Source organism: Sturnus vulgaris, chromosome 2, assembly GCF_052056855.1.
Source record: "Sturnus vulgaris isolate bStuVul1 chromosome 2, bStuVul1.hap1, whole genome shotgun sequence".
Taxonomy (NCBI): Eukaryota; Metazoa; Chordata; class Aves; order Passeriformes; family Sturnidae; genus Sturnus; species Sturnus vulgaris.
This window is the reverse complement of record NC_142244.1, coordinates 102,330,554-102,391,585: the sequence shown is the minus strand read 5'-3', so window position 1 is coordinate 102,391,585 and position 61,032 is coordinate 102,330,554. Positions and strand designations below refer to the sequence as shown.

The following is a 61,032-nucleotide window of genomic DNA, read 5'->3' as shown; positions in this document are numbered from 1 at the left end:
TTCAATTAAATGAAGCAATACACCCAGAGAAGTTCTGTTTGAAGAAAATCTGCAACGTTTATCACTAGCTCCACATCCCCAGCAAGTCGACATTTCAGGAAGGACATTTACAGTTCTGTTCAGCTTACTTGAGAGAGAGCATTGATATCTACACTAGAATGAGCACAAATCATGCACAAGTAAGTTGTTTACACTGGCAGTCATTAGCTACACATTTGGAGTGCTGAAGAACATTGGTATAGAGTCTGTCTGTGGTGGTCAGCCCTAAACATCTCTATCAGCTCACCTTGCAGCCTGGTACTCACAACTGGACCTGGAATTCCCCATGGGCTCTGCTAGTGCTGAAGAGCCTGCAGGGATGAGCTCACGGCCCTCATGCACGTTATAGGCTCCTGTTTGTCTGTCCAGGTGCAACATTTGCTTCTGTCATACTGATCTTCATGGAGAACTCTTTCCTGGCTGAGCCTTAATAAAGTAACACATTTATTCTACATTTTGAGGGAAGTCAGTCCATTGTTTCTGCTGTTTTTCACAAAAGAGATGGGTGCAGTGGGCTCAAGAAGTCTCAGGGCAGGATTCAAGTCCTGTTCCTTCATCACTGTAAGTAAGAAATAACTCCCAAATTAATACAAATCCCAGTATTAGCACAAGAGCTTTTGGTCTGATAATTTCTTTCAAGAACTGTGTGCCAGTTTTGACCGAGTAAGGAGAGTTATCACATCTTGACAGAAAGAGTTTTTCATGTGTAAGTTCCCACATTTGGGAAAACAAAAGAAATTACTTTCAAGCTCAGGGAAGAAGTGCAACAAAGATGTGAAACAACTCAGTGAAAAGTGGGAGTCTGTGATTCTAGATACTATTAAAACACGCCTCAGATGCCCTCAGAAATTTGGTCAGTTCTTAAGTGCAGTAATATGTGACCCAATGAAATGAGATGCTTTAAATATGCCAGGTTTTTATAGAAGATGCATTGACCAGCTGTCCACAATGCATTAACGATGAGAAACCTGTGCTTGGCTTTCTATGAGCAGCTCCTTTTGGCCTCTCATGGTTTTTGTTTCCTTTTAATGTGGCGTGCAGGAAGGGATGTGTGCAATGGAGTGACACCACAGCTTCCTACACAAACAGACAATTGCTAATGAAAAATTTGCACAGTTAGATATGCCTAATTTGACGGACTGAACTTGCTATTTTTCAAACCACATAAAGCTAAAGTACATTGACAGTGATGAGTGGTTCACTTTTGCCAGCACAAATGTGTCAGTATGTTCAGTTTTATGAATACATTAAGCACTGTGGATGTACTTTGAATAAAAGACTTGCGTTTTAACTGGATATTTTGCATCTGCATTGATGTTTGCATCAGTCCAGAGTAATTTTGCCCTTATACATAGTCCAGATCCAGCTTTGTTCTGAGTAAAGTAAGCAGGTTCAGTAGCAACTGAATTTGACCTAAGCTCAAAAAGCAACGTTTGATTTTGTTAGTCTGTCCTCTTCCTTCCTATCATGTTTCCCTTTCCCTTAGAGGTGGAAATTTGATGCATTGACAAAGCATCTTGCTAGCTACAGCAATGGCTAAATTGAAGAAACTGCAAGAGTGTTGCATTATTTCTCTATCACCTTTGCTTTTCTCCTATAATTTGAATTATAATTACTACGAATTACAGTATGTAGCTTTTATCAGTTGTGGACCAGCAGGGATTTTAGACTTTGGACTAACATTCTTGATGACATAGTATCTAAACAACTTTGCATGTGCAGATGTGTGAGCATGTGGTCACTGTAAAATGAGCTGGGACCACTCACTTAGTAAAACTGAAGTGAGAAACACATGTTGCCTGGATGCAAAGCCATGTTTCAGAGGATAAGCACCTTTCCCTTCATAATTCGGGCAAGGTGTTTTTTTGTAAAGGGTAAGGTGTAAGGGACTCAGAATATTGTGCACCTGAGTGGTTCCCTCTCCTCTGCCTTTATACAGTATGATTTTGATTTTTTGTAGCCTTCAAAGTAACACCTTATGATACTCTAATTAAACCTGTGGGTTTAATTCATCTTCCTAAAAATCATTCACCTTCTAAGCTTTCTCCTAAACTTTGCAGGAACATTTTAGTTTCCTGATGCTTCAGGAAACTGACAGCATCTTTACAGAGCTCCTGATCTGAGGTTGGCCCTGTGCACAGGCACTGTCCCCTTGGCAATGCTGAGCACTTGGGAAACAGCCATCAGCCTGTGGCAACTTCAGAGTGCAATGGAGCTCTGTGAAGGTGACAGCTTTGTTTAGGTCTGAAAAAGAAAAACAGGGAGTGAATCAGCCTGTCCTGGGGCAGGAGGTTATGGACAGGTAAGGATTAGTTGTCCAAGGCATGGGTGCCAGGCTCGGAGCAGTGGGGTACAGCCCCCCCGTGCTCCAGGAGGTCACTGGGCGGTGGCTGGGCAGTCGGACCAGCTGCAGGAGGTGGGTGCTGTCGTGGCAGCATCTCCCCTTGGGCTCTTCTCTCACAGACAGGTTCTGAGTGTGGCACAGCAGGTGGGGAGTCTGTGCTCTGCACTTGTTGCCTTTACCTCCATTCCTGCTGGGCAGCTGGGAATTAATCTGGCCAGACACTCATCTGCCCTTTCTCGTTCCTGCAGAGGAAGAGCCCAAACTAAGCTAAGCCCAAGCTGCTGATGCTGAGCTGAGACTTTGTGCAGGTCCGTGCCTGCGGTCACTCAGATGTCGGGATGGACAGGCATGAGGAGGAGGGATGCCCACCCTCCTCGCTGTCACCCTGCTCCGGTCCCCCGGAGAAACAGGACACGAGGATCTCATGAAAGCCTCCTCTTGTCACAGGGATGTGTCCCAGCCCTGCTGCACCGGCTGACGCTCGCAGCTGGAGAGCCGGGGAGCCGGGGAGCCAGGGAGCTGGGGAGGCAGGGAGCTGGGGAGGCAGGGAGGCAGGGAGCCAAGGAGCCGAGGTGCCAGAGAGCCAGGGATCCAGGGAGCCAGGGAGGCAGGGAGCCGGGGAGCAGGGGAGCCAGCTTCCCAGTGCCAGCCCTGGCGGGAGCGCTTTCATCTGAGAAAAGGCGGATGTCACGCATGCAGAAGAGTTATCCATGTGGGAAAAAGGCTGCTCAGGGGATTACAAGGACTATTTGCCCAGCCCCCAGTTCGAAGCACGAGGAAGAGGAGAGGACGGGGGATTGCCCCCCAGCGATGCCCAGGTGCAGCACGGCCCCTCTCCAGGCACCACTGCAGGGAGATGTGCGGAGGGGCTGAAGCCACCCCTGGGCTGTTCACTGCCTCCACAGAGCCGCTTTACGGGAGTCCTCAGAGCAAGGATTTGCCAGGTATTTAACTGAAGCCAGCTGCTCTTTGGCAATGGCAGAGCAGTGGCAGAGCGGGGCGGCCCCTCCTTGTGCAGGTGAGGTGGCTCTGCCACGGCAGCTCCTTCTCCCTGGGGATGCTCCAGGACAGGCATCCGTGCAGCCACAGCCTTCCAGAGCCCTTCTTCACAAAGTGGCCACTGAGCAATGCTTCTGTCTGGCCTTCATGCACTAGGCAGAATGACAAAGTGTAACAGAGAGCTTAAACAGCACTCCTGTGTGGAAAAATTGTCCTGATAATGGTATTTTAAGCCATTTTAAGAGTGTGTGGTGTCCAATACACAACACAGAGGGTTTTTATTGAGGCATGTCCTAACTGCAATTCTCTGTTATTGCAGTCCTAGTTTCATAGCTCAGCTCGGCCAACAACACGAGTGGTGAGGCAGAAAACTGCTCTAAGAGAGCCAGAGTACAGATGAACTTCGGTGGGCAGCTCTTTCAGCAGATGTCAGACAGCTCCTACCCTGGGGACAGGACTGGGACTATCAGGTAGGAGCTGGGAGCCTCAGCTCCCACTGCAGCTGGGAGGGCAGAGGGGAGAGCTGGCACTCGGGAGGAGAAGGAGCCTGTGTCAGCATGTCAGGTTACAGGCAGCCTTTGTGCTGTGGCAGTGGCAAACTGACACAGCCCTTTGCTCCTGCCAAGCAGCCTGGCAGCCATCACACACAACAGTGGATTTCACTGAGACACGATTTAAACCCCCAGCTGCTCTTCTAGCACCCAAACCCATGGCTGCTACCCTGCTGCCCTTGGAGGTCTGAATTTCCTGAAAAGTCTCGAGGTGCTTCCCTTTCTCAGATGTTTACTATTTCCTTTTTGCTGTGGTCCAGCTGTTTTCATGGCCTCATCAGCTCTCCAGACCAGCATGAAGGTCCACCACAAGAAATGCTCCTCACCCAAGCATGGATGGCCATCACCATCTCTGGCTATACAAATCACTCCCAGCTAAAAGCCTGGCCAATCTGCAGAAAGCCTGCTGTGCTAGTAAGGCTGACAATCAAATCTCTATCACCCCAGAGGGTGGTTGGGCACTGGAACAGGCTCTCCAGGGAAGTGATCACAGTAACAACCCTTCAGAGTTCAAAACTTGGATAATACTCTCAGGCACATGATGTGAGCCTTGGAGCTGTTCTGTGCAAGGCCAGGAGTTGGACTTTGATGATCCTTGTGAATCCCTTCCAACTCAGGATATTCTAGGATTCTATGATGCTACAAATCCAGTGTCTCCCATATGTCTTCTCAATGGGAGCAAATCCATCCATGAAGGTTTGATGTGCTTGAGGCTCAGTGACTCCTCACCGTTCCAACACAGTTTTTGAAAGCATAGTTTTGTGCTAATTCATCTCACAGCTTGTTTTTTCTCTTGTGTAAAGGCAATGGCAAGAAAGGTGGAGTGTAATTATTGTATTATTCCTCAGATATGATATCAAGGTTTGCATTTAGGTATGCAGTAGAAAAGAACTTAGAAATAGGGCTGAGAATTTGCAGCATAATTCAGTGTGACTCTACCTGCTCCATTTCCAGCTCACTACAGTGCTTGTACACACATTTAAATGCAGGTGCAGAGGCAAGTATATATGAAATGAGGTGACACTCTTCTCTGCCCTACTTCTAGGGTATCCCCTAGAAGTATCCTGCTCTCTGGGGGCTCCTGGGTCGTGCATGTAGTCCTTGGAGTTTCAGGCTGTGCATGTGGTGGCAGCAGGTGGGAGTGAGGAGAAGAGGTGACTCCTGCACCATAGGAGGAAGGTGACAGCAACCAGGACTGCCTCTGGACAAGCAGAGCACTGTAAAGGGAGAAAAATAACACCTGCATATAAAAAACGGAGTTTTGAATCAGCCAGCCCTGTTTCAGTACCCTAAAAAGTACCCAGTTCAGTGATTGTGCAATTAACTTGCCAGCATTGAAGAGAAAATAGGAGAGTTGAAATGAAGGGTCAACATAGTCCCAGTTCTCTAGTGAAGAAGAAGAAATCAAGGTAATAATAGGCATAATTCTCTGCTCTGACAGACAACAGCTGAAACAATTGCACAAAAACCTTTCATCATTTCACCATGTGACAACCTCACTGGCAAATTGAGAAGTGATGAGCAAGATAAGAATCACAAAAGGCACATAATTACTTAACAAACAGGCTTTGTGGTTCTCAGTCAAGAAGAGGGGTCATTTTAATACATCTCCTGGGCTTTACTGTATCCTATATCATCTGGATGTGGGAAGAGAGTATCTATCTATTAACAGGGTTTTGGGCATTGCCAAGCACTGCCAAAGGAGTCCTTTAAAGGATTACAATTCCAAATGATCATAATATTTTGGAAAATGGACTGAAATCAGTGTGATGCGCTTCAGCGCAGACAAATTTACAATGCAGTAATTGGTGCCACCCTAGAACAAGATGTACAGAGACAGAAAAGGGAATGGCTGAGCAAGTAGCACTACCAGAAAGGTCTCAGTGAAATATGAGTTGATGTTGGCTGATGCTGCCAGAAAGAAGGTGTGTATCAGTGAGGCACCGCATATAAAATATTCCAGTGATTGGATCCCAGGCCATTGGTACAGCTTCAGTTGTTTGTAGATCACTAAGGAAGCACAAACCGTGACAAGTCTGGATGGCACCAAGAAGAGCAACAAGAAATTTAGAGAACATGACCTCTGGGAAGGGGTTGAGTGAATGCTGTTAGCTTTCACTCGAAAGAAATGATTGTTAAGAGGATTACACGTGGGTGAGGGAGATCAGTCACCCCTGATACTGAAGCCAGGTGTTTCCTCGAGGTCCCTGGTTTCTGGCTGGGCTTGCCAGATGCTTGTTGCTGGTGGCCCTGCTGTGCTGGGTTCCCGAGGGCTCCTGAGGGCTGGACCTCCTCTCCAGGGTTTGGCAGTGAAGGGGCTGATTCCTGCTTCTCCCATGGGGGCAGACTCATGGTGGTTTCAGAGAAATTGTGCTGGGAACGGGAAACCAACCCTGTGGATGTGGCTTCAGAGTTGCATCTCAAAACAAACCCCCACAAGACACAAAACAAAACCAACCAAGTGATTCTGAGCAAAAAGAGGCTAATTAAAAAAAATACTAAGGCATTGTCTGATCTATAACACTCAACCCAAGCTTCATTTCCAGAGCTAATTCATGCATTGATTTTCCCATTGATTTGCAGTAACTGCTGGGTTCCTAGCTAGATTAGCAAAGGTATTTAAATATTAAGATGGAGTCATTCTAGTAGCCTTAGTCACCTTAGTACTTAAATCCAGTTGATTTATAATTCACATTAGGTCTCTACACAAGATGCTGTGATCCTCCAAAGTCTCTTGCTACTTTTTGATGGCTCAGTGAACACATTTAAAGTTCAGGTTTTATATGCCCTGATTGCTTTGAAAATGAGGTCTGTTCCCCAAATCACCTGGGCTTTGCAAAGCCTTTAAAGACATGGCTCTAAGCACCCAGCCAGGTACCCTATCTCAGACTAACTGGGGTTTCTTCTTGCCTGAGAGTTAAGGTTCTTGGCTTGGTGTTCCAGTGAAGTTTCTAAATATTTTTACAGCTTATCACCAACCTGTTAAAGGATTGACAGATTCTGAGCTACCAGAGACACGGGTAGGCTATAGATAAAGTGACCAGCTGTATCATTGACAGCACATTTGGGAAACATTAACCAAAAGTAAAAGCCTTTTATAAGAAGGCCATAAAATGGCAGGAGTAATTATGTTTTTCCAAAGTTAATAATTGACTTTTGTTTATTTGGCTTTTTATAAAAAACTTTTTCCTTTCTCTCCTATAATGAATAAAGCCTATAAAAGGTCCAACAAATTGGGTTCAGCCTTTCTTCTTCACAGTGGCCATGCTTGAAGGCTGATGAGGCAGAGGCCAACAGAGAAGCTTACCTACAGAGGAAACCTACTTCGTTGAGAGGTTTTCATCCTGAACATGAATATGTTGGTCCACTTCTGGCTTCTCTGCCACCTGACTGCTGTTGTGACCTCTCAGGATGTCACACGAGAAGCCCAAATTTTTTTAGAAGAGTTTAACAGGAGGGCAGAAGATATCAGCTATGAGAACTCCATTGCCTCATGGAACTACAACACCAACATCACTGAGGAGAATGCCAATAAAATGGTAAGTGCTCCATCCTGTGGGTTTTACTGTTGTCTTAGGAATCTGACACTTTCTGGTTTGTTTTGATTCCACCAAGCTTTGCTGAAATTGGAGTGTTACTTCTCTGGTAGCTCTGCTTCGTTCTGGGGAGGATAGAGAAGCTTGCTTTAATGTAGCAATGCTCATTGGATGTGCCTGGGCCACTGCCAGCCTCTACAGCCTTGGGTTCGTGCCTGGACTACCTGCACTGCACAGGGCTGTCCAGAAGCTAGACTGTTCCTAGCCATCACTTCAGGTCACTCCAGTGAGTGGGGGGAAAAGGCAAGGGAGCCTTGTTCATCCTCAAAATCTGTGTTGGATGGAGAGAGATGCTTTCTTCTGCTGGGTCCAACACCACCAGTGCCTCCTGGTGTAGTGCTTCTCTGTGGGGTTTCCCTTTCCAAGAGAAAAGCATTTCCCTTTCCTCTTGGAGAGGGCATATCCTGAGGGTGAAGATCCTCTCCAAGGGCCTGGGGTAGGTGCTGTCTGTGGTGCAAGGAAAAGAGGATTTGAATCTTGTACCCACATGAGTTCAGGTCTCCCACTTTCCCTAAGACCAGACAAACACTGGGCTTTACAAGGCAGTTGTTTTACTTCTCGGTGAATATGCAAATATTTTCTGGATGCAGGCATTCTGTTAAATGTTTGCTGATGGATTTATATAGTGGCCCACACCAGTTACCCAGTGGTGGAACTTTCCCCGTCCCCATCACTCTTCTCATAGTCAGGGCTGTTGGTAGACTGCCTGGAGGTGTTAGACCAGGAAAAATTAAGTGAGATCACAGACTAGCAAATGCCAGCAGTGGAGTTTCTATTACACTGGTCTTGTTTGTTGGTTTGAAAGTCCATTTCTATCTGAAGGAGGAATCAAAACATTTTTACTTATGCTGTCTTCCAGCACAGTTCTTGCTTCTCAACACCAGCCTCTGTCTGCCCCAGCCCTGGAGGTCTCTAGGCAAGAACTTGTCAAGAGCAGGCAGCTATAGTCTGGCTGGTTACTGATATTGCCATGCCTCAGATCAGTATCTTGTAAGCTCAAAGCCTTTCAAAATGAGCAAAACCCCCTTGAATTTTACTTTGTTTTGAAGCGGCATCTTTTTTAAAGTTAACTCTAGCCTTAGAGAAAACAATTCAGAGCATAAAAATGAAGCTGAATATCCTACATCTAATTTTGCCTAATGGCTGGTCTTTCACTTTGTGGACATATAACTTAATTAAAACATGTTTTAATTATCATATTTCTTAATTAAAGCAAGGAAACTGGTTGCTGGAAGAAATCCTAGTGACTAATCATTGTCAATCTGGAATTTTTTCCGAGGCACCAGATACTTAAACTGTAATGTTTCCAAACACATAAAATGAAAGCCCTATATAGTATTTTCAGCATTAATGAGATGATAATAAAATACGTGAGGAGATACCAGCAATAAAAACCAATTAGTGTAGTGTTCAGAGGGAACTTTTTCTCTCTCTTGATCTCTTCAGCAGTGCTGGTAATAAACCCACTGATTCCCCTCCTCCTGTTCTGCTGGAGGATAGTTAATGAATGCTATCCCTTCGGGCTCCTTCACATCCATTTTTCTTGTAAATTGTGTCACAAACCCTATGACTATTTCTCTGACTTGTCAAGCAATTCCTCTAATTCTGGAAATATCAGACAGCAAGATAACTGCTTTCCCCTGGCTTTTGTAGCCAACGAGCCCCCTCTTCTGCCCTGCCACTCCTGAGGCACCTCTGTGTTCTGCTCAGGACAAGGAGCTCAGGAACACATTGGCACAGTGATGCTCTTCCTCTGGGTGCTTATCAAGCTCCTGCCCACTGAGCTCTGCCAGCTGCTGAGGAGTGTCAGGACTATTTGCTCCCATGAAGGGGAGAGTTTGGGAAGCCTCCCAGTGATGGCTGCCCTCCTGCAGCTAGGATGGAGGAGATGTGGGGATGGGATTACTACAGGTTTACATCTGCCACCACCCCTCTCTGCTGCAGCCTGGAGCACTGGGAGCTGTACCCCTGTCACATGTGGGGCTGAACAGCCCTGCAGAAAGTGTTGGTCTTACTGGTGTGTCTGCACACGGCTGAAAGGTGCCTGGAAGAGCTCCTCAGGCACAATATGACACCTCAGCAGGGAGAGATGCCTGTTACAGCTGCCCTATCCACAAGCCAGGAAGCTCTGGCATAAGTACAATTTAATAAACTCTCCCAAAGACCCAGGCTAATTAGTACTGTTCTTGTTGCCATTTGGAATTGGTGCTGATCTGTTAAACTGTGTAAAAACACATTAGAAAAAGGTGAATAAGACAGTCTCAACTCCAAATTGTGTTCTAATGCACACAACTTTGTGCACTGAAATTTGGGATTTTATTTCACATATTGTGGTCTGTAGTTGCAGAAGTGTGAAAAGCAATCTCATGCAAAATGGTGAGATTTTGCACACCAAATTTGGGCACCTGTTTAGAGCCTCCTTTGTATAATCTTTTTAAAAGTATAATCTTTTATTTGTCAGCATTTCAGAAGAAAGTGATATTTGCCTTTAAAACAGATTCACTATCACTATCTTGCCTGGTGAGTGTTCCTGTTACTGCAGCAGAAATGGGGATTGACATCTGGGTCACAGATCTCTTTGTGCCCTGGCTTATTTCTTCACAGGTGGATGAAGAAAAGCACTAAGGGAAGAAAACATGATTTAGAGTAGCAGAAGACATAGCAAAGTGATGCTGGATCAATTATAACAAGCAGGACAGTCATGCTTTTTCTATTCCCAAAGAAAGATGGATATCTAGATGTGTGAATAAAACAAAGCTAAAAAGCTCTCTAGCCATTTCACCGTGCAGTGCAAGTGCTCAGCCTGCAATCCATGGGTGCTCTTCACAAATGAGTTTCTTCCTAGGAGTGTATTTTTGTCCACTGGGTGCATCAGGCCACTCCAGTCCTTTGGAGGGATTAATTCAGGGCTGTGTGAACCCCTTGCAGAGCGAGGCTGGCGCCAGGTGGTCGGCGTTTTACGAGGAGGCCTCCAGGAATGCCAGCAGCTTCCCAGCAGACAGCATCACAGATGACCTCATCAAGCTCCAGATCCAGACTCTCCAGGAAAGAGGATCATCTGTGCTGTCACCAGAAAAATATAACAGAGTAAGTTGTTGAATGTAGTTCATCATTTTTGGTGGGTGAGTTCAGCTGCCTCCCACAACACCCTCAAGGCAGGGCATGGTGCTGTCACCACCCTGCTTGTTTTGGGATGATGCAGCGTATGGTAGAGAAGTGTACCTGTTCTAGGTGTTCACAGAAATACAGGACTGTGGGGTAGTCTGGCCTAGGAAGCTGGTTGCTATTTCTGTCAGCAGTTTTGCCATGGAATAAATTTCAAACACGCCTCAGAACCGTCCTTGCACTTATAGCTGGATTAGCCATAAAACCGAGAAAAGACATAAGTGACATAAAAAGACATAAGATAAGTGCTTGGTGAAGTCCAGATGTAGGGCAATGAGCAGAAAGAGATGGGTAAAAGGCCATTCAATGAGTCAAAAAGGTGGAGATGGAGGAAGTCTTTCTTCCTCTGAACATGGTACATAACCACACTGTGAAAAAGAAAGAAGATTTCATTGCATTGGGCACTCTGGGATGCCTGAAAATGGGGAAGGTTCCACAGAAAGCTGCTGAAGGCCAGCAAGATTTATCAGGAATCATAATGAGATTTGACATTTGCACTGAGAAGTTCACCTAAGAGACAGGTATATGGATAATGACTATAAGTGGAATTGGAGTGAGCAGCTATCCAGACTCAAAAGGGATTCATAGCTAAACACTTGAGAATTAAATTACTTTCCCTTTGCTGAAGATCAAATTGAAACATAACATTGAGTCATGGGAACCTGCAGTCCAGGATCCTACAGTCCTAATTACAGAACAATCCTGAGATTTTTCTGCTAATAGCAGTGCTAATAACCATGCAAGGGAAGCAGCAGATTGGCTGGATCTCTTGTTTGATCCAAATAAGATACATTTCTGAACAACAGATTGTGTTGGTGGGAATGCTGGCAGTTCATACAAGCGTATTCATTTTGGATCACAACAGCGCACCAATGGTAATGTTTCCCTGTTGAGGAGGAATGTTCTTCAGTACCCTCCCTGTTTAGACACTTAGAATTTCCTAGATAATGGCCTTTGGGGCTGAAGTTGTTGATTCATGTTTGAAAAGTGACTTTTTTATGCAGTTCCATAAGAATATCTAAGTATTCGTCACTAACGCAAAAATTTGCCCAGGCACTGATTTATTTTAATGCTGACAGAGGTAGAGGTACTCATTAACTACCCCTCCCACTGACAGCTCGTCAGAGTTCTGATTTAAAGCTCTAAGTGAGAAATTGCATAGTGCTAAAGAGAAAGCTAAAAGTGGTACATGTTTTCCTTGAGGCATGAAGATGTGAAAACATTAAAAAATATTTAGAACAAAGCTATGTAGCATAGGTTCTGAGATAGATCAGAATGATTTCTGGTGCATTTTGGCCTTCAGCTGGCCCAAGACATGAGCCACAGCTTCTCTGTGAGGAGTCCAAGCAGATCCATGCAATCAGTGTGATGTGAACATCCACAGGCAGCAGTCAGGCTGGCAGCACCTGCCAAAGGGGCCCTTTTTGCTGTCACTCAAAGCCACAACCTCCCTGCAAAGTTTATGTGAGTTCATGCTTATGGAAGCACATTGATAAACTTTATTTTTTTATTGCTGCTGTGTATTGACAGCTCTCTCGTGATAGTCAGTTCTCATTGAATCCAGAGCTCTGTATGACTGGGTATTAAGAACCTCTAGGTTATGTCATATATTTGGGAGATTATCTGTCTTTTCCAGCTAGGTCTAGTTCAGTAATGAATTTAGGCAAATTCTTTCATTAATCTCTCCTGAGCTCAAACATATGCTTAAATATTAAGCTGGTGGGTGAAGTGTTGATTCTAGCTCTTAAGGAATTATTATATTTGGCTGTTATTTTGCACAGAGTGGATTTCTAACAGGCTATCTTGCATCTAACTTGCAGCTGGGCACTGTGCTAAATACAATGAGTACCATCTACAGCACTGGGACCGTCTGTAAAATCAACAATCCATCTGAGTGTTTGGTGCTGGAGCCAGGTATGACACCAGCCACTGCCCCTTCTGTGTTCTTCACCCTGAGGGTGCAAACAGAGAAAGCCAAAGGGTGGCTCCTGACTGCAAAAGAACAGGCTGTAATTTCAACAGATATTTCCTGCTATCTAAAGCTTAGTCATAATTTAATTGCATCTTGCAGTTCAGGGATCTCCATTAGACCTTCTGCCCACGAGACATACTGTCTCCTCTTTGTAGCAAAAAAAAAATTGGGGAGGGCTGCTCAGCTTCTGTGGCAGCCTGCCTGTCACCTGGGGTTTGCCTGTCTCTCAGAAAATCTATTTTTTATTCCCTGCCATCAGTTGTGATGGACTCAATGTTGTGTTGAGTCCTGAGAATTCTACCAACTTAAGGGAAGTTAATGTGGAGAGAGCATTTAAGAGACTCATGATGTGCTCCATGCTTCTTAAAGACAAGGGGAAAACCTTAAATTAGGAAAGGATGCAATGAAATAATGAGATATTTCAGTATATCAAATACAAAGTGTTTTTTTCTCTGTTCATGAATTTCTTTCACTTTGGTTTGTTTGCCTGCTGTGAAAGAAAAATTCAACTTTTTCAAAGCCTACTACCTACTTTTTTGTTCTGACAGGTCTGGATGCTATTATGGCTGACAGCACTGATTATTATGAGAGACTGTGGGCCTGGGAAGGCTGGAGAGCTGATGTTGGCAGGATGATGAGACCATTATATGAAGAGTATGTTGAACTTGAAAATGAGGTTGCAAGGCTTAATGGTAAGTCACTTTTTGTTTTATTTTTCTTTCTTTCTTTTTTTTTTCCCCCTTCTGGCTTCCAGAAACTATAAACATACTGCAGCCTTACACAATTTTCCCAGGAATTCAAAACACGTGCATAATTTGCACATAATTTACTCTTGGTGCGCATGTCTCAAGGTAAGAGGCAATGCAGACAACTGCCATTGACCACTTCAGAGGTTTCTTCCCAGACTGGAACAAGAGGCACCTTATTGTTGGCACTTTTCCCAAAGGCATCAGTGCCCCTCATTACATACCACCCAGAACTGCACCATTTGTGATTTATGGCCAAGCACACTCCATTTAAACAGCTTCTGAGTGTTGCTGAGTTTTGGTGACATCTCTTTCCTATGGGCCTCGACCTTCTTGCAGCAGCCACAATCACTGGCACATTTGTAAGCATTTTTCCCTACTGGAATGATCAGATTTGGTAGGCCTGGGACAGCAGGTGCAGCTGGGTGTTCAGAAAGGATTTTGTACTAAGAGAAGTGTGCTTCCAGTCTGAGATCTCAACACAAGTCTTATGGAACTGTCTTTTCAAGGCAGTGTAGCAGCTGCCTTCTAATTTTCTTTTGGGGTCTTCTAAGTTAGCTTCTGAAGCTGCTACATCATCTATCTCTTGGCCAGAGTGCAGCTGCATCACCTGCCTTCCCATCCTCCTTGTTTTGCAAAAACTATCAAGCTGGAGCTGGACAAGAAAATACGGCCCAAATAGTAAGACAGGGAAAAAAGCCAAACATTAAGAAATGGTCATTACAGCCTTCCTCTGTACCACTAAGGAAGAGACTTGAGCTGGGAGCTATTTTTACTCCAGGCTTGATGGAGCTCAGTGGACTGGAAGACTTAGTGGAACTGGGAGCTGAATTTCACTTCTGGTGTCTGCAGGTGTCCTGGTGGTTTAGTTTCTGGAAGAGGGGGCATATATTCAATGTTCATCAGTTTATGCCTTCTGTGAGAACCCCTCAGGATCCACCCTGAGCAGAGGCTGCTGTCCCTCATAGCCACAGGAGCTCCAGTCAGGATTCCTGATTTCCTTTGACCTCTGCCTCCAGAGAGAATGGCCCTAATTAATAGATAACCATGATATCAATTTCTGAATTTCTTGGAAATCTCCCATACCTTCATGTTCATGAGACAGACCCTCAGGGAGGCTTTTTCCTCTCTGCTAAACCCAAACTATCCTGCATTTTGCTGCTTTGCTTTGGGGGAAGGCTGCAGGTCTGCATGGGTGCTTTGCTTTGGGGGAAGGCTGCAGGTCTGCATGGGAGCTGCATGTCTCCTGCAGACCTAAGCAGTGCCATAGGTGGTGTCCTCACGTGATGCATCCATGCTTTACAGGTTATTCTGACTATGGAGACTACTGGAGAGCAAATTATGAAGCAGAGTCTCCAGAGGAGTACAAGTACAGCCGTGACCAGTTGATTGAAGATGTGGAGAAGACATTTGAGCAGGTAGAGACAGGAAAAGGTTTCACCTGGGTTGCAGGGTTGTGTTTGGAAATGGTGGGCTCATGTGCTGATGCTATGAATGCAGATGAAACCTACTTTAAACTGGCTGATCTTAATCTGTGTGGGTTTAACAGAAACAGATGTGAGGAGACACACATGACATTTCTACCTCTGTAGCCATTCAAGGACCAGCTTGGTCCCCAATGCTGGGAAAAGAGGGAGCTCTGCAGGTCCATGTCTCTCCTCCAGACAGGGTCCGTGGGGTAGATGGCATCCTTGTTACTCCACCTCTAAATTTAGCAATGCTCCCTCCCTCATACCTGAGCAGGACTTCTGTGGCTGGAATCTGGACTCAGTGCCTGAGCCCTGAACAGGGGGCAAAGCTCAGCTGCAGGTCTGGGGTGCACTTACCTGCCAGGAGGTTTTTGTCAGAGAGAGCTCCGAGGCTCTCTGTTTAGGAGTAATGGGCAGAATAGAGCAAAGTGAAAAAAAAAATAATAAAAAAATTGTTTCCTTCTCGTCCTCTGCCTCCAGATAAAGCCTCTGTACGAGCAGCTGCATGCCTACGTGAGATACAGGCTGGGGCAGCACTACGGCCCCGAGCTGATCAGCTCCACAGGAGGGCTCCCTGCTCACCTCCTGGGTATGTCAACATCCATGTCCTGCAAGACTTTATACACAGGACAGTCACCTTCAAGGCACATGGGTGCAGAGTAATCTGACTGTTCAATCAGGATATTAACAAAAAGGTTACAGATAAGAGAAGGGTAGAGGTGAAATGGATAAACTCCTAGCAGAGATGACACAAGTGCTTAGCAGCAGTGGCAGAAGGGAAGGCAGGTGTTCTCATCCTTGCCAAACCTCACATAGCACAAAGCTCTAGCACTTGGCTAGGACATTTCCCTCCCCTCTGCAGCACTTGTCTTCCTTAGAAATGAGAATTTCAGAGAGATTTGTTTTTCCTTTCAAATTTTATTCTAAGATCCCACATTTCATGACTTGGCTTTCAAATCATACAGCATTAAGCTGCCATAACTGTTGACTACCTGAACATGGCACAATAATCATGTGGACTAACAAAAAGGATGTTCAGTTTTCATACACCTTTTGTGATCAGTCTTGAAACTATATTATCCAAGAATTGCTGATATTGGGTAATAAAAGGATCCTTGACCTGAATTTGACCTATGCATGATTTTCCAGAACTGTTCCCCTCCACATCTGGATCAGGCCTGGTTAGATGAATAGGAGTCCCTATTTTTGACACTGCACAGTTTATAGGCCTGTCTGGCACCTTTGAACAATACATAATAAATAATTTAAAGTATTTGTTTGTATCTCTTTTTTTATGAAGGTGATATGTGGGGTAGATTCTGGACAAATCTGTATGCTTTGACTGTTCCCTATCCAGACAAACCAAACATTGATGTAACTTCTGCAATGATTGAAAAGGTAAGACATGCCTTTATGCAATATGCATTATGTAACAAATCTAGAAGGTATAAAAATCGTGCACCACATATCAGCTGGTCTCTAGAAATCCATGGCTGCCCTCAGGCAGACAAACTGCCAACAAAGTGTTGCTTTTTGCATCCTTTTTTTGCTTTTCACCTTTAAGTGCTTATGCATTTTTCACTGTACCTATGCCCTTCGTTGTTCTCTGTTTTCCTCCACCCTCTTTGACCCCCTTAATCTTGTCTCAAAGTCTATTTTCCTCAGAGACACTTATCCATTAAGAGATATATTTTGTACTTATAAATATTTCAGGACTCCTGGAGTGGGCTGGTATCAAATATGACCTTTGCCAGCCATTACCATAATCAAATAGTTTGTATATCGCAGTTTGTTTTATTTTTGTCAGTCTTGTTTATTTGGATGCAGCTAGGAAAACTGCAATGCTGCCTGTTATCTTTTGATAACTGCATAGCACCCTAAGGTCTGTGTTTGAGATCTGTGGAGCTAACAGCTGTGATAGCACCTTTACCAGACCAAGAACATGGGTGAAGATAATTCCCTGTAGTCTTGCCAAAGCCTTACTCTTTTTTTAAACTGAAGGGTTATAGATGGAATTTGATTTCTGAAATGCAATTATTCACCTGAAAACTCTCCTCTCGTAGGCAGAACTCCATGAAAATGTAATGCTGGTAAGGGAAGGAATAGTTGAATTTGATTCATTAGCAGTTTGCACAAGTCTGAATTAATCTCACCTCTGTTTTACACTTCTGACCCCCTTGTAGTCATAAATTTGTGTCTATTGAAGTACCACTGCAGGAAGGGAAGCATTATTTACAGAGCCTTTGAGCAATGGATGGGCTCATCCTTGTTGGTGGGTGTGCTCCATTTGGGATTTTTATCCACATGAGCTGTTTGCCACCCAGATCTCTGTGAGAGCTCAGTCCAGTAAATGCAGAGCTCCTGATGGGTAGAATAATAAAACTGCTGAATGGCAAAATTATCCTGAACATAACCATGCAATTTTAATCTGATAAGCAACTCCCATAGATACATTTGCCAGGTTTTATGGTTATGGCTGAAATCTCTCATGCTCATCTGCTGGGAATGTAGCTCCACTTCCTCAAATGTGCTGTCTCCAGGTTGACTGAAGTGACTGAAGGGTCAGATCACAGATCTGACATACTGCTGTCAGGAATGCACATTTTATCTTACCTTATCTTTTACTGAGAGCTCCTCTGGTCTGGGTCAGGTGCTATCTGCTGAAACTCTGAGTGGAGAAACCTATTTTGTTTGCAGGGAGAACACTTAATTCTAGTTCCCATCAGAATTCACAGAAGTGCCAAAGGCAGGCACTACTGACTTGCTCTCAATAGGCCAGGTGCAGGTGTGAAGCTCCTGGGGAAGAAACACAAAGTCGGGTGCCCTGCATTAAGGAGGGCATTGGGAACAGGCTGCATGCAGAAGCAGAGGTTAATGGTGGCATTGTCTCTTTCAGCAATGGGATGCAATTAAAATATTCCGATCTGCTGAGGCCTTCTTTATTTCCATTGGCCTTTTTAACATGACTGACGGCTTCTGGAAAAACTCCATGCTCGTAGAGCCGACTGACAACAGGAAGGTTGTCTGCCATCCTACAGCATGGGACCTGGGCAAAAACGATTACAGGTACTGAAATTGCTATGACCCCTTTTTGTGCCACCTCCTAGAACAATTGTATTTTCACTAAAGGTGCACCACGCTGTCTTAAGATTTATTCAAATTTACTGGTAGATCTACTCTCAAATTTTAGCTGAGAATTGACTAATATTTTTCTGAATTAGAGAAATAATGACTATGTTCTAGGGCTTAAGGATCAAGCAGAAAAGCAAGTGAGCTTTGTGGACAACTGCACATTTTGCAACAATGGCAGTGGGCCCCTGGGTAGCAAGGGAAAATCTCCTGAGAATCCACTGTCTATCTTTAGCAGAGTTATCCAGTTTCATGAAAATCCATCAGTCTCTTCCATATTTGGGAAAGGAGTGGGACAGCAAGTTCCCACACCATGAATACTTCTTGCAGAAATTCTGACCCCTCTTGCAGTCCCCATAGTTGCCCAGGGAAAGAAGCTGATGCACAGCAGAGCCTTAGTGAAAACACATCAATGTCCCACCTCAGCAATCTGGGGAAGGGGAAAAGAAACCCTATTTGGGAGACATTCCTTTAGTAAATGGTACCTACACGAGGATGAAGTAGCAGGATTCACCAGCACACAGGGTTTTATACATCACAGTCTTACTAGGATTGGTGGTGGTTACTCACTCCCACACATACAGTGAGTTTATTGCCAGGTTTTAGGGAACAGCTGTTCTCACAAAACAGCAGTTTTCTCTTACTCCTTGGACAATTTCAAGGTGGCTGAAGGTGTTTTGCTGAGTTCCCCATGAAGTCTTGCTGTAGCAGGAGGATCTGCACTGCATACCAGGATGGGTTCTGCAAGGGGCAAGAGGCATTTGGAAGCTCTGGAGAGGCTTTGCCCCACGGCTGTGGCAAACAGGGCCCAGCCTTTCTCTGGGCCACTCTCTCTCTAAGCACAGACCCTTTATTCTGGTGTGTAGGATCAAGATGTGCACCAAGGTGACCATGGATGACTTCCTGACTGCCCACCACGAGATGGGCCACATCGAGTACGACATGGCGTACGCGGAGCAGCCCTACCTGCTGAGGAGCGGCGCCAACGAGGGCTTCCACGAAGCTGTGGGTGAAATTATGTCCCTTTCTGCAGCCACTCCTCAGCACCTGAAATCTCTGGATCTCCTAGAGCCAACCTTCCAAGATGATGAAGGTACATAAATGCGTAAATGTTATGTATTTATGTGAAAGCACTTGCTGGCCTTGTTTTGTAGCAGAAGATTGTGCCTGCAAACTCAGCAATCAACTGACAGGCTTGTGATAGTCTTACTCCTCTAATTTACCAGAAACACTGTTTTTTCCCCAAATCACATTGTGAAGCAAGGATCACTGCTTTACAATGCTGTTACATAATTTAAAAAGAAATAGCTAGCTTTTCACTACTTTCAGTACTGAACAGCTCATCCTTAATTCTTCATAGTTCATCTAGATGAGTCTCCAAAACTCTTTTCAATCTCTGTTGCGTGAATCCATACGTATCTCTATCAAGATATGTATTTATTAGTTCAAATGAAACTGAAACCTTGAGATTTACATCTCCCACTGAAATGAATATTGGGTGACAACATAGATAGGCCCTCATTATAATACAGTTCATCTGGCTTCTGAGTACTGCCTTAGATGGATGAAGATGCACATTTTATACATTTTGAGATGTCTTCAGCTCAAAATTCCTTGGAGACTGGAAAGGTTATCAGTGATGGGTAACTAAATGTAAATGTCAAAGGACTAGGTTATTTAAGAGTTTGAGGGAAGGAAAGAGACTGTATAATTCCTAAATGATCTCATCTAATGTTTTTTTCAGTAATATTCTTCCTTCCTCTTTTTCTTTAGTAAAAATCTGTAATTCAAACAAGATGTAAGCATTAGCTGTAAAGGGAAACAACTTTAGCCATCTGATCAGATACTCATTGCTACCATAACCATTACCTTAACTGCTTCTCTCTTCAGAAACTGAAATCAACTTTCTGCTCAAACAAGCACTAACGATTGTTGGAACAATGCCTTTTACTTACATGCTGGAGAAGTGGAGGTGGATGGTGTTTAGGGGTGAGATTACAAAGCAGGAATGGACCAAACGGTGGTGGGAGATGAAGTAAGTTTGAGAAACAAAGGGGGATCTTTTTCATATGAACCTGCAAACTCAACCCTAGTTACTCAACATATTGAGGTGTTTGTGCCCCCATGGGGCAGAATCTGTGTCTCTGGGTGTTTGTGTGAATTCCAGTAGAGTGCCAGATAGAAATACCCAACTGTGGTGCAGACAATATCTAATAACCATGTGTCCCCATTAACTTTGTACAGCTCCTAGCAGTTTACCCACCCTCTCAAAATACTTTATCCCTGTTTCTAATGTCAGCTTCCTGAAAAACACAGCCCATGGCCTTTGCATGGCCTGTAACAGATCAACACTGCTGTCCCCTGACTCATTCCTCAAGACATCTTCCCAGCTAAAGTACAGTCCTTCTCTAATTCTCATTTGTCATGTGCTCTGGTTTCCTCCCCACATCCTTAAGGACAAGTGGAAAGTGAAGTTCATTGTACTTGCCAGCCAGAGAAGCATGCAGATCTCAATCCACTCAAATATCTGAGCACATTTCTCTGCTTTGTGCTTCCTCTCCACCATATAGTGCTTTTGGAGGCAAATTGTCTGAAAGATTTTAGACTGAATCTTTCCTTTCTTGTACTGAGATACCTTTCTTGGTAAAGAAAATACAGTTCCCTTGGAAGTAACAGCCAGAGGTGCCTTTTCAGATCATGCCCATCAATCAATCTATTTTGAGCACAAGATTAAAAATAAGTATGATTCAGACTGGAGTTTGTAATTTCCCAGGTTGGTTTTAATATGAGGGCAGAAAAATGCAAAGAAACCAAACAAGCCCCACACTAAAAATGGAGCCTGAACTCTAACATGAACATGAACAGTAAGCCTCCATCAGCAAACAGAATCTATAATAAAACTTGATATATGCAAGCCTCCTGACCCACTGTAAAAATCAATCAGCTTCAATGTGTTCAAAAGTAGCAGAGATGTCAGAGAAATAGAAAATGACAAATTGTTCAGGGAAGCTTATCACATCTGTTGCAGTGGCACTGCCCAGCTTTCTGCTTGAAATACACGTTTATGAAAAATATTTCTGTGGAACCTTATTACCATTTTCAGAACTCAAGGCATGGGTTTATTTCTATAGTACTTTTCAGGAAACAGAGTCTCAGGAGAGGAAAATAAAGAGAAAGCTCATCTCCAGCCTAGTGGCACAGGAGGCAATCAACCTTTTGGGTTGCCCAGTCTCTGCATACCCTTGCCTGGGACAAAATGCAGGTCTCTAAAATTGGGATGGCCCAGGGCATGAGGTGGTTGTGTGAAGCTCATGTCTTCAGATTATTTCATACCACTAATCAATCCCAAGCCTGCTATCATACAAGTCCCTTCCTTGCACTGTGAGTTTCCAAACAGCTTCCTCTCTGTGGTCTCCAGCTGGAGCAGAACTCACTTGGGGTTACTGGGAGCTGTATGGAATTATTCTCTTTGCAAGTGAGAGGTGTTCATATGTATCAGACAAAAGAGAAGAAGAGCTGAGTCAGATTACCTTTGTTTATTGTCTATAGACAGAAACCCTGTGTTTTTCCTTCATCTCCAGGAGAGCCATAGTTGGTGTTGTGGAACCAGTCCCTCATGATGAAACCTACTGCGACCCTGCCTCACTGTTTCATGTGGCCAATGATTACTCCTTCATAAGGTAGTGCAGTGTTTAATTCATTACTTAGGCTTTGTCTACTGAACAAGCCCCAGCTACCTAAAATATCTGCTGGAGATTCTCAGGACCCAATGTTACTTTGTTTAAAGCCGAGACTGAAGGTTGCTGATTTCAATGGGAATGTTTCTCTGCACATCAGGGGTTGTTCCATAATAATCTCTGAGCACTGAGGAGGCTGCTGACCTTCTTGCTGAACAGAGGAGTTTCCTGCTGCCATCAAACCAGCAGGAGCACTTCTTTATGAGGTGTTTGCCTCCTGGGGAATCACTGTGCCCCCTGTCACTTGGGCCATGAACATGTTGCCCTGGATGTCTGCTGTGTCCTGGCCACCTCGTTTTAGAGGGCTTAGAGCAGAGAGCTGGACCTTAAAAACTTCACTCTCCTGATTTATGTGGCAACAAACAGATTTGGGGCTCTTCTAGGCCATTTGATCTTGGCATTTTGCTAAATTTGAGTTAGCTTAGCCTATAAATATCAGCTGGCCTCTCTCCCTGCAGTGCAGTCTCCCAAGCAAGAGTGACAGCTGATGTAGCAGAGCTTTCCAAAGGCTTGCAGGTTTCCTTGACAGACAACTAATAAAACCTGTGCCTCTCTTTTCCTTGCCCTTCCTTTAGGTATTACACCCGCACCATCTATCAGTTCCAGTTTCAGGAGGCACTGTGCAAGGAAGCTAAGCACACTGGCCCTCTTCACAAATGTGACATTACCAACTCCACTGCAGCTGGGGAGAAACTCAGGTAATGAAGAAAATTTCTCACATATAATAAATCAGAGTATAACAAAGTTTTTGGAGTAAATGAGGTTGCATCAAGAATAAACCTAGCTTGGAAATATAGCCTATACCTGATCAATTCATTTTGACAAGTTGACTGAATTTATGTACACTTAAGTTGTAAGCATCAAAGATTTAATTACTTGTTTGTGGGAATAAAATATTTTTATTAATAGGAATAATGGGAGAAAGGAGTGAATTCAGAAGCAAAGAAGAACACTTTTATATTGATCACAGGGTGTTTTTCTTGTCTAGATGGAACATGCAATAACATATTACTTCTTGCTTCACATATATAGTAATTTGCTGGCATTAGGGAGATCCAAGCCCTGGACTCAAGCATTGGAAAATGTAACAGGAGAAAAATACATGAATGCAGCTCCCTTGCTCCACTACTTTGAACCTTTATATGAGTGGCTGAAGAAAAACAATTCTGGCAGATTCATTGGCTGGAGAACAGACTGGTCTCCATGTACGTATGACTTGTGGGTGGTTTAAGGACACTGGTTATTCTTCACAGCCCTTGGTTAGCAAAGTCCCTCTCTGTTGTAACTGTTGGAGGCTATTTGCCCTAGAGGAGCAGGGTTGTGGGAAATAAACACTGAGCTGTAAATTTTATTCACAGGAAAACAGAGTGGTTTCCTCATGGCTAGAGTTGGAGAAGTCAGCAGGGTATTTGTGAGAGCCCTACCTGGTTCTCAGAGAGGGAGATGTCTTTTTTTTCATAATGGCATCACTCAAGAGTATGGGATGGCTCAACAGAAGGAAAAAGCATTCAGAAGCTTGATCTTGTGTGGCTCTTTCCTGAGAGCAGTGTGCCTGTATTGCAGAGCTGGGAGCCAGGTGTAGGGGAAAACTAGTGCAAAAAATTACTGCTATGGTTTTTGCTGACATGTGTTAGTCAAAGAGCTCAGGGGAAGGAAAAGGAGGACACTGTGGGGAAAATGCATTTTTCAGCTTATTGTGACACTGAGTGATGAACCAGCCAGGTTATATTTGGGTAATCATTGCTGGTACTGGAGAGCACTTAAACTCTTACAGTCCTGTGCCAGTCTCTGATAGTGGGATTCACATAACCAGGCACCAGGATCTGCATCTAAGCTGCTCATTCCCAGTGGTGAGAGAGTGGAATTTTCCTTCTCCCTGCAACAAAACCAGACTTGGGAACTGACAGCTCAGATGAGTGTGTTTGCAGTAGAGGTGATTGAAGGGAAACAGAATCAGTCCCACCAAGGTCTCCAAGGGGAGCAAGGGAACCTGTAAGGAAACTTTAGCCACCTCAGCATTTCCCAGGAGTAGACTTTTTGTTGCTGCAGCTCTAACATGGCCCTTTTTTCTTTTAAAACCAGATTATAGCGATGCCATCAAAGTGCGTATCAGCCTGAAGACAGCTCTGGGGGAACAGGCGGTGAGTGTGTTTGTCCTGGGGCACCCTTCTTATTGCTTGGGCAGCAGAGGTGTTGTGATAATGGCTCAAAAAATGAGTCAGGGTATGGCTGATCTTTGTGTCTGAAGGGTGGCATCAGCTCAGGTGAAGGGTTATCACATATAAGATATGTTGCCTGAGTTTGTGGTTAAGGCTCCTTCTAGAATGAGTGGAGGAACTTCTCCAGTGATTCCCCCCCATTTTAGAAAAGGCATCTCAGCTAGATGAGTTATTCTGTAGAGATACCAATCATGATTTTTCCCCTTCTCCAGAACAGGCCTGGAGGACTAACACAGAGGAACCTGTGTACATGAAAATGGCTTTATTTTCCCCAGATTTGCAGAAGTGTCCATTTAAAACTTCTTCTTAATTTCTTCTAATTGCCATTGTCATGGCTATGGTGGCTGCCTTCAGAAGTTATTAGAGCAGCTAACTTCACATTTAAAAGCAGGCTGGTGGGTCCCACTCTCTGTCCTTAAATGCTCTTGATTTCAATCTGAAACACATCTGTTAGCATTTCTCTGTAGATTTTTGTTTGGCTGTTTACAGTAGTATTTCTAGGCCCTGATATATTCAGCTGCCTCCCTGCCCTCCACCCCTGATGCAGAGACAGCTTTGTTATTGAGATTGCGGGGGACAGAGCAGTGCAGCTGCTTCTGTTTCAGATGAGGAGAAGGGCTTTCATTCCCAAGAGCTTGTCTGCTTTCCCCAATTATACCAGCTGGTCCAATAAAATGTATTACAGCAATGAAAAAAATCTCATCAAAGCTGAAGATGGCTTTTACGATTTTAAACAGAGCATTGGCTTAGCCCATCTGCTTAACCCAGGCTGAAAATTCACTCCTTATTCTAACTCTTCCTCTTTATGCGAATCTCATGGAGGCAGTGTAGAAGGTTTAAGTGCAGACACTTCATTTCTGTTAATAGCCATTTTCACCTTGCAGGACATTAGTAATTTTCCAAGTATGTCATCAGGCAGGTCATTTAGACTTGCATGTTAGAGCCTATAGCACTAGCAAGGACACAAACCACAGGCTCATTTTTCATATGAATTGATGCTCTTGCTTCTATCACTCTCTCACATGCAAGCCCCACTGAATTTTATTGCTTCCTAGACTGCCTAGTCGAGTTAGATACAATTCAAGACTGATATCAACAGCATAAAAAGGTTCCATATTACAAGACGTTTATTAGTCATTATGGTTAATGTTTAGCTTAATATCATTTTTATGCTTGCCTTTAGCCATCATTGTCTTTTGTTGTGCAATTGAGCAGCTGTAAAACAATCTCATATGGATTACTTAATTTGAATTATTGTATGGACAGTAGGTTCCTAAGCTCTGAAGAGCAAGCCCTACATTTCCCTCTCAAAACCAGTTCACATCACCACCTTGCAAGAAACCTTTTCTATTTGGTTGCTTTCTGCCTCCCCACAAATTTCCCTTTTGCTGAGCCGTCAGGGACATGGCTGAATGCTGGTATGGCAGCAGCAGGTGATGGTACATGCATGAACTGGAATAGAGAAAAGGCAGGGGGAATCTCATCCCAGCTACACAGAGCAATGTGTTTTGGGTGCTTTGCAAGACTCAGTGCACAGAAGCTGTGGGCCCCGTGGTGTTGTTTGTTTAAGGTGTATTTTGAGTTGCTTTGTACTGACCTAACAGCACAAAGCACTCTGACTATGCCAGCAAACAGTTTTGCCCTAGTGCTGGTTATCTCTGGAGGGAGCAGGCAGGGAAAGGTTCCAGCTCTTGGGCTCAGGTACAGCTGTGCTGGGGGCACAGCTGCAGCTCTCGCAGGCTCCCAGCCCTGCCTCTTACCAGCAGGGACGGTTCAATAGCCCCAAGTTCTGGCAAATTAAGCATCCAGACTCTCGGATGGGCTCCACGCCAGCTGTAGCAGAGCGTGCACTGCCGCAATTACCTTGCTAATTGTTTTCAGGCTGATGAGATTAGAGCTGCAGTGGCAGCATCGCTGGATCACCAGTGCAGCTGATGAGGCTGAAACATCTCCAGCTTTGCTTCAGCTGGGGCTTTATGAAAGTGCCCACGCAAGGGAAAGTGCTACAAGACACCCACTGAATCTCTTGGGGTCTGTCACATTTTAAATAAATGGTTCCAGGAGCGCCAGCCCCTGAGTGCCACTTGAAAACTGGACCCCTCTCCAAACTTTAATTCAGAATTCTCTACCAGGTCAATGCCATTTGTGTGGTCACATTGTAAAGGGTTGTCACACGAGACAGCGTTAGGGAACCGAGAGCTGTCAGCCTGCAGGCATTTACATGTATTTTACAATGAAAAATCCTTTTTGAATCAGAGGCCACACTTACGTTGTCTTTCAAATCATATATGGGATCTTGGAGTGAACACACTGTAACAGAGTAGAGGTGCTTGGCAGAATTAATTTCTCTCTGAAAGCTTCTGTAACACTCAGTGTAAGGTGGGAGCCTGAGATGCCTGGGGAAGCCTTGTGGGGTAGTCATGCCTCAAACACAGATCAGAAGCCAGCCAGCTACTTCCCATCCATGAAGCCAGTAGTAGTATTTATAAAGGCAATTGAGAGGCACAGTGGCAATTAAAATACATTCGACTGAAAAAGACAAAAAATAAGCTAGAAAAATGAATAATTGATTAAAAAGTTAACATGCTAAGAGTAGAAAGCATCAGTAAAGGAATCAAGCTCAACTAGATCCTGGTTAAAAAAAAAAATAATAAAGCAGCACAACAAGCCTAAAGATGTTGAGTATAAATAGAAAATTGAGAAACCTCAACAATAGCCTCTTAGCTGTGATGGTGAACAGTGCCAGCTGCCGGAGGCAGCAGCAGTAACAAGAAGAGGTGCTTCAGTGCAGGGCTGTGCAAGCAGCAGAAAGCTGGGGGCATTTTCCTCGCAAAGGGCACTCAGCCTCAGCCTTTCCTGGTGGGAACAGCCAGGGCTGGCACAGCTCCTGCCCTCCAAATGCGCCGGGGACTGCTCTGATTGCCGTGGCTTTGGGTACCTGTGCCTTTCCTGGGACCTGTTCTGAATGGGCTGATTACAGTGGGTTCTTTCTGCCCTTTCCTCCCCTTTATTAATTGACTCAGGGCTCTTTAGGTTGTGAGGGACCTTTAAAGATCAGTTATCCCAACTCTGCTGCAATGAGCAGGGATCCCTTCAGCTAGATCAAGTTGCTGTAAGCCTCACCCAGCCTGGTCTGGAATGTTTCCAGAAACTCAGTATCCACCACCTCTCTGGGCAACCTGTTCCAATGCCTCAGCACCTTCAAAGTAAAGAATTTCTTCCTAGTAACTAATCTAAATCAACTGTCTTTTAGTCTAAAAGCATTACTCCTTGTCCCATTGCAACAGACCCAGCTAAAGAGTTTATCCCTGCCTATCCCTACCTTCCTCATAGGTATTAATACATTTCTCTCATTTTACATCGGTGGCGGGAGCTGGACACATTTCAAAACTGAAGCTGGGTTTTATGAAGCTTGTTAAAACAGAGCTGCCTTCTACCACTCCTTCCTGAATAATACTCAACAAAGTCAGGAGCTGACTCTCTATCACTAACAGCATTTATAGGCCTTCCTGCCCAGGTACCATAAACACAATCAGATCTATGCCTGAGGGGAATAAAAAGATATTGTCACAGAGTCCAGCTGGAGATTTTCCCTTCATGCACACATGCTATTTCACCAACAGACCAGGCTGCTTTATCACCTCCTGTGGTGTTTTTTGCCCCCTGTACAGCTCTTGCTTCCTGCCCCAGAGAAGCTATTTTTGTCTTCCACTGCAAATAACTTTGGACTCATAAGGCAGGCCAGGAGAAGCCTGCACACAGGCAATGCATTTTTTTTTTTTTTATATCACCTATTTATTCTCCAGGGAAAAAACCCAAATATATGCTTGCTGCAGAAGTGTTGATGCAAAGAGTTTTTTATGAAAACAGACCCTGAACAAAAATCCCAGCTCATCAAGCAAATAAATTAGCCACCTTCACAAAACAACTTTACCACAAAGATTCCCCTCCTTAATAGAACAGGTCTGCAAATAAATTTATGTGATTAAAACAAGATCTAGATAATGAAATCTATAAACTTCAAAGAGAATGCACAATATTTAGTAGGAATAGCCTTGCTGATGCCTTTTCTCCCTGTAAGGCAGGGAGGTGTGCTGGGACTGCAGCATCTTCAGCAGTCCCATATAAAGGTGCCAGAGATTGCAGAGGGACAGCATGATGTCTGGCAGCAGGGATGCCTCCTTATTCTCCTGCACAGTGCCCAGATTAACAGATCTAAAGGGTTTGGGTTGGTTTCTGATGTACTATCATGGCACAAATTAATAATAGTAAAGTGCATGCCAAGCATTACAGTTGCTATTCCTTTTGAGAAGCATTTCTTAATGTCTCTGATTTCTTGCCATCTGAGGAGTTTCTCTTGTGCTGTTTCTGCAGTATGAATGGGATGACAGCGAGCTCTTCCTGTTCAAGTCATCCATCGCCTATGCCATGAGAAAATACTTTGCAAAAGAGAAGAAACAAGAAGTTGACTTCCAGTAAGTGGCTTGCATAATTGTGCCAACTATGCCTGCATTGCTTCTGCTTGGCTAATGGCATGAATTGGTGGGATTAATTGTGCCTTCTGTCAAATGTAAGGTTACAGAAAAAATGTCAACCATCAGCTGTTTGTAAAAGGCATGATGCCATCTTGGGTGTATGATATCTTTCCCCTCAAGAGCCTGAAGTTTAGGAATAATGTGCTAAAGTTAGGTAAGAAGGCTTTGTCACCCACAGCTTATCAGTGATGGAGATGAACCTTGACAATTTGTGCCCAACATATACATAGGAATATCAGGGAAGGTACACTGATTAGAAATAAACATTTCTAGCAATGTATGTGTATCATACTTAATATCCAAGAGGTTTAGGGCCAAGGAAAGACAAACATATTGACTATAAAGCACTATAATCTGGTACAGACTTACTAATCTTATGTAGGTTCAGTTACAAGCATAAAATCTTTCACCTGAAAGCGATTTTGGTAAGAAAAACAACCCTTTTGATTAGGTATCTTCAATAATGTTCTGAAACTATCTACCCAATCTATTAGATATTACTTTATAGAACATCAATTATGTAATATCTAGAATCTAATAAGGAAGGAAGCTATTTTTTTCCACTCTGTACTTCATATATCACCTCATTCATGAGACCAACTCCAAACACTCTCTGTTATGCAAGTGATTATGTGCTGTGGAAAATTACACCAATGGTATAGGTATGAGGGAGACTCTCTCCAGCTCAATTTACAAATTAGCACATAGAAAAAGGAATTCTGGCAGGAAAATTGATTTCACTTCCCAGCTGATTTCACTAGGAAGCATTCCCCCAGTGTAAATTAAATCCCTGCAATGCAAATCAAACACAACTGTTCACTTGCCCGAATTCAAAGCTAATGTCATCTCAACAATGAAAATAACATTTTTCTTCTCTTTCTCCTTCAGAGTTGCAGACATTCATGTTGGGGAAGAGACACAAAGGATCTCCTTCTACATTACTGTCACCATGCCGGGTAATATCACTGATACTGTGCCCAAAGCTGATGTGGAAGAAGCCATCAGGTGAGATTTTGCTCTCTGGGGAAAAAAAAACCAAAAACAACCATCCAACCAGATGAAAGGCTGGAAGGGAAAGCAGTGCTTAAGGCAGCTGAGGCAGAAGCAGTGACAAGAAATAAGTTCTGCATTTGAAATGGAAATAGTGGGATGAGAGTTACTAGGATTAAAACTATTATGACAGAAAGAAAACAGTCCATCTATCCAATGGTATCTTGGAAAAGAGCCAAAGTAAAAAGCTTCAGAGGGCTTGTAAAATTGCCAAAACACATCTCATTGCATCATACCTTGCCAGTAGATCTAATTGCTCAAACCTTAACAGGAACTATTTTATATCCTGAAATACAGAATACAGTAATGATGTGTGCATGCACACATATCTTCTTCCTCTCATTTTTGAAAAGTCAGTGAAAGAATTATTATTAACAAGGACTCCAGAATAATGGTGTACTAGAAAGACAGCCAGATGTATTTGACTATATAGAAGAGGTCAGAGCAGAAGGTAGTTCCCTCTTGCAGGTCAATGAACAGCTCTTTTATAGCATGGTGTGACACCACTGTAAGTCATTGCTATAAAAGTAAGTAAAACTGCAACTCTGCAGAAGATCATGGGTAATGTGAAGTGGGAAATGAAGAGAGCACAAATCTAAAAGCAGCATCAACATGAGATGGGGTTGAAGAAGCAGTGAGATAAACTGGTGAACTAAGGGAGAAGAATATGGCTCTGAAAGGGTTAGCACTCAATAGCAGATGTGGAAGTTTAAGGAAAACATAAGGCACAGATGATACACCAGGGAAAGGGTTTCCAGGGCAGTGAGAAACATACCAATCAAAATTGTTTAAGATTGTAGGCTGGAAACAGGTGAGATGTCAAAGCTGTGGTTTTATGTGGCATAACTAAGAAACTTTTCAATAGACAAGAAATGGTAAAGAGAATGAAGGGCAAAATACAAAGAGAGAAGGAGATCAGAAGGTTCATTTGGTAAATGTTAAGACTGAGTTTAAGAGTCCATAAAGTGTCTGGACATGTCACTTAAGCTGCAGTAGGTTAAACATTTAAGTTCCTGTGGTTGTCACTTACATGCCAGAAGGAATATGGGTTTAGCAGTACCTCCTCTGCAGCCTTTTCAACTGAGCAGCTCAGAGGAAGCTTGGCATGCTAGAGATTTATATAACAGCTGAAAACGGTTCCTTTCCTTCCAATAAACATGTGAAACTCTTTGAATTTGCATTCGATGGCAGGAGTTCTCGAGGACGAATCAATGATGCTTTCAGACTGGATGATAATACGCTGGAGTTTGTGGGAATACTTCCAACCCTGGCTGCACCTTATGAACCACCAGTAACCATCTGGTTAATTGTGTTTGGGGTGGTCATTAGTCTGGTTGTCATTGGAGTTATTGCCTTGATCATCACTGGGCAAAGAGATCGCAAAAAGTGAGTAATATTTTTTGATACTATGATCACGACTACTGGAAGATGTCCCGATAATTGAATCATCAGGATTTTTACAAATTAGGCTTCAGTTTACCTGACGCAAGTTAAGGAATAAAAGCCTTTTATCCCTTTCCCATCAACAGTGATAGCTAAAGATTCATCTCACTGTCTCTCAGTACATGACAGCTGTGGCAGCCTAATGCAATTTCCCCATCACCACCAGTTTAATCAGCGCTTTGGCCACAGGGAGCTGCAGGAGGAGGGATGTCCTGCTGGGAACAGGGTGCCTTCTCCAACAGCAGAGTTCCCCACATTCCTCAGCACCTGCCTGCAGTTTTCTGTAATCTGATTGTAGGCTGTACAGTTTTCCTTAAATATTACTGCATTAACAAGTATAGCTTGGTTGGGTGCCCCTCCACTAACGGGGTTTCTAAGAACATAGCAGATTTGCTACAGTACTTCTTAAACATAACTCCATTTCTTTTATATAAATATTTCCAGTTAAACACAGTATTATTTACAGTCAGGGATTCTGGGGGATCCAGAAAGACATGAACAGAACTGGGACCTTCTAATATGAAATGAATTTTTTTACAGGAGAGCAAGAGAAAGCAGAGGTGAAACAGGATCAAATAATGAAGTGAACCCTTATGCTGAAGAGGGAAGAAGCAACCTGGGCTTTGAGCCAGCTGAAGAGACACAAACATCATTTTAAAAGGTGTGGGTACACGAAGGGCTTCTGGCTTTTTTTCATTTCACTTTTAACAATAGTGCCTCATAAAGGAGAGAAACACTATGGATGTTATCAAACAATGTCTTCTGGTTGACCATTAATCTACTGGTTCATGGCCAAAGCAACGAAATCTGCTGTCTGTGTGGTAACTAGAAAACATGCATGGCTTTTGTATAATTATGTGCATAACATTACACACCATTTGTGCTGCTTTTCATATGTGTGCTGCATCCAACTTCTGTTTCCTGTGTAATGAGATACAAAGGCTTGGAAGTATACAGTTGTATACAGACCAAGATACACAAAAATAACTGATATATTCCTGAAGAACATCTTGATCTTTCCAGATGGAGACCTCAAAAGTGTTTCTAAAGACAGTGATGAAAAACCCTTGACTATCAGAAGAACCTTAGTGACAAAGAACTCAATTTGATATAGCTGCAATTTTTGCACTTTCAAGAAATCTGTATCAATATAAAATGGATACTGGATGAAGACTAACAAGCACTGGAAGTTTATTAGAAAATTCTAACATAACTTATTTTTCTAACTGTTTGCTTCATAAGTATTGTAGAGAAAACCAGCCCATGTTTCCTAAAAACAAATAAATAAATTATTTTATGTTGACATTAAAAATGGAAACTTCCATAATACTAAATGATCAAAGTGGTTTTGGTTATTTTTCCCTATATCTTGGCCATTGCCTATATTGTTACAAATAGAGTATTACAAATGATGCATACAACAAATACAATTGTGCTATTACACACAAGGGAAGTAGATTGAGGTTTGGGAAATTCTGGTTTCACCTGAAAAACAAAATCTGTTCACATGGAGGATAGATCAGGACCTTGATAGATCGACTGGACCAGGTTGCCTGTTCCATACTCCTGGAGAGGCTGTGGGATCTCCACCTTTGGAAGTGTTCAGAGATCAGGCAGACAAAGGTATGGATGATGGAGCAGTGGGGAGAATTACACTCTGACTGAGAAGTTTGGCAAGATGACCTCCAGAGGACCTCTCAGCCAGATTTTCTATGATTCTGAGTCATGGTTCCCCACAGTAGCTGCAACCATTCCAGTGTGTTTTTTTTCTGTACACACTCTGTCACTGAAAAGCACGAGGTTTTCTGATACTCAGTCCTAGACTGTGACAAAGAGCCAGCAGCAAGCATGATCCTGCAGGAAAAATACTCAGAAAATGCATGGATTCTTAAAATCAAGGGTCTCCAAAATGATCACAATCTGCAGAAAGCAGCCAAACATATATCTGAAAAGTACATCTGGGCTCCACAGGTTCACAACACTGTTATAATGCTTCACATTAATTTCCTATTTAAGAGAAGAATCTTAAATGAAGCAGTTCAAAATGGTATGCAGACAACACTAATTAACTGCAAACTAGACAATAATGCAAAAGAATGAAAATGCATTTTTAAAGTTGATTATCTATACCACATATTCCATTGCCATATAAGCCCCAAACCTTAGTACTTGAGCTGAACTTTTAGGATAAATAAATCAACTATTTGTGGTCTTCCTACTTACTGTGCAGTAACACATAAAAAGGAATGGCAATTCTGGAAACAATCAAATAAAGTAATTAGTTGTGCCAGCCATCTTCAGATCTCTTGTAAGAGTAACTTTTTCATTATGACAAAGCTTTAATTTCAATGCAATTAATTTTAAAAGCTGTGCTATGAATCAAAAAACACCACTCAGAATTGTTAACACATAAAGCCACTCTAAGAATATAGGAGGGTGTTGGAAGAACATAAAAAAAAGACAATGTTTATATGAAAAAAAATCACCTGCATGCCTTAGACCCACCAATAGCTCACACCTTCTGTGCTGGGGGAGCCCTCCTTCTCCAAATTTCTCAGTGTCTGCACTCCTTCCTGACCCTTTCTCTGAGGCAGCACTCCTTGGCACAGGTTGGTCCCTGGGCAGCATCATACCAAGCCCTACCCCTCTCTCCTGTGCAGCCTCCATGGCCCCCAGGCCTGCACACATCCCCAAGGTCCTTTGACCCAAATTTGCCTTCCCTCAAACGCAGCTGCAGCTCTCCATGTAGGCAGGGATGTGCTCTCCCAGCTTCCAGTGCTGGCACCAAGCAATGCTGGCAAGCACAGGCGTGGGAGCCTCTGTCTGCCCAGACACCTTCATTTCTTTCTCCTCTTTCCCCACATGCCTGCACCACGAGAGCTGCAGAGAGGTCCCTGTTAGGGCTGGGCCAGCTCCAACAGGGAAAAGGCAAGCAGACATCACTTGGACTCTTACAGGCATCACATGCTGAACTAGCTCAGATATGAGGAGAGAGAAAAGGATTTATTTCAGAAATTATTTTAAAACCTCTTTGTACATAGTAGATCAGCATTTTACAACTGTCAGTGCCTAGGTTTAGATGCCTCTGTTATGTAGCTTCAGATATATCTCTATCTCGAGATTTGCTTTAGTTAGCATTAATTTTTGTAGTGCTGGGCACATTTGAAAGTTGGGTGCTCCTATTTAAGCATAGAAGATGCCAAATTTCAATGCCTGAGTAGTAAAATATTTGGCTAAGCAATTATATTAATAGCATTTTCATTTATCTTCAAATTTTTGCTTCTCAAGTTTTATAGAGATCAGCAAATTTACCATTTACTGTTGCAATCTCTATAGAATTCTGCATAAAATATTATTTTCTTTATTTCTACCTGCTATTGCAGGAAGCAATAACACTCTACTAGATGGTTCATATGTTGCTAAATTGAAAATATCCTAAATATGCAGCTTAGAATGAATTCCAAATCAAATATACACCCTGAGGGCCAAAACTAGAGTCAATAATACTGGTGAGAAAACAGATAAAATATTTTACCTGTAGTAATTTCTAAGTAATTGAAAGTGAGACTATATCTATTTATGTTGCTGTCACTTGCAGTAGTTTTAAATTCGACTTTAGGTGTCAGCTTCAAGTGATTATGAAGAAAAAACACATTCAGATGAGTTATGATAATCAGAAAATCTAGCAAGCATATATTTCCCTGTTTACATTTCCAGTTAAGGCCAAATAATGACAGTTTGGAGGCACTGAAGGAGTGCACATAATTGGTATATATATCTCAGTGTCTGAGAAGTCTTGAAAAAATGCTAACAAAATTAATTACATTCTTCCACAATATCCTTCCAAATTCTGTCACCCACAGAGTTTCAGAAATGCTTTCTCCATTTGCTTCTTGGTCAACCCCCTGATTAAATGAGAAGAACACTAAGATACAAAATAATGAGGGTGGCTAATGTCAGGTAGATTTCAGGTTCAGCCCTTGTATAGCAGACAGGTGATGTGAAGCACAGTCATCTGTTTCTGCATCTTATTTTTCAGGCTCTGTTGCTTTCTCTCAATGCCTCAAAAGAATGGTAACAACTGATAAAAGGCAGGGGGCTATTCTGGTAGCTAAATGAAGCAAAGATTATAGGTATAGTTATTTAATTTTAAAATAATTCACAAAGTGTAATTTGCCTTCATTTTTCTTGATTTTAGCATGTAGAAATTCATAGATGATGATGCTACTACAAATTTCTGCGTGCTAAAATAAAGTTGCAGGTGGTAAATAAAATTTAACTTACTTTTAATATCTATCTTACATTTTGATAGTTTAGTCTTCTTTCTTTGCATTAATATGTTGTCTAATCATACTCATACTGTCACTTTACTCATACTCATTTTCCTGGCAATTATATTAAAAAGCTCCAGAGAACATCACAGTCATTTCGTGGTGTCATTGACAATGTGCAAAACAGTTCTTTGTTGCAGTGAGAAACAAGTCCTGATCTACAGACAGCTAATCAAAATTTAGGTGAATAGGAGCAATAAATCAGGATAATTTCTAGTAAATTTGATAAAATTTTCTGCACAGAAGATGCAGATCTCAAAAGAAAATGAGCATGAACAGCATTTGAGTTACAGCAAAACTCATGGATGGGGTAACACATCCTTCTGTTGTAAAGGCAGAGTTATTTCACACAGATTTAGCTGTCTGTAAAACTGGAGGTCTCCTCCATGTCTGCTGTTAAAAATCTCTGTACAGGAAGGCAAATATCTTTTATTCTGTGGCTGCTAAGAGCGAAAGGGCAAATGAGCATGGGGAGGTAGCAATAATGGTCCTGTCGTCTTGGAAGAAGTTTAGGCAGTTAGTTTAGCTCAACACACAATTTTTAAACTGTTAAAATTAACTGAGAGGAATCTCATCCTGTATTTGTTGCTGTTAAAAGGTGTTATACTTAAATACATGCTTCTGAAAAGAAGGGAGCCAAGCTGCCTTTGTGCCTCATTTCCTGAATTAACCATGTCCCGAACTAGATAATATAGGATGTATTACTTACAAGCAATGGCTTTTATTAAAGGATATTTTCATTATGAGCATCAGTTCAGGTATCAGCAGGGGCTCCCCCAGTTTGTATGTGCAGATGTTCATATATAGCTCATGCCAGCAGTTGTCTGTTATCTGGTAGGTGATGTTTGAAACCTGCTGTGGTCTGTAAAGTCTGTATCCTTGAGAAACTTTCTGCAATCATCATGAAGCTCACAGGGCTGCTTTCCAAAGTGAACACCTCCCACATTAGGGCATGAAATGAAAGCCAAGAAATACAAGGTAAATCCTTTTTCACAGAACAAGGTACACATGCAACATAAAAATGATCAGACTCTGAGAAAATTGTCTGAAAAAAAATGACTGACAAGTGTGATTCTGTAACTGAATGTAAAACAACTACTGCATAAGAAGATTAATTTAGGTGATAAAGTTAGTTACAAAATATATTTAATGGGTACAATGCTGGGCTGAATTTTCTTCAAAATACATGCAAACATCCTCTTATGTATGTGTGTGTACCCAGAGGGAAGGAAAAACAAAATTACAACTATAAGTATCAATATCTTTATAAAATAATTTTTTAAAAATTACTGATTTTTCTGAGTGGGACATATACTTCTTTCGTATCAGAAATATTTAGTGTCAGCTGTATACATAACTTTAAATCTGGAATACACAGAAACAATAGAAACACTGAATAACATAATCACTAGTACATAATTATAGCCTTGAAAAAACAATTTTGTTAGTAACTGAATATATGTGATAAATATTCCTACCCCAAAGTAAAAAAGAGAAAAAATTGGGAAATATTTATTTCACAATGATATATGATATTGTCTGTAATTTTTTTAAAAAGAAATTTATGGGATCTTTGATTTCACTCCAGCTTGAAGACTGGAGAGTTTCAGTGTCACAGTGATACTAAAATGGCATTCAAATCCCAGATTTCCTTGATGCGAACATTAAAAAACCAGGATTCTTTGTTCTCTGATATCTGCTTTTGGGATATGAATACATCAGTTCTATTCTTTAGCCCTTTAAAGGCTCACTAGTTAAAAACAATTAAACAAGAACTGACTGATCCCACTCTCCCTTTGCTTCCACTGCATCAATGGATTGTGTTAAAATGAGAAAAATATCTTCTAAGGAAAAATAAAATTTCTCATTGAAGTTAATGCCAATATTGAAGTTAATGACAGTAAAGCCTGGGGCCAGGATTTAATCAATAGGAGCAAAAAGAAAAGTATCACCACAAAATCCAACTTTTGATTTAATTGTATGTATTATAAACAACTTGTAAAGGGCATGAATGAGCTGTTTTCGTGCCAGAGTGGTTAACCCTGGGAGACTAGCTGAGGTTAAAGATAAGAAGCAGCCCAACATTCAGAAACACTTTTATCTCATTTATTCACTGTGGTTCAATGCCAAGAACAGCGGGTTGCCAATCTTTCATCAATTTGACAGCTGCCAAAATTTTCCTACTGGAGGAGCAGACATAGATAAGTGAATTCAAGCCTGTTCACAAAAGGTTCCCTTTCCTTTGACACCTTTTGCAGACTTTTAGAAACACTGAACAGACTCCAGGGATTTGGAAAACACAGCTTGAAACCACTGAAGCAGAAGTTCAAATGTTTGAAATTCCTGGTGGAAAGTGATCTGCAAACAAATATACTTTTTGCTGAGATACAGAGTCTCAGCTCGTAAAGACTCTCTCCACAGCTGGGGTACACTGATTTACTGTCTAGACAGACTAAAGATTCTACTTGATCTCCACTGCCAAAGTTTACCATATTAAACACAAATGTAGCAAATGTAGAGTGGGCAGAGTTTCTGTTTGCCTAAAAGAAGAATCCTAGGGCTGAAAAATCCAACTATGATCGATCTTGTTTGCATAAAAATATTGAACAAGAACACAAACTATAACTGCTTTTTATAGCCCTTCAATGTGTTAAATGTCTAACATTTCTGCTTTAAAAGCTGATGAAATCCAAATGTAATGGCATATATTCATACAAACTCATATATCAAATTCCATACATACCAAAGGCCCATGCATCTGATTTGCTAAGTTTTGTGTAATGGAAAACTTACTGAGCACTTCACTGGAAACTTGGTACCTAGAGAATTTGTACACAGGTTATCCAGAACATAGCTAAAAAGCACAAATCAAACTTGGTTGTGACCGAGTTACAGTGAAATACTATTCACTGCTTCTTCCTTGAACATCATAAGGTTTCTAAAGAAAGCCTAGGCAGAATCTCAGATTTCCAAAGGATACCTGATAGAGACATTACCTATAATCTAGAACAGATCACTGCTATCAGCTGCCTAGGGAGATAATGCAGAATCACAGAAACACCTGTTGTCAGCCCAATCTAGCCCAGCTTTCTGCTCGAGTAGGGTTACTCCCAACATCAGAGCAGGTCAGCCATGGCTCTGTATTGCTAAGTCTCCCTGAACAGCATGTTTCACTGTTCCTCCTGGAGAAACAACTTCTCTTACTATCCAGCTCAAACTTGTTACATGACCTGGCACAGATAAGACTTCCTTGGCTTCATTAGCTTTGTAACTCTAAATGGCTATAGGCAGCTTTTAGATCCCTTTTTATGCCCCTCTTCTCCAAGCTAAGCAGCTCTCTCAGCCTCTTTTCAGAGGACAAGCTCCATGGGCTGCTCATCCTCTCCGACTTCTCTTCATTGAGGCCACTGATTAAGATGCTTGGTCCCCAAATCAGGTGCAAATCTTGTACTCAAAGTAAACTTTGAGATTTCTTTACAAACATGACTAGCAAAATCTCTCAGCTGTGATTTGCCTTTAAGCCTTAACTTTTTGAGACAGCTGTGTGATTCTATTCTCTATTTTTTATTCTTATTCCATAATGATTTATGGTCATTAAAGGAAAGAAAACACAAAGTGGTGTATCACACCCTGTATCTTAAATTCCCTGACAGCCAGCTGCAGCTGATCAATGCCAGCAAACTGCATATACACCAACATCAGAGCCTCTAATTGTTAGGCTCCCAATTCTTTCACCTACCTTGTCATCCCAAGGTCAGATACTTTTCAAAGTAAATTTTCTGTCAATCAAACAGTTCCTAGCAGCCTTTAGTGGAGAAACGAAAATAGTTGAGTGGAAAGAACACAAAGAGGACCAAATAACATCAGGTATTTGCTAATAATTACTCTCCTCTAGCATTTCAGTGAATAATGACATCTTTGATTGGTGCAATTAAGTTTGAAACTGTTGCTGTCTTGTTTCACTTTTTGACTGTTGAATTAAAAACATTCTGTGCCATTTTCCCAGCTTTAAAAAATGGAAACTGAAGGATGAGAAACATAAGAAACATAAGAAACCCACATTCATCTAGAAAAACAACAACAGAGCAAGAAACTAAACCCTGTCTTTTAAAAGGCTTCCTACTCCAGACCCTTTTCAGTAGCCTCAGAATTTACCAAGGCATCAAAAGCATTGACTGGATTATTTGCAATAGACTACAAACAGAGTGAAAGGCAATTTAAAAAGCTTGATTTATGAAAAGTTCAATAGAAGACTGCTTCTGCAAATGATCACTTGAGAACATTTATCTAGGGCTGTATTCTCTGTGTGCATGCTCATTAACTTCTGTGATACTGTTTGCATCCAGTTTTCAATCTGAAATCAAGCTCAAGTTTTGTTTCTGCTTTCCCATGGTGCACAGCCAGTTTTTAGGAAACTGACTTTGTATTTACAGCTTGAATTCTGCTACTTAAGTTGTCTGATATTCCTGATTTCTGAATCAGTTTGCATAAACCAGTGAAGTATGGATTCAACAACTTTGTTTACACAGAAGTACAATCCTTTGAAAGCATCAACAATACAACTAAAATGCTACCTAAGGGGATTGCAGCCCTATTGAAAGATGAAGCAAGTCTGGAACATAAATTGCCAAAAATCTTCCAGCACGTTTTTGTCTAAAGTTAGAAGGCAAAATACTGCTACTGACTGAGGTGTAATGCACAGAAATTTGGTTGCATTCACTATTATTAAGTCAATAAAATAACAGCTTATTTCCCCAATGAAGGACAGAATTTTTAAGAGCTAAGTTTTCCATAAACTTTATGCATAAGTCCTTGAAAGGATTGATCCCCTCATCAAAAGCAACTTGAAATACTTGCTTGCAAACTGGCAGCTAAAAGGGGGGGTTCCCACCACTAAGGCCACACTTCTGTGCTGCTAAATCCTGTTTCAGGTTTTGGTTATAAGAGTGGAATTTCATCAATACTGAGTCTTCTTTTGATTGTCATCAATACCAAGTTTCAAAGTAATAAGTAAAAGGACACTCGATCCTTTTTGAAATGGAGTATTTGAAGTCTGAGATGGGACTGTATCCAGTTTCAACAATTTCTTTCAGTACATTGTATTGATATTTGAAGAACAAAACTTAGAGAGGTGTAAAATTATTTCTATTGATTCTTTGAAATTTTTTTGTTTTGTTTTGTTTTTTAACTTAATAATTCCAAATGTTTTGTGTTGTACAGTGTATGCTCAGAATTATATTCCATCTATTTATTGACTGAATACTTGTCTAATGGCTGTTTGGTCAGCTACCTAGGGAATCATGGGAAGGGACTCTTCCTACCCTTTACCTTTCTGGAGGTGTGTTGGATGTCTGAGCTGTGAAGTGGCACATTAATTCCTGAGCCTAGAGCCCACAAGGGCAGGCAGCACAGTGTGCAGGGCTGTAGATCTGTCAGCTCTGCTCTGAAGCAGAGTGTCACTGTTGAGGTGGACTCGGCACACAAGAGGACGCACTACATTTCAGAAGGCAAATGTCTGTTTATTACAACAGCATGCTGTCTTTTATACCCTCTACAAAGTTTACACTTTATTCATTGCTTACAAGAAATCAACATAACATTCATGGGTGCAAAACCGTCTCCACCTCTGTTTTTCACAAAACTTTTCTAAAAATACTTTTCCTAGCTGCAGGTTTCTTCTTAATTATCTTCTTCTCCTTCTTCTCTTCTCGATCTCCATACCAACGGCCTTGGTAAAATTCCTTTCAGAAGCAAACCTTATGAATTAACTCTCTCTGGCTCACAGAGCAGCTGTAAGCCCCTTCCATAGCAGAGTACCTTAGAATGCAGGATACCCTGGACTGGAAGGGATGCACAGGGATAGTGGGGGCAGTGCTGGTTACATGTGGCTTTAGTGCCTCCTCCAGAGCTGCCCTGTGCTGAGCCAGCTGAGTGTCTGTGCTCAGCACACCACGATGCTGTCTGGGGTCAGTGCCAGCCAAGGCAGTGCACTTGTGGCTGATCCCAAGGGGTAGAATTGACCCGTGTCAGGTCATGCCCCTCCCTTCTGAACATCACTTCTTCTGTGGGATACCTCACAAAATCTCCCTGCCTGAACTGACAGCTCTCCAGAAAGGGCACCAAAAACATCCTAATGTAATTTCAGAATGCTAAGTTGTGCTGGTGGTAGTGTATAAGTTTAGGAATTGAGTCAAAGCAGTAATTTTCAGTGAGGTAGTATTTCTTCTCAGGGGTTTGTACACATTTAATGCTTAACTGCTCCTTTTTTACTAATTAAAAACATCACCACATGCAGTACACATCAAAACCTTGCAAAGTGCCTTCCAGCCCTTGTGTTAGTAAATTAGTTAGTTGTTACATGAGCTGCAATGCTCCAGCTGGTCAAATAACAAAACATGTAGTAGGTGTCACCAGGAAAAGTCTTACATTTGCCTCAGCTGCTTTTCCCTCCTTAGCACCTGGGATATGCAGTACAGGCTCCCAGCCCATTGGAGGCTCCTGCAGCATACTCTAATGAAATCTGATGGTTAGTACTTGTCCCTCAACAGTTACAACTCAAGCAAAAGACTTTCACATTCTGCCCTTGCAATGATTCTATATCCAATTTTTAATACCTTCCCTTCTCCCTTCCCCTTCTTCTTCCCATTCCAGCTCCCATTCCCATTCTTGTGTCTCACTCTTGGGATTCCTCTGTTCCCCTAGATGATGTGCCTGCTGCATGCCATTGTTTAGATGAGAGAGCTCTGGAACCCTGTTTCAGGGAGCCACTGTCATGTTCAAATTCAAGGAATGAATATGACCTGAATGTACCCCAGGTTCATTTTTAACCCAATGTAGGAATTTTGTTGTTGACCAGTCACACCAAGCAGCATGTCCATGGCACACTCACAGAAATGCTGCACATTCACTGGACACTTAGTAAGGAACCTTATTGAATACAGACACTGTGTACATTCCTGCCTAGCTAGATTGAACCAGGAAAGTACCTTCTTTTCCCTAAGAATAAAAAAACAAACAAACAAAAAAATTTTAAAAAACCAACAACAATAATAATAATAGCTTACAAGAAACAAAGAAGCAACAAGGTTGGAATTAATTTCAGTGAGCTTTAGGCTTTTACAGCATTATGTCCAGAAAGAAGGAGACATAAGTCATCTGAATTCCTTAAAGGACTACATTAAGACATGATGAATGATGCCTGAGAAATAGTTTCTTCCATTAAAGAGAGAGTCTAGGAAAATGGCTGTGGTATCCCACTATAAATATTGAAAATTAGATGAGTTCTACCCCAGCCCCAACATGAAGCAAGTTGCCTGCAATTTTATTTTGTTGCATAGATACAGATTTCTAAGTGGGGAGATGTCTCCTCCAGAGGCTGTGCAGTTTATAAGACCCAAACACTGTCACATATATAAAAGCCCTATCCACCACACTTAGTTTCTTTACATTAAGAATTAGATTAATGTATTTTCTGTTGTCCGAGTATTTCTGAAATACTGAATAAATAAAAAGATTCTTTCTGTACTCTGTATTTACACTATTTTTAGACTTTATATGGTACTCCAATCCTACCTTTTGCTATCCAGTTTTACTTCTGTTAATGGTTTGCCAAACTGGCCTGGAAATTCTGGTTTTCAGGGTTCATTTAACAGCTACACCTCTATATTGCAGGGAGGAAAGAAGAAACCTAGAAGCTCATTGTTGTGGAGTTTGAAGGAAATTTTCTATCCCCTAAAGTTAAATAGAGCCAGTGGTATCCAGCATCTTTGGGGACTGGGACATAACTGCCTTTCCCAATCTTTTGGCCACACTTGAATTTCGTTCTGAACCTCTTGTGCAGTTCTAAGGAAAAGGACAGTGAGCCAGGGCTCCCAAAGGATCGTGTTCCATCAAAGTTCTCAGTGGCTGAGTACCATCAAGTCTGAGTGAGAGCAAGTAGCAAGCCACAAGAGGAAAGCATCGATGAGGTTGTGTCTCTTCCAGAAAGGTCCATGGACAAGTATTTCTGCAGCCATCTCCTTGTGCACCTGACTAGTCCTGTGGTGCTGCCTGTCCTTGCTCCTAGTCAGCTGCATCAGTCAGCACTCAGAGAGCACAGGCTGTCAGGGACGTGTTCTTGTCTGGGTGAGCTGCTTTTACTCCACATTTGTATATTGTAGAACTGTCTCAGAGGATTCCTCTACACTGACCTGCAGGAAAAGCCACACTGGGAGCAAATAACACAGGACTAGAGGTGAAAACAAAAAAAAAAACAAACCACGACTTGAGAGAAAATGAACTCAGTGTGGCTTTGTTCCAAGCCTATTTTAGAGGTGAAATATTTGTTCATTTATGTAGGAGAGGCATTTTTTGAAGTATTAATACCAAGTCAGCACAAGAATTTCTAACACTTTATAATACTACAGATATTTGAAGAGCATCAGCATCCTCTAGCTTCACAGCAGAGCAAAGACGACACAGAAATTGTTCCATGGTTGTTCATACAGAAGCAATAAAGGATATTTAGGACCTTCTGGCAGAGCAGCTGTTCAGACTGGGCATGGGAGATATTACCTGCATACCAGCTACAAAGAGAAATATTTGCTTTTTATTCACAAGCAAGTTTCTGAATAAAGCGCAGCAGGCACACAAAAAATGCCAGCTATTGTAAATATTCTCAAAACTGCTTTTAAAAATCAGAGTGTAGATCTGGGACTTTTCCTGCCTATGTGATTATTTGCCATGAGATTACAGGGCAACCACTACTTCCCATCTGCTCTCTCTCATCAGTGGCTCTCCTTGTCCTAAATATCTGGGTCCATTTTGTGACATTGACTTTTTGGGGTAACTCCTTAGAGGAGGATCCTGCTGCCCTAAAGTTCTGCTCGGAGCTCTATCAGAAGCAGTTTGCTCTGTTTCCTGCCCACCAGGACACAGCTGTCTGCCTTAAACCTGGGAGGTACATAGCTCTCCTCCAACCTTATTATTATTATTATGTAACATCTGGTTACATAATATTTAAGTAAGCTAAATAAAGTGAGAGTTGCCAAATGGGAGAAACAATCCAAACATGCTCTGTCACATCAGTTCAGGGAGCACCAATTTTTTAATAGCAGTTCCTTTTCATGAAGCATAACTTCAGTCTACAAGACTCATTGGTCTAAATTTTTCTTTCCCTGAAAACAAATACCTTCGTGCCTTCAGAAATCTGTGGGCAGTGATGTTCCCAATAACAATATCTATATTTATGGTCATTATTATGACAGCCATACATAGGATACCACTGCTGTAGGTATAGTGGACATGTAAAGTTGAAATGCAAGCTCTGCCCAAAGAATCTTCTGGTTCTTATGAAGATAAGTTCTGTGAATTCACTCATGCTTAGCAATACTCTGCTCTTCAGTTTGCTGACATTGGAATTCTTCCTGCAATGAAAAAACAATATGGTAAAATTGTGAAAACCTCTTGGCCTTTCAATACTTAAAATGGCTTATCAGAAAGATGGAGACAGACTTTGAACTAAGGCCTATAGTAACGAGCCAAGGAATAATGAGTTTAAATTGAATGAGAGTAAATTTAGACTGGACATAAAGAAGATCTTTTTCATGAGGAGGGTGGTGAGATGCTAGAATTCTTTGCCCAGAGAAGCTGTGAATGCCCCATCCCTGTAAGTGTTTGAAGTCATGTTGGATGGGGCTTTGAGCAACCTGATCTAGTGAAAAACTTCCCTTTCCATGACAGGGACTATGTGATCTATAAAGGTCCCTTCAAACACAAACCATTCTAAGATTCAATGACTCCATGAAAAATTCCTTTCTTGGGTTAAAATTAATGCTAAATATACATTTTTTGAGTAGTTATGTGATGGTCTAAGGTGAATATTTGAAAAAAAAATTGACACATATGTAATTGTCTGGATGTTTTTATCACTTGGTGAACACTTAAACAGCCTTAATCCTCCACTGTGCAGTATATTAGCAAGCCAAATATTCTCAGTGCAAGCCCTAACAGGCAATGACACTACATATCCCTTGAATGACCTTAGGAGGAGATTGAATCTACCTCTTCAAACATTATAGAGAAGCTTTCCAAAATAGCACAACTCCAGATTTTCCAAACAAATGTCCTTGGCGTGACAGATGACAGGAGTTCATGTGACAGAGAAAGAGGCCTCTAAAATAACCTCTTCTACAGAAATAATAAAGATTGTTATTTATGATTCCTTTCACAGGGTAACAGGAGAATAGAGATTTTTCAAGGAAATCTCTGAATTTGGTCTAGTATGGTTTATTATAAGAAAATCTGCTCTGTTTCATTCAAATAGTTTGGCATATGTCTAATGCTTAAAATATCATGTTGTATTACTAAAAAGGGAAAGATGGATCTGATCTGGACTCCCTTTATCCTGCACTGGACTACTCACATACATACATACAAAAGCACAGGAGTGCTAGCAAGGCAGATTTAAAGTTGAAATAAGAGTACAAAGATTAAAATCCCAGCATCATTGAAGTCAGTGATAAAACCCTACTGATTTAAATGGAACCAGGATCGTTTTTATTAATGTATGAGTCAAGAAGAGAAATTTGATAAATCTGATTCTAAACAGTTCAGGGAACTTTATGCTTAATACTCAGAAGGCTATTCAAAAAGAAAAAATATTCCAGAAATGTTGCCTAATCTTTACTAGGCTGGTGTGGAAAACATTTAAGCAGTAGAAGGCTCTATATTGATTACCCTTGGCTTAGCATCATTCCAAGGCAGCTTTCTCAAGTAAGTACTTGGTACAAATCCTTCATTCCCACAAGATAAGCAGCTCCTGGTTTAGATATCATACATGACTGCATCTTAAATTGGTCACTTAAAAGAGGAAAAGGGATTAATCAGAGAGCTCCTTGTTAGAACACCACTAACAGAAATGCTCATGGTTAAAACATTTCTGCTTTACTTACCAGGCATAAAAACTGCAGAAGCAATTTGTTTTAGAAAATTGCATTTCAGTGGGTCTCTCTGGAAGTGACCTGTGCTTTCAGAGCCCAGAGCACGCTTGCTCAGAACAGAAAATGGCTGACAAGGCAAAGGACAGGTCTTTGTATGGAAACCCCAGGGAAGTTTTACTGGGCCTTGAGGGGAGTCCTTGGCTTGAGGGCACAGGGTTAAATACAGGGAAGAAGGGGTGGATGTGAGGGTCAGGGGCCAATGGGATAACGGGGGTGGAGCACCGTGGCAAACCAGGACCACTGGGATCAGGAGAGTGGAGAACATTCTAGGGTGGATACAAATAAGGTGAAAGGGGGCGGAACAGGGGTGGAACTTCTGTGTGGACCAATCAAACTCAAGACATTAACATATGCCTGCAAAGGCCTATGGGAGAGAGACACTCCTCACCATAACCTGAGGGGTTTTTCTTCTTGCCTGTTTCTGCCTCTCAAGGGGAGGCTTCTGGGCCTCCAGAAATGAACTCTTTTTGCTAGTGATTGAAGTGGGTTCTTCCTTTATGGTGGGTTTCACTGAGTGGGAGGTTGGAGCAGTTGTTCAAGGATGTACCTTGAGTGCCATCTTAGGTGCTGTGATGGACACCAGCGACTAATGGCTGCATGCAGACTACCCAAGGCTGAACATATAGTCACTAGGTAGGCTCAGCTCTCTTCCCTGCACAATAAAATTGAGAAAGCTAAGTGAATATGGACACCTGAGAACTCTCAGACCACCTGGTATGATGGATCTGTGTTATAGGGGCCAACAGACATCTGTCTGGATGTTGTGACTATCAGAAAAATGGGGGGAATAAACTGTATATTTGTATTTGGGTGTGCACAAAGGGAAGAGTTCCTTTAACACAGATCTCAGTAGCACAAGAAAACTGATACTTCATAAAATCAGGTGAAACAGGTAACTCCTGATGTTTGTTCTTACTACATTCAGGAAATCGAGATCTTCATTCTTTTTTTCAATCAGAATTTAAAGATTTTTTTACAGTGTGACTTTTCCTTATACAATCAAGACCACAAAATCTCAGTTTCTTGACCCAAAAGAAAAGAACTGTAAATTTCCAGCTTTTCTCTGGATGTGTCTCTGCTTCTTCATCCATATTAGAGCTCTCTAATAAGCTCCATAAGCAAAGCTGCCTGTATTATATATTTTTACTTAACCATAAATGAAGGTGTTTAGGAGCATATCTCAGCTTACCAATTTATCTTTTTTTTTGAGTTGGTGGGGTCATGTGCTACTTTCTTCATCCACAATGCAATCTTGTGAGTTACCTCAAGTTAAGTGGCTTTTTTTGTTGGTTTTCTTGTAATTGTAAACCTAATCAGGGAATTATGAGTAAATCAAGTAATTCCAGTCTGTTCCAAAGCAATTTGAGCATTCCCTAGCTCAAAAATTCTTCCCTTCCACATTTCTATCAAGCACACAAAATTAAACTCAGCTAATATCCATCATGAGACACACCAGAAACTTTGTCTCTTCTAGGCAACTCCTGTTTGTTGTACTGCCTTGGTGTCCAGTGAACTCCTGAAGCTGTTTCTCATTTTATAACTTCGAAAATGTGCTCTTTTCTGCCTCTGAGGGATAGTAATGAAAAATATTTTAATTTGCTGAAGAGAAATTCTCCATTTGTGAACCTCTAAAAGAGTAAACTCTGTGCAGTATAGGGATGCCCTGCCTTTGGGGAAAAATATTGCTAAAGCTGAGTAGAGACTGAAGTGACACAGGATTCATGCTTCAGCAGTTCTCACTGGTCTCCCACGCTGTCTTTGCTACTGCAACTGTAATGGTGCTGATCTAAAGCTGGTTTGCACACACACAATTAGGAGAGATTTTATCTTTTTATTCACATGAACCAAATAATTGGAAAAAATGTATATGTTCTGCATAGACAACTCCTTCTTCAAGCACATATAAAAAAATAAGGCCACTGGATATCTTAGTTATTGCACTAGGCAGTGACTGCTGTAAATTTTATTCACTCTGCTAGCCAAGGATGGTAATGAAAATGGAGTTGTACAGAAGACAACGAGGCTTGTACAGCAATGTTTAAATCTACTGAGGTAATTCTAACATATATTCTGGAAGGTGCCAGGGCTGTCTGCAGTCTTGTCTTTGAAGATGAGGTATGTGGAAGACTTTGGTCATGGAACAGAAGCATTCTGCAGGGCATACGTGCCCTTCCAAATCCCTTATTTCCACCAGTCAGAATGATTTTCTTCTGATACACAGTATTTATTGCTTCTGACAAGCTGCACAGCTGAATTTCCTCTGCATTCATGGCTGCATTGAGCCACAGCCATATTCAGGGCTGACTTGTCTGGTGGCTGCCCCTGGGGCAGGACAGGCTTCTGCACTTCTGGTTTTTAAGACAGAGGAAGTAAAATGATAAGGTGACGCAGCACAGGCTGCAATAAGAATTAACACATGACATGTGCATGATCACTTATATCTCCAACATATATAATGATTGATCAAATTGATCAAAGCTCAGAAGACAGGCACAGGCTTGCAGTTTTTTCCTTTATCCAGTTAGAGTGGATGAGGAAAACAGCCCAGCCACTGTTGTCCACATGTGAGAGGCAAGGACAGAACCAAGCTCCATGATAATGACACCCGAAGCAATTAACTCTGAGTGGAGACTGACCCTGCTGTAATAGGAAGCTCTCCAGAATTACAGGATAGACCTGACCTGTGTCACAATCCTGCCACCTCTCTGAACTGCTACAGTTCCTGCACTCCAGACACTGCTTGACCAAGTTTTGCTTTACTATAACTGTGATGGGGTACTGCTGTATCAAAAGATACCATCAGAGTATTTAAAAAATAACTTTGAGGGTTTTTTAAAAATGGCTTTTGATCAATAGCAATGTTATCATCAAGCAACAGACAACAACAAGCCAAGCATTAATCAACTGTTTATTACTAATTGCTGAAAGCAAAAAGCTATGCTAATTCTAAATCACTTCTTTTCCTTTACATGCTTTTTTGATGCTTCTCTGCTAAGCGTGTTGGATATAAGGAATGTCACTCCTTGGTGCCTAATTTTGCCTGGGCAGAGCTGAATGTAATTGATATGTGACTATAGGATTCATCTTGTGAGATTTTGACCCATGTCTTCACATGAAATATGAAATATATGTCATCCTACAGAAGTGTCTACCTCTCATCAGGGATTGTTGAAGATGTCTGCACAAATGACTTGGATGAGAAGCCTGGCATTAAAGTTAGGTGACATCAATCAAATCATGGACAAAAGCCTATCTAAAATGAAGGCACTGAAATGCATTTAGAAATCAGGGAAATGTCAGACATCACAATTTTTTAATTAAGAGCAGAGAAAATTACACTTGAAAAACTGACAGCTAAAGATGAGAGAAAATAAGAATGACTTAGGAGAAAAGGCTGCAAATGCCACCTATTCATTTATTTATCACTGAAAAACCACTGTAATGCAGTGTCAAGAAAGAATGCCACTGTAATGCAATGTCAGGAAATAAGTGTCCTTCAGCAGGTTGTGATTCCTTTAAATCAAGTCCAAGTGACCATGGCATTGTATGTATGCTTGTTTTCTATTTACTGACATTTTTAAATTTAAACAAGAAGAAAACACAGAACTGGGTTGAATCCACTGAGCCAGAAGATACAGAGAATCTCTTCTGCAAACAGCCAAACTCAATCTCATCTTACTGAGCTCCAGTGAGATACTCATTCTTTACAGAGGTATCATTCACAGAAGAGTCCTATTCTTTTGAGTAGATCTGTTACTGAGTGAGTAATGCTACTTGGTGGTTCCTATTGGTCATATCTCACTTTGGTGGAAAGGACCTTATAGCTGAGTTAGGCCTGAGTTAGGCAGGACTCAAATCTTAGACTGCTTTTGTGGCTGCAGTTGTCAGAAAAATGGGAAAAAATATAGTACAGGGATGAAACTGTTGGCTCTTTAGAGCACCTAGTGACATTAGAGCAAATTGATATTCAGTAATCATATTTATGAGCTGATGTGCACCTCTGATATTAGGCCTTTCTAATTTTTGAAGAGTTTTGAAATTGCTCCTTCAGTTTCCTGTGGGGGTTTTTATGGACCTGAACAGAGTGTCATCCTCTGATGGAACTTCCATCTTTTTGTGTGAGCAGAAGAAACTAGAAAGCATTGGGAAAAGTAAATGGTGTATGGAATTATTATAATGGAAATTAATTTTTCTTTGTCCAACCTGCCAGGGAAAAGAAGCAGTCCAAGATGAGCACATCTGTGTTTCACTGCTGGATGTATATTTGACTGTTGCAGTATTCTGGACAGACTTTATCTGTAATCTGGTAGAGATTAATGTTCTGATTTGTGTCCATATATGCAGCTTTCCATGTCCAGAACTGGCAGAAAGCCCCAGAGCATTTCCTGAATAACTGAGTGGATCTAATTGTTTCCTTTATGCTAGCAGAGGTATTATTGTGGTTTTCATAATGATGACTGTGCCACTTCCATCCACAGGTGACAGTCTGAGATTTGGCTCTGATGTGCATATGAGGAATGATTATTATCTGCAGAACTGCATTCTACATCTGGATGTGGACACACACATTTAGAGAGCTGGGGAATTAAAGCTTGGAAATTCTTTTCAGGCCTGGATTTCTCCTGACTCTCAGGTCCATTCCCAGGCTGACAAGCTGACTGCAGCTTCAGTTAGGGAGGAAATCTCCCAGGGTGATAATATGGTGAAAAACAGAGTGGAATTCATAATCAAGATTAACACCTGGTGTCTTTCCCGTGGGATACATCCTGAGGTACTGTCCCAAGGATGCTTTTCCCAATTGTCCAGTGAACTACTGTCCTGTCCTAGCTGCACATAACACACTTTAAATACAGGCTGTCCATACAATAAAGTTGGCCTTTTTTCCCCAAAGAGCTCCGTGTGTGTTGCTGTCTTTTCTCTCTCTTTGCAGTGCAGTAACCACATCTGGAAGCATGTGCTGGATCATTTCAGCTTCCATAAGGCTTGGCCAATACATAACAATGAGAAGAAATGTGTGTTCACTCAGTGAACTTCCCTCTGCTCTTCTGCAGCATTGGTGTGACCTACACGAACCATTGTCCATTGCAAAGACTGTGGATGCCAGGCACCAGCACAGCTGAAAGTGTTTCCCAGGCAGGAAGCTCCTGATTCCTGTGGTTATCAAAGCACAGAGGAAGTGCCCTCTGGCTCCCATGAAGGGACCTTTTGTTCCCAACATTCTTTGTAATGGCATCACTCTTTAGGCACCAGCTCCTCTGTGGGAGATGAGAGGAACACTGCTGAACTGACAAAAGAAACGGAGGAATCAAAGGTGCAGGATGTGAGCATGCAAAAGTAATGCCTTGTACAAAAATAACACCTCAGGTCACTTGGGAAGAAAGCAAGGGAGAAAGGCTGGCAGAGGCTGGAGAAGTGAGGGACATGAGCTGAGAGGCAGGCAGAAAGAAGGCTGGGGGGTGGTGACGCCTCTGATGATCAAACTGAAGAGATGAAAGGACAAAGTGAAAATGTGCTGAGAGCTTACAGAAGTATCTCTGTGTCTAAATATAGACTGTTCCTCACTATGACAAGTCAGTATTAGCCTTCTTAACCTGATTATATCATATAGCTTTGGAAAATATAGTCAATTTGTTCTACCCACATATGGCAATTATTATGGCTTCATTTACTGAACCTGTTTTAGAAGTACCCATCAGAAAAAGGTCATGTCCCTGCTTTCTAAATTTAATTTTCAAAATATCTTCTCTAAACTCAAATAGATAGTAGAAATGAATCATAAAAACTTTGCAGGATCTTGAATGTTCAGCAAGTCATGACTGATGACCTCTCCAGACAGACGAGGCATCTCCTGATGGAACCCAGGCATAACAGACCACGAAATTCAAAACAAGTTATGCTGCTACATGTTCACAATGCTATTGCTTTCAAATCTATTAGAAAAAAGTCAAAAGCTTCTTTGTTCATAGCTTTCCTCTAAGGCTTTACTATTATTCCTTCTCAAACGTCTATTTTACAACTCTTGTGATTTTCATCTTCTGTGTCTTGACAATCTATGTGTCTCTTAAAGCCCTGGCTGTTCATATCAACTGCATAAATAAAAATTCCAGCTCTCTTTTTTCTTTACATTACGTTTTGATTAACAGAGATAATCTGAGAAATAGACCCAAATCTAAATACATAGAAAAGAAGACAAATTTTTAAAAGTGCAGGAAATACAGATTTAAAAATCCCATTATTTGAAACACAACCTGGTTAAGGTTTGTTGGAGGCTTTGTAATGACATATGAATACACAGTCAGACCCTACTGTTAGTCTTTTAGTTTAAGGGATAAAAACATCATAACTTAAGACACTTTGGTTTCTTCTCTTGTTATTGTTACCTCCTTCCGACCTACAAATGTCAATTATTAAGTCGGGCAGTAAAACTAAGATCAAAGATATCACTATTGCTGTAGCATTTGTCCAGGAGGAGAAGATGAGGAAATAAACAAAGAAGAAAATCTTCAAATTTACTTCTATTCTTAACTGTGTCAGCTCTTGACCTTCTTGTTGGCATCATTAATTTCAATTTTCAAAATTGATACAGGTAGTCTCACAATTGTAAATCAAGTTCCCAACTGCTCACATATACATTTTTGGATTAACTTTTAATTTTGGGTTCACGCTTTTTATTTTTGACTGTAAATGCTTAAAACCAATCAATCTATCAGTGTCCTACAATTTCAAATGATCAAACTTTAGAAGGCTGAAGCCCAAATATCCATAAACTGCTGTTCCCTCTGCCAAACATGGTCTTTCACTGTTGAGTACATACACACACGTGAGAGAATTCCCTTCTGAAAATGTGACACCTAGGGGGGTACTGTTGTACAAATGTTCCTCTCTAGGTCTATACAGATAAAAACTAAAATCCTGAAATAAATGCAACTAAATTGTACAGAAAATACATCAGAAAAGCCTCATAAATAAATTATGCAAATGAAATCACATTGTTTAGAAAAAATATATTAATATAAGAGTTTAGCTTCTAAAACTGTATTGTTTTACACTCACCCATAGTTTCTTTTGCTCAATTTCTATTGCACCTACCCATCCAGCTATGGGACACCATGACTAGAAGGGTCTTACAGCCCAAGACTAGAATTTAACTAGAGATATTAAGAATAAAGACAAAAATAACTCCATCTCATTTATTTAGTAGGTAAAAATGTCACTAAGTTTTTGATCAAACAGGGCAGATATAATTTGTCTTTTATCTCCCCTGGTTATATTAAAAGCTACATTTTGTAGCAGCTATGATGTTAAAAAAAGCTTAACATACACATGAAAAGATATAAATTTAAATAATATAAAGGTGTAGTGTCTTAGCCAAAGACACTTAAGAACAATTGCAGAAAAAAAGGATGGCATCAAATATTTCTGGATATTCCCATCATCTGTGTACAGAGCACCTTACAGTCCACATGCATCTTTCTTTCCACTTCAGTTTTTCCACATTCATCCTCCAGCTTCTGGCTCTGTTACACTAGGCCAGATCAAACACTCATCAGGTCCAGGAACCTGTCACTGGCAGCATCCAGCAACAAATATTGAGGAAAAATATCTGCTCCAGGCAGCACTACAGTATCAGAGAATCCTGATCCAAAGGTGGTGCAGTTATATCTAATATCCCTTGAGAGGTATATTTATACTCTGAATTCATTGTAACCTTTTTAAGCAAATAACTAGACTCTATAACATCCTTCAGTAAGTATTCCTACAGCTTAACTACTACTAACAATATGAACAATCAGCTTTCTTGGCCTGTTTTAAGCCTATCTTCCTTCAATGCCTACCTGATAATTACTAACATCTGCTTTGCTTTTTAGATCATCTTTAGTACTGGGCTGTCTCTGTGTGTCTGTAGGTCAGGGTTTCATTTCCCTTGAGTACATTGCTGTTCTGTCATCTGCATGGAATTTCAAATGCCACTTCACTGCTTTTGTGTGTTAGCCCAAAGAGCTGTTGTAAAATGTTTGCTCTCACTGGTGAGTGCACACGCACGGATCAATGTTTCCTGTCTCCTCGTGCAGTGAAGAGGGGGAGCCCTGTGAGCTTTGACATGTTATCCATCCAATCTATTAGTCACTGTCAAGCCTCTCCTTGGGCATCTGTTCAGCTCTCAGCATCTTCCTTCAATTACAGTCACCAGAACTAGACACAAGATTTTCTTGGTGATCACAGCAGTTTCAAAACACATGGAGTGCTTTCACTCAGTATGTGCCAGCTTCCATGTCCAAGGAGGCCATTAGCTGCTTTGGCCACAGCATCACAGCAGGAATTTATGTTCAGCTATCAGAATCCTAAAGTCTTTTTTAGAAACGCTCTTTCCCAGTCCCTTATCCTGAAACTGTAGCATACTCTTTTCCCTACTTTACTGAATTATGCACTCCTGACATAAAACCACTAATTTAACATAAATGTGTTGTTTGGTGTCACAACATTGCAGGAGGGAGAAAGAAAAAGGAAGATTGGAATGATACCTAGGATCAACCAAATGTTAAGTATCTGTCATGGGTTGCTCTTGGGCAAGGCAATTATTGCAGGGTATGAATTAATGCACTATTCAGTAAGATGTTGCTCACTGTAGCAGCCTGCTGCTTGTGGTGGGGCAGTCTGTCACTGGCACTCCAGCAAGGAATCTCTCATCACTTCCACATCTGCTTGTCCCACTGCCAATAGGATTGGGATTGATGGAAGCTCCAGGAGGAGCCTGAGTCAGGCATCTGAAAGCAGTGAAAGGCAGCAAATTTGAAGTTATGTTTTTCTCATGACATTTAGATTTTGAACAAATATGCTTTGTGCAGCTGCATCTTCTGGTAGAAGGCACAGCCTTGGATTTCCTGAATGTGGCACATATGAATGGTATCAAGAAGTCAGGGGACAGATCCTGCTCTTGGCGTTGAGGCCAAAAAAGAGGAGTGGAATTAGACAGAGAGAATGAAAATAAGAATTTTATATGCTCAATTCTGCTTTAAAATAAATTATAATCACACTGATATTTTCCAGATAAAATCAAAGCTAGCATCTGATAGATTTGTGAACATGAAAGAAGCAAGACTTGATCTACATTCCATGACGGTCAATTAAAATATTTCAGGAAAGTTTCAGCTTCACTAATAGAGACTGGTTCTTTCTTTGATGTAAATATCTTAGAATCACAGAATTGTCTAGGTTGGAAAAGAGCTTTAAAACCATTGTGTCCAATCATAAAGTATTAATATCAGTAGCACTCAGCAACATCACGTTAGGACAGGGACACAAATGGTAGCCTTAGGATAACTGGCATATTTCACAAGAAGCATAAAAGAAGGAAATTTCATGGCTAATCTGAAAAGAATATTGTCTTGCAGGAGGCTTTGTTTCCTCAATATTCACTACCCTAACAAATTGGATTTTCTCAATCCTAATTGACCCCCCTTCACTTCCTTCTTCCCAAGGGAGACAAAAACACAGCAGATTGTGAACTAATTTTACACAATATAAAGTATTACAGTTGGAAGATTTTGTATAATTTTGTGCTTCAAGATGTATAAGCCATAGCTTCAGGTTTGTCAAATTTTAAGAGAAAGGTAGTAAGAAATGTCCTTGATGCCCAACCTGCATCTAATATGCATGAAATTCCTTTCTAAGTCAGTTACAAGACTCAGCCCTACACCTGAGAAAGCATCTGCTTCATCTGCAGGAGTGCAGGGCAAAAAGGAGGGAACAGGAGGAAAACAAGGAGGAATTAAGGGGAAAACACCTGAAGTGCAAGCCAGGAGCCTACCCGTGGCATTCATAATTTTGGCAAGGTCATGGAGTTTATTCTCAATGAGCTTCCCTGCAGTTATATAATGGGATATAACTCACAGCAGGACTTCAAATGTATGAAAAGGAGCAAAAAAAAAAAATAAAATAAGTTGCCTGGAACATATATTCCCAATGAGAGATCTTTTGAGTGAAAAGCCACCCTTTTGTGATATACAGTCATTCCTTAGGAAACAAGGATAGTTTAACCATCTGCTTTGTGCAGCTGAGGGATGAGATTCTGCACTAATTATACCTCATACAGGTAAATTCTGAAGCCAGTTATTCACATCAGCTGAGAACAAAGCCTCAACAAGGAAAACATCCCTATCCAAGGCAGTGTGTGAACATATGTCAATGCTAATTACTTGCTTAAGTCCTCCTTGGAAGGACACAAACAGATGCTCAATGGCAAGCACAAGTGTAGGGGTTGTTTTGAATATAAACACTCTAAGCCTGTCTATAAGTGTTCTCCTGAAATGGAACTAGAATTTGATACCCTATAATTCAATTCAAAACAAAATACACCTGTTGTTCTAACACATAATATCTAATCAAGTTTCAAAGAAGAAAACGAGTGGCACTGGAAGATCTTAAAATAGCTTATTTTAGCATATATTTCATATGCCTTTGTCATATTGATAATCAGAAGTGTTTGATTTTGTCAAACAAGGAACCTTTTCTTGTAATTGGTTGGTGATATTTTATGTCTGTTGTGACTCCTTTAAATTTCTTCTAGAATTGTTGTTTTCTCCATTATATTTCCCTAAAATAAGATCACAATTACTTTTATTGTCATTAATAACTAACACTATTTATTACTACTATTTTATTACCACAATTAACATAAAAACAACAACTATAGAAGCTGTGATAATGAAAATATAATAATTTTCCTCTTTATGTTTTATATGTGGGCAAAGGAGGAATAGCCACCCCACTTCAGGAAGTTTCTCAGGCATTACAGGGCAGGTACTTGCCCTGACTGATTGCAGGAGTAAATGGTATGAAGTTAGAAGTTAGTTCATCATAGCTTAGAGAAGCTGTCATTGCAATTAAAATATAAGGTTTGATAGAAAATGTAAAACACCTTGCCATTCCCACTGAAGTGCATGGGGCTCACAGGGGTGCTAGAGCCAGGAAAAAGGATAAGGGAGATGGAACTTCAGCTACTTTATTTTAAAGCACTGCTTTCAGGTCCTTTTCCTGGGGTTGTCACTCTTTGATCTTTATAAAACTTCTTAACCTACTGGTGCTTGAATTAATCAGATCAATTGCTTGAACTGTCTGGACTGATAACATTGTGCATGTGAGACCAGGTGCCTAATCCACATCAGCTCTGACACTGTGACCATTGACAGCCCAGACACAGCCAGCTGAAGCCACAGGGAATGACTATAATGCACACTTAGAGGGACTTAGAAAATAGGCCAAGTTCCATTACTACTTGTAGAAACACTAGCAAAACAATCCCTGGGTTTGACAAAGCTGTGCCAAGAAATGATTAGAGACAAAAGGATTTGTCATAATATGTAATTTCATTTAAATATTAGAGCCTTATGTTCTTTAAACTGTACCTTGCAACACTTATTTGTTAATAAATAGTATTAAAATGCAGGGAGAGATGTTCAATGTATCAAATACAAGTTATGAAATGGTAAAATCCTACAAGATTCATGAAATATATTTATATAATAAAATTATAAGTACAGTTAAATATAATAGTTAAAATTTTGTTTTCTTGATAAAAGACACATGCTCTTCATTCTAAGGTAATTAGCTTAAAAAATATCTGTTTAATTTAGGTACTTGGTGTCTGTGGATATGCCCTTTCACAGTAAATGACATACTGGACCACCCTGTGATCTAAAAGCAAACCTTCTGCCTCTTTATCTGTGGGCCTGCAGCAAGCACATGACCTAGTCCTAAGGGTGCAATAGAAGGTTAGAGGTACAAATTAAAAGAAACACCTAAAAGACTCAAAAAAGCCCATACATCCCTTGTTTCTCTGAAACAGAATACAGAGCATTCAGCCTTTGAAGGAGCAGCTGCTTACATTGCAGCATGAATAAGCCACTTCATTACTGCAGTGCTCTGGCTGAAGTTTAAAAAAATGTTACCCAGATTTCAACTTTTCATTACAATTCAAGAAAGAAAACAATTTCAATCGCTAAAAAAAAATCTTGACAGATAAACTAAACTATTTCCTGTGCAGATCCACTGCACAATGGTCTTCTTTTTTCACTTGTGGAAAAGAAACCACAACAGCAGAAATGCCAGATGAAATGTTCAACTTTTCTTTCTCTCTCTTCTTTTCCTTTTTTTAAAGGAGGTTATAGGTCCAGGAATAAAATATGTCTGTGTGGCACTGCCCTTCCTCTGTGAACAGAGCCTCTTGTGCTGAGTCAGGTCATGCTTGCATGGCTGTGCTGAGGGGGATGGAAGATTCTTTGGGGCAGAAAGTGCAAAGAGTGGCTTGTGCTGTGTATAAATTTCTGCAAGGTATGATAACCTCACTTTTTTCTGGATGTAGCTCAATTCCTTCAGCTGTGAAATCTAATTTCTCCTTGGAAGAAAATAAAAAGCCATGTGGAATCAACTGTAAATGTTTGTTCTCTATGATTTGAAGAAACATGAAAGATCTAAGGATCTCTGATTATAATTCCAAACTTGAAAGTGTACTTGTAGTGAGGAGAGTTGCATTTTCTTTGCCTTCCATAACACAGGGACAGACATAAAAGGTTTGTTCCCCCAACAGATCTCAGAAACTGGGCTTGGAAACTTTCCCTGCCCTTCAGAAACACAGTTGTTGTGAGAAAATTTCATGGAGTCACAGAATCATAGAATAACCTGAGTTGGAAAGAGCACACAGGAATCTCTGAGCCAGCTCCTGGAAACTGGCAGAAGGGCCCAGGACATCCTGGAGGTTAGAGGAACTTTCCTTAGCATTCTCCAGCTGCTGCTTCTGTTTCCTTCTCTGGCGCAGTGGTTTGGGTATGGTGGCCAGTGCTTGTAGGAACAAGCATTTTCTGATTCTTCTGTTGTTTCCCTGGAGTTTCTGGCCTTCTGATGTTGACATATTCTTTTATACTTTCTCACACTCTCTTTCTGATAAACAGTGGATTGTCTGCATTCCTCTTTGGAAGAAGAGAGAATTGATTGACATTGTAGAAAGCCACTGAAGTCAGAGAAGTTCTTTCATCACTGTCTAATCCACGGTCATTGTTAGATGTCTATAAATAGACATATAATGTAAATAAAGCTCTTTTCCTGTTCACCCAACTTAAAGTCAAGTGTGTGTTTACCCTCTCTCTCTTTGTGTGTGCATCACAACTACCACACAGGGTATTACTCTGGCTCCTTCCCTCCTGGTAACCTCTTTGTTCAGGAGAGCAGGCAGCTGGAAAACTAAGACAGAAAGGGACAGCAGTCCTGACAGGGAAAGCTTGGAGAAGAATGTGACTAATCTATGGTGGCTGGAGAAACAGCCATGCCAGAAGCTCAGAAATGCTGAGTTCAAGGTGAAGCTCCTGACTCCCAAACACATAGAAACACGTCCTCCACCCAGATAAAGTAACCAAACTAGAAGAACTCAGGTTTAGAGAGAGCTTTTTCCTTCTTTTCAGGTGAACTATTGCATCTAACTGAGCTGTTTATTCAGAGCTCTGAAACAATACAGAATTTGGAATAATACAAATTTGCTTTTCAGTTTCAAATAAAGTAGATGTAGAGGGCAAGAGCTACAAATTCTATGACTTCCAAGTTGTGGATAGACCTGCAAAACCAATCATCTCTCATTACTTACAAATTCTATTCACCTTCCTGATGAGACATAAAATTTTTGAGTGTTTTGATAAACTGACCTTTTTCGATCCACCATACTGGAAGTACATTTTAGCTAATTAAACCATTTGCAAAACACTATCTTGGTGTTTATAATTTATGATTAAGGTGATTCTAACACAAACAGTGGATGAAAAGCGATCTGAAATGAAGCAGGTAATTTATTTTATTATGATAAAAATGTAAACATAAAAAATTTGAACATGTTTCCATCAAAATATAGTATTTAAATATAGATATCTATTATGCATCCTCTTGGTATTCATTTTAGCAAGTCATATTTTGGCTAAGGGATGGAACAGGTGTAATTTCCATTACACTTGGTCCTGGTGTAATGAAAACCAGTGAAAGAGACAATTCAAGTACACATGGAAAATAGTCCTAATAATCTTAATGTTTTCTGCCTTCTAATTTTAGAACATAATTTTAAATGGTGTTTTAAATTATCCTGCATTTCAGCTCTCACTCTTCAGTAAAAAAGGTATCATGTATTTTTCCTCACATGACAAGACATGCAAAATCTTTGCAATACTGCACTTACTGGTTTGTATGTTAAGTGGCAGTCTAATTTCACTCCATGCAGCAAACTCATCTGCCCCCCTGCCTCCCAAAGTTCTCTTGTTCCATCAGTCTTTTGTTCTGGGCAATTAAGAAATTTCTTAGGGACAGAACTTATGTATACAGAGTATAACACCAAACGTATTTTGTGGGGACCTGCCACAATAATTATTTATTCATGAAGGGGTATTAGTGGGATCTAGCCTCAAATCCCCTAAAATATGATGAAACATAAAACACACCAAAGTGTGTTTAAACATGCTTTTAATTTACTCTGGTTTAGGATTAGCCATTTGTTTATAACGTGCCAGATGACTGCTGTGTGAAATGAGATATTACTCCACAGGGTGACAAACTGCAATCCTCCTTGATGGGGTCATGATTGGGCTGCCCAGGGCTGGATCTGTGCTTTGAGTTGGAGACTGAATTCAATGACCTCTCAAAGTCCCTTTCAAACTGGAACTGTTCTGTGGCTGCTTTTGATGGTTGCTAACATTAT

At 41.2% G+C, this 61,032-nt stretch overlaps 1 protein-coding gene across 2 annotated transcripts; it reads left to right on the top strand.

Moving 5' to 3' along the window:
- Positions 1-7,268: 7,268 nt before the first annotated feature.
- Positions 7,269-32,199, top strand: ACE2 (angiotensin converting enzyme 2). Of its 2 annotated transcripts, XM_088160687.1 has the most exons (19): positions 7,269-7,472; positions 10,458-10,616; positions 12,515-12,608; positions 13,215-13,358; positions 14,718-14,830; positions 15,362-15,470; positions 16,182-16,279; positions 17,778-17,947; positions 18,877-19,103; positions 19,901-20,045; positions 21,592-21,690; positions 22,323-22,445; positions 22,780-22,952; positions 23,830-23,888; positions 28,341-28,441; positions 29,390-29,506; positions 30,743-30,937; positions 31,535-31,655; positions 32,018-32,199. In XM_088160687.1, the coding sequence occupies exons 1-18, from the start codon at positions 7,284-7,286 to the stop codon at positions 31,650-31,652; spliced, it is 2,433 nt and encodes an 810-aa protein (XP_088016813.1). In that variant the 5' UTR covers positions 7,269-7,283; the 3' UTR covers positions 31,653-31,655; positions 32,018-32,199. The 2 variants fall into 2 exon arrangements, with proteins under 2 accessions (XP_088016813.1, XP_014731370.2); XM_014875884.2 differs by having other exon boundaries at positions 31,535-32,199.
- The last annotated feature ends 28,833 nt before the right edge of the window (positions 32,200-61,032 follow it).

What these genes read in the sequence shown, in the direction of transcription:
- ACE2 (XM_088160687.1), top strand. Translation starts at nt 7,284, where the DNA reads ATGAATATGTTGGTCCACTTCTGGCTTCTCTGCCACCTGACTGCTGTT. An exon ending in TGAGGTTGCAAGGCTTAATG is followed by an intron (nt 13,359 to 14,717) that starts GTAAGTCACTTT and finishes CATGCTTTACAG; the next exon opens with GTTATTCTGACTATGGAGAC. An exon ending in CTTCTGCAATGATTGAAAAG is followed by an intron (nt 16,280 to 17,777) that starts GTAAGACATGCC and finishes TGTCTCTTTCAG; the next exon opens with CAATGGGATGCAATTAAAAT.